The sequence below is a fragment of the Rutidosis leptorrhynchoides genome, chromosome 11, assembly GCF_046630445.1.
Source record: "Rutidosis leptorrhynchoides isolate AG116_Rl617_1_P2 chromosome 11, CSIRO_AGI_Rlap_v1, whole genome shotgun sequence".
Classification (NCBI taxonomy): domain Eukaryota; kingdom Viridiplantae; phylum Streptophyta; class Magnoliopsida; order Asterales; family Asteraceae; genus Rutidosis; species Rutidosis leptorrhynchoides.
Window position 1 is genome coordinate 372,268,793 of NC_092343.1, and position 72,089 is coordinate 372,340,881.

Here is a 72,089-nt window from a genome sequence, read left to right on the forward strand (position 1 = left end):
TAGTTTCATTCTAAAATAGTACTTACATGTGAGAATGGGCTAAATAGTCCAACTAAGAAGTAGGGTGGGCTTATAAGCCCATATTCAAGAGTCCATTTACATTAATCAAACCCAAGTTCAAGTAATTCCCAAGTAAATCCAATTAAAGCCCAAGTAACTAACTAATAGTCTTAGTTAATTAAAATGATTAATAAAACTTAATCATGAATGTAAATAATATTCTAAAAATATTATTCGTGAAGTTTCGTGTGTCACAAAGACGTTTCGGGCATTCAAAAGTCATGTACGTTTAATCATGGAAACAAGTAAATGTAATAACAAACATTCGTTAAACATTATTAATTAAGGATGGAAAAATAAGGGTCGTTACATACGATCTCACTAATCCCCACCACCCAGCCCAACAATAATAGTAAAGAAATAAGAACAATACACAACACAAGATTTAACGTGAAAACTCCAAAACAGGAGAAAAGCCACCGGCCCCCAAAGAGAGAAATACACTATATCACAAATTGTTACAATGATATAGACGACTCTCTTAAGCCAACTACACTCTCCAAAATATTTAACTAATACAACTCTCAAACAAAGGTAAGAAAGAAAGAAATAATCAAATACTTAAAGTGTATTGATTGGTGCAATTTGAAAGTGAGGCTTAACACTCCTTTTATAACCAAGTCACCCCCCTCTCACTTCTTCCTCCCACCTATGTGGGATAACATCCATTCACAAATACAAAGCAACCATATCCATTTCTTCTAACCAAAACTATAACCAACACATTACTCTATTTCATGCTTAGAAAATTATAGGTATAGTTAAAGAACTTGTTGTGGATAGTTTTTTGCCTTAATCTGCATCTATGTATTTTATTTACTCAACGGCATATGTGTATATCATAAATGAGGATGAAGAATATGCGGTTGTTATGCATTTAAATTGCGTATATAATCAATACATCATTATTTAAAAAACAATTAAGTCAAAAGCTCATTTTTCAATGTTTCAAAATTTTTTAAATCAGTGGAACCAATGATATATTGCTTTCTATACCCAACCGTGTATAGAAGAACCTCATATTCACTTTACTCATCAAAAATATTTCTTTTAATAAATTCGTGTAGACGTCAACTTTTATGATCTTGAGAACATCTCTATTTTACATGATTATAAATCTTGATTATCCTCGTTCCTCAAATCTTGGTACGTGGCATAACATTATTATGGCAGGTAACTCTCTGGAGGATCTAGACATTCCTTTCAGGTCATCTTTCAGCAAAACAGTTCGAGACGGGTCGCTTACTTCTTTTTGGGAGGATTTCTGGATCGGGGACAGCAAGTTGAGCGAGAAATTCCCAAGGCTATACAGGCTTGAAAATTCCAGAGGGGTGCTCGTCAGGGATCGAGTAGATACAGCGGAGTCAGCCCTCAAAACAACCTTCGATTGGTCACGAGTACCCTCGGGTAAAACTGAATCAGAGTTAAATAAGTTGGTCGAATTATTAACAGGTTACAAGTTCGATTGTAGCAGATTGGACGGATGGAGCTGGACTTTATCGCATAATGGCCAGTTCACTGTGAAAGATCTTTCCTACATCATCGATGAACAGGTACTTGCGAGCAGTTTCTCTTCACAAGGGACTTTAAGAAACAATTTAGTCCCAAAAAAATTAGAGATTTTCGTGTGGCGGGCTACCAAGAAACGACTCCCGGTAAGGGTCGAACTCGACAAAAGGGGCATCGACTTACATAGTGTTAGATGCCCCCTATGTGATGACGACCTGGAATCATTGGAGCACTCATTGATTTTCTGTAAACACGCCATCGAGGTTTGGTATCGGGTATATCGTTGGTGGGGCCTTGGTAATTTTTCGAACTTTAGTTTGAACGAAATACTAAAAGGTAATGCTTCGGTCCCATTGTCGTGTCTTGGAAAAAAGCTATGGCAAGCGGTGGAATGGGTTTGCGTATACTTCATATGGAGGAATCGGAACAACATGGTTTTTCGCGGTAAAATGTGGAACGCCCCGATAGCACTAAACGAGATCCAACTAAGATCTTTCGAATGGATCTCACATCGGCTAAAGGAAAGAGGATCGACTGGCTCACTTGGTTAAGCAACCCACAAAGCTATCTCTCCATGGTCTAAATCGTGTTTTCTCTTTCGGGTCTGTAATCTTTTGTAACATTGCTAGAGATTGGTTTGTTTGCTTCCTCGCAAACTTCTTCTTTTTGAGCTGTATGTAATTCGTGTATATGGTCAGTTGGCGTATCATCTTTTTGATCCCAACTACACTTTGTAATCCTTACTATTATTAATCTACTTGCTCTTCAAAAAAAAAAATCTTGATTATTTTAGAGATAATTTAATTAGCGTGATGAATCCTTTTCTGTTACGGTTTTAATTCAGTTGCATGGACCTGATTCTGAATACCATGAAAGCTTAAAGGAGGCAATCCATATGAATGACTTGTCTGTACATGAAGCACCTCCTTTTAAAGATGTATTAGCCGATTCTGATTCTCTCGATAAAGTTACTTCTCGACTTCAAGGTACGTAACATAACATTGAGCTGCCGTACCTTCTTGTATGTGTTTGCTATTATTCTATTGAACAATTAGTGAAGATCAAATTTGTACAGTTAATTCATTGACATGATGTTAGCTCAAAAATACGAAATATTAGTGAATATTGGTAGCCAGGGAAAGGTTGGAAACAAGGAGTAATCATGTTGGGGTACCTACATAAGAATAGGTCGGAATACTCGCCCTCCCGGGTAGACGGGTAGCTCGAACAGGGAATACCTTTTAACTTTTTATATACGAGAGTCAACAATACACTTATAAGAATAGGAAACAAAGAAAATGAGAGAGAATGAATTTTCTTTACTTCATTGATTGAAACTAGATGCTTGTTCCCATAGATGTGAGATACGTTGGTTCGTTAACTTACTCGGTGAGGATATATGTGATGATTTCCAGTGGTTTCCAGCCGTCATCTAGATGGCTCTGTTCCAGCCGTCATCTAGATGTTCAAAGCTGCCGACGTTGACAACGCGTATGGAAGTGGCAAACTTGAACACGATGACGGCTGCCAACTTCCGCCAACCTTCCTCGTTCACACCATTCACCGCCATAGAATTTTTTGCTATAAATAGAGATGCAAACTTTCATTGTAAATTATCCCAAATCACTCAGATAAGTGTAATCACAACCTTGAGAGTATGTGTGAGTTTGAAAGTTTTTAGAGTTTTGTAAATACTCGTGTAATCTATTCTTGTGAGTAATAGAGTTATTTTCTCTCAAATTTATATCTCCCAACGTCCAGGCGATCCTCTCTTCCTAACAAGTGGTATCAAGAGCTTGGTTAGAGACGTTGGTTGAGTTTTTGGGTCTTCTGAAGTTTCCTCAAAATCCAATTTTGTGTGTACCATTGGATTCGTCTCGTCGAACCGAGTCCAACGCAAAAAACGATGACTTAAACGGAGTTATAATGAGCCCAGAAAATGCGGTCAAAGTTTGGTCAACTCACCGGAATCTCGCCGGAGAAGACGACCGGTGCCGGAATTTTCGCTGGAGAAGAAAGTCCGGTAGCAATTCACTGTAGCAGTCATGTAGCAATTCACTGTAGCAGCTGGCGGCACTGTAGCAAGTTCCTGTAGCAGTACTGTAGATACTGCAGCTTCCTACCACGTGACTCCATATAAGGAATACTTCACAACATACAAAGCTGGTGACTTTGGAGCTGTGAAGATGGGAAATTCCAGTTTCACTGAGATTGTCGGAATTGGTGATGTCAAGATGAAGACAAGTTCTGCGAGCACAATCACTCTGAAGGATGTCCGCCATGTGCCACATCTTCGGCTGAATTTACTTTCCGGAGTAGCTCTCGACAAACAGAGCTATGATAGTCATTTCAGCAAAGGCACATGGAAATTGTCAAGAGGCGCTATGATAGTCGCTCGAGGACACATTTGTGGCACAATGTACAAGACTCATGTGAAGATCTGCACAGACAGCATTAATGTTGCAGAAAATGAGGCTTCACAAAATTTATGGCACCAGAGACTCGGTCACATTAGTGAGAAAGGGTTGTCTACCCTAATAATGAAGGAGCTTATCAATGTAGACAAGGACGCTGCACTAGATCCTTGCAATTATTGTTTGTTTGGTAAGCAGCATAGAGTCTCGTTTAATTCATCTTCAACGAGAAGATCAGAGTTACTCAGTCTGGTACACTCTGATGTTTGCGGTCCCTTGTAGGTTGAATCAATTGGCGGCAACCGATACTTTCTAACGTTTATCGATGATGCTTCTCGAAAGGTGTGGGTATATTTCTTGCGGACGAAGGATCAGGTTTTCGAATACTTCATACAGTTCTATGTCATGGTAGAACGTGAGACAGAAAAGAAGTTAAAGTGTCTTCGATCCGACAACATCGGTGAATACTCTTCCAGGCAGTTTGATGCCTATTGCAGATCATATGGCATCCGACATGAGAAGACGGTCCTACGTACCCCTCAACACAATGGTATAGCAGAAAGAATGAACCGAACAATCATGGAACGTGTTCTGAGCATGCTCAGTATGGCTAAGCTGCCAAAGCCATTCTAGGGAGAAGCAGTCAGAGCCGCATGTTACTTGATCAACCGATCTCCATCAGTACTATTAGATTTTGAAGTTCCGGAGAAACTTTGGTCTGGAAAGGACCCATCATACTCTCACTTAAGAGTATTTGGATATTTGGCGTACGCACATGTATCCAAACAGCTTAGACATAAGCTGGATGCAAGGACCACTCCATGCATATTCATAGGCTATGGAGATGAAGAATTTGGATACAGATTATGGGATCCAAAGGAGAAAAAGGTGATCAGAAGTAGGGACGTGGTGTTCCATAAAATCCAGACAATAGAAGATATTGAAAAGCCCACAATATCTCAGAAGACAAATGTTGCTGCTCAGGTGCCAGAGGCATTAACAGAATCATTCACGAGAAATGAATTTTCAGTGCAAGAAGAAATGCCAGAAGTAGAAGATAATGATAAAAATGACGGTGCTGAGCAGGGGGAGCCACAACCCCATCTGTCAGACGTTCCAGCACCATCACAAGGTCAAGATGATGGTGGATCTCCTCAGAATGTTCCAGAAGTTCGTAGATCTGAACGAGGTCGGATTCCATCAAGTAGATATCCAGAATCCGAGTACCTTCTACTTACTGAAGATGGAGAACCAGAGAGTTTTCATGAAGCAGTAACTCATAAGGATAAAGAAAAATAGTTGCTCGCAATGCAGGATGAGATGGATTCTCTGCAGAAAAATCAGACTTATGAGATCGTAGAACTTCCACAAGGGAAGAAGGCACTGAAAAACAAATGGGTGTTCAAGCTGAAAAAGGATGGTAGTGGAAAAGTGGTGAAATACAAAGCACGGCTTGTAGTCAAAGGATTCCAACAGAAGAAAGGGATTGATTTTGACGAGATATTTTCACCAGTAGTCAAGATGACTTCAATTAGAGTCATACGTGGATTGGTCGCAAGTATGAACTTGGAGCTTGAACAGATGGATGTAAAAACAGCTTTTCTTCATGGAGATTTACATGAAGAAATTTACATGGAGCAGCCGGAAGGTTTTGTGGTTTCAGGAGATAACCTCATATGCAAGCTGAAGAAAAGTTTATATGGTTTGAAGCAGGCACCTAGGCAGTGGTACAAGAAGTTTGACTCGTGCATGGTGAGTCAATGGTACAAGAAAAATGCAGCAGATGAGTGTGTCTACATTCAGAAGTTTTCTGAAAGAAATTTCGTTGCTCTTCTACTATATGTAGACGATATTTTGATCGTAGGAAAAGACGCAACGAAGATCAACCAGCTGAAGAAGGAACTCTCGAAGTCTTTTGACATGAAAGACTTAGGACAGGCTCAACAGATTTTGGGAATGCATATAACTCGAGACAGGAAGAATAGAAGGTTGTGGTTATCTCAGGAGAAGTATATTGAACGAGTGCTTGAACGATTCAATATGAGCAATGCCAAACCTGTTAGCATTCCATTAGCCAACCATTTCAAGTTAAGTAAGAGATCATGTCCCTCATCCAAGGAAGAGATCGGGGAGATGTCTTCAGTACCATATTCTTCAGCAGTTGGAAGTTTGATGTATGCGATGGTGTGTACAAGGCCCGATATTGCTCATGCAGTGGGAACGGTGAGTCGTTTTCTCTCCAACCCCTGGAAAGAGCATTGGAATGCGGTAAAATGGATTCTTAGATATCTTAAATGTACAACAAATCTATGTCTTTGTTACGGGGGAGCTGATCCAATCTTGGAAGGCTATTGTCATAACCCGTCCTTAACCATAAGAACGAGTTAGATAACGTATGATTTCATTGCGAGGTATTGACCTCTATATGCGACATTTTTAAAAGAACAACTGCATTTATTTTACATTACAAACCATAACTCTTATTTTAATACAAGCTTTAGACAATAAAAAAAAAGATGATTATCGTTTAGCGATAATCTTAGACTTACAAACTTTACATGTGATGATAACAATACGATTTCTAGCATATTTTACATTACAAATCCTCCGATATGCAGTTTTATTTTTGACACAAATATGCATACTCAAGATCTTGTTTAAATTCAACATATTGCAGCGGAAGCTTCTAATTATCACCTGAGAATAGACATGTTTAAAACGTCAACATAAAGTTGGTGAGATATAGGTTTAATGCCGGCAGCAATATATATATAGACCACAAGATTTCATATATAAACGTTTTAATAAAAATATTCTAAGTGGTTGAGCACTTGGTAACCATACTTAACATTTAATCACGTCGCATATTCCCTTTATTATGAAATCTTACTACACCGTACCAAGTGTAGTCACGAAACGAAGTACTGTGCAACCGTTGAATACTGGTCGTCCAGTCCGGTTGGGGTTGTCAGGCCCGATAGATCTATCAACAGGATTCGCGTTTACAATACCGCTGTAAATAGTAGTTACCAAGCTACAGGGAAGTATGCCAGTGGTACAATTCAACGTAGAATATATTTTTCAGTTACTTGTGTCCATATCGTAAAACATAAAATACATGTATTCTCATCCCGAAATATTTAGAGTTTAAAAGTGGGACTATATACTCACTTTTGTCTTGAAGATATGTAATTTCGACTTGGTCTCCGATTGATATCACGAACCTATCCATATATAATATATCAATACCTTTTCTTTTTAAAACAATCGTCACATATATATACTTATTATACTTTTAATACTTTTAATAATTTCTTAGTCCGTAGTTAGCAGTCCGATGTTAGTAATTCAATTTTAATGGTTCATTTTTAGGTGTTTAATAAACCCCCAATGAAATAAATAAAACCCCCATCGTATATGTATTGGTCGAGATTAATCTTGACCCACGGTACCGGTGTTGTCAAATGACGTGTTGCGTACAATCATGGGATCTTATGATTAATCTTCTCGTATTGTTTACGGGTGATCCTGAACCATATAAAATTAAATTATGAGTACATATATATAAAATATCATGTTATTTTAAAAAGATGTGATTTATTTAATTTTCTCCAATTATTTTCGTAGCTAAACTAGTCTTGGATATCCGATTTTGTTTTGGTCGTAGTTTCTTCGTTACAACTCCGTTTTCGTTGGTTCAACTTGCCACTTCCTTGGATCGAGTCCCTCTTTAAGACTATGAACTGTAAATACCTTAGTTTGTATTTGAAATCACAGGTCATAGGTCAAACTTTAGTGAAACTTATGAAGTTAATCATTTTCCATCATGTAAACAACCTTAAATGATTATTTTTCTAAAAATACTTAGACTTTGAGTTAAATCATGAAATTTTTATGTGTTATCATATTCATAGTAAAAATCATTTTTCCAGAAAATAAACCTCCAATTCAAAGTTTAAGATGGTTTTTAATTATCCAACCCAAAACAGCCCCCGGTTGCACTCCGACGTCGTAAAAACAGTTTTTAAGATGTTCTTTGAAAAACCAAGTTATACCTTGTTAAATTAGCATATATTTAAGTTATATTACAGGTCTTGAAGTATTTTAAAAGTTAAGTTAGAAGGATCTATTTAGTTTGCAAACAAGTTTGAAAACATTCAAACTATGTTCTTGTTGTTAAAATTTTATACCACAAAATAAGATAGCTATATATATATGAATCGAATAAGGTTATGAACAAAGTTACTACCTCAAGTTACTTGGACAAGATTGCTGTAAAAGAGGAGTAAGAACCTAGAACCAAAAGGGTGATGGAATTGGATGAAAGATTGGAAGTAAGTTTGTGTTCTTGGAAGGATTCTTGAAGTGTTTTTGTAAGAGTTTTCTTATGGTGATTAAGTGATGTTTTTGAAGCTAGATCTTCATGGTAACTTGCTGAATTGATGAGAGTTTCTTAGGGCTTTCAAGTAAGAGAGTTAGAGAGTGATTTAAAAGTGAAAATGGTGATCAAAAATTTGATATGGGATGGCCATATAAAACGTGTTCATGGGGGGACATGGACAAATTTTCCAAACTTGTAATCTTGTAAAAATGTCATACTAACTTCCAATTCTAATTACCTTATACCTAGGGTAGTAACAAGGGCTGGTTAGGTGGTGATTTGATGTGTATATACCAATAGTAAATACGTATAGAAGCTAGGTATGATACGAGTACATATACTCTAGATATACGTATAGAAATCTTGTGAAAAATGGAATGAGGATTCAAATATAGCTATCTTTTGTGAATACACTTATATGGTTTTATGTATTTAAGTCCTTAAAAAGTGATTAAATACATTACTTATACGGTATATGTATAAACATTATAGATTATAAGTATTTATGTCAATTAACGTTACGTATGGTTATTGTTTTGAAAACTTAAGTTAGTAGTTTCAAAATATTCTTATAACTTATTGTTATTAATACAAAATGAGATATTAAAACATCCTTAGATCATGTTAAATATGTATATATACATATATATACACAAACGTATAATTATCATATGTTATATAGTTCGTGATATCATCGGTCAAACTAGACGGTCAAACGTTGTGTAAAACTCATTTCAAAAACATAAGTCTCAACAATTTGGATTGCTTATCATGTTGGTAAGGTTTAATTTATGTAAATATTAATCTTATAAGTATAGAACGATCGAAAAAGTGCGGGTCATTACAGTACCTACCCGTTAAATAAATTTCGTCCCGAAATTTTAAAATTGTACCTATTTTGCGTCATCGGGAAACAAGTGTGGATACTTTTGTTTCATTTGATCCTCTCGTTCCCAAGTAAACTCGGGACCCCTTCGAGCATTCCAACGAACCTTAACGATCGGTATGTTGCTCTGCTTGAGCCGTTTAACTTCACGATCCATGATTTCGATTGGTTCTTCGATGAATTGTAGGTTCTCGTCGACATGGATTTCTTCAAGAGGAATGGTGAGGTCTTCCTTTGCAAGACACTTTTTAAGGTTCGAGACGTGAAATGTATTATGTACTCCGGAGAGTTGTTGCGGTAACTCGAGTCGATAAGCTACCGGTCCAATGCGTTCGATGATCTTGAACGGGCCTACATACCTTGGGTTTAGTTTACCCCTTTTTCCAAAACGTATTACACCTTTCCAAGGTGACACCTTTAACATAACCATGTCACCGATCTGAAACTCTAATGGTTTCCTTCGAACATCGGCGTAGCTCTTTTGGCGACTACGGGCTGTTTTCAATCTCTCCTTGATTTGTACTATCTTCTCAGTCGTTTCGTGTATGATCTCGGGACCAGTTAATTGTCGATCTCCTACTTCATTCCAACAAATAGGAGATCTATACTTCCTTCCGTACAATGCTTCGAATGGCGCAGCTTTAATGCTCGCATGATAACTATTATTATACGAGAATTCTGCTAATGGTAAATACTTATCCCATCCGTTTCCAAAATCGATCACACATGCCCTGAGCATGTCTTCAAGAGTCTGAATTGTTCTTTCACTCTGCCCGTCGGTTTGCGGATGATATGCGGTGCTCATATCCAAACGAGTTCCTAGGGCCTCCTGTAGTGATTGCCAGAACTTTGATGTAAATCTACTATCACGATCGGATATAATGGAAATAGGTATTCCATGCCTTGAAACAACTTCCTTTATATACAATCGTAATAGTTTCTCCATTCTATCCGTTTCCTTTATAGGCAAGAAATGTGCAGACTTGGTGAGACGATCAACAATCACCCAAATGGTGTCGTATCCCCAGGCAGTCTTTGGTAACTTCGTGATGAAATCCATGGTAATACCATCCCATTTCCATTCTGGGATTTCTGGTTGTTGAAGTAACCCTGACGGCTTCTGGTGTTCAGCTTTGACTTTGGAACAAGTTAAACATTCCCCAACATATGTTGCAACGTCCGTCTTTAATTTAGGCCACCAATAATGTGTCTTAAGATCTTGGTACATCTTTTCAACTCCAGGATGTATCGAGTATCTTGTCTTATGTGCCTCATTCAATATCAACTTCCTTAATCCACCCAACTTCGGTACCCAAATACGGTTTGCAAAATATCGAATTCCATCTTCCCGTATAACGAGTTGCTTCTCATACTTCTTCATTATTTCATTTCCTATATTTTCTTTAGTAAGTGCTTCTCGTTGAACTTCTTTGATTTGTGAGTTGAGATTCATGCGAATTTTTATGTTCATCGCTCGTACTCGAATTGGTTCTCGTTCCTTTTTGCTTAGAGCGTCGGCCACCACGTTCGCTTTCCCGGGATGATAACGAATTTCACAATCATAGTCATTTATTAACTCAACCCACCTACGTTGCCTCATGTTCAGCTGTTTTTGATCGAAAATATGTTGAAGGCTTTTATGATCAGTAAACACAGTGCATTTAACCCCATACAAGTAGTGTCTCCATATCTTCAATGCAAACACGACTGCTCCCAGTTCTAGATCATGCGTCGTATAATTCCGCTCGTGAATCTTTAATTGTCGGGATGCGTATGCAATAACTTTCTTCCGTTGCATAAGAACGCAACCAAAACCTTGTCGCGAAGCGTCACAATATATTTCAAAATCATCGTTCCCTTCTGGTAACGATAAAATAGGCGCCGTAGTCAACTTCTTCTTCAGTAATTGAAATGCGTTCTCCTGCTCCGAGGTCCATTCATATTTCTTCCCTTTTTGCGTTAACGCTGTCAACGGCTTAGCTATTCTGGAAAAATCTTGAATAAACCTTCTATAATAACCGGCTAAACCCAAAAATTGGCATATCTGCATTGGTGTCTTAGGAGTCTCCCATTTTTCAATGGCCTCAATTTTAGCTGGGTCAACCTGAATTCCTTTGCTACTAACAACATGGCCAAGAAATTGCACTTCTTTCAACCAGAAAGCACACTTAGAAAATTTAGCATATAGCTGTTCTTTTCTCAACAATTCTAATATCAACCTTAAATGCTGCTCATGCTCTTGCTCACTCTTGGAATAGATAAGAATGTCATCAATGAAAACAATAACAAACTTATCTAAATATGGACTACAAACTCGATTCATGAGGTCCATGAATACAGCTGGCGCATTCGTCAATCCAAAAGGCATGACCAAAAATTCGTAATGACCGTAACGTGTCCGAAAAGCAGTTTTCGGAATGTCCTCTTCTTTGACACGTAATTGATGATAGCCCGACCTTAGGTCAATTTTCGAATAAACACATGATCCTTGCAGTTGATCAAATAAGTCATCAATTCTCGGTAGTGGATACCGATTTTTGATAGTTAACTTATTTAATTCACGATAATCTATACACATCCTAAAAGATCCATCTTTCTTCTTAACAAACAAAATTGGAGCTCCCCACGGTGAAGTACTTGGTCGTATGAATCCACGATCCAGTAATTCTTTTAACTGACTTTGAAGTTCTTTTAATTCGGACGGTGCAAGTCTATATGGAGCACGGGCAACTGGTGCAGCTCCTGGTACTAAATCTATTTGAAATTCTACAGATCTAAATGGAGGTAATCCCGGCAACTCTTCCGGAAATACTTCAGGAAAATCTCTTGCCACAGGCACGTCATTGATGCACTTCTCTTTTTCTTTCTTTTCGACTTTATTAACATGTGCTAAGATAGCATAGCACCCTTTCTTTAAGCACTTTTGAGCTTTCAAATAACTAATGAGTTTTAGCTTTGAGTTACCCTTCTCTCCATAAATCATTACTGGCGTTTTATCCTTACGAGGAATGCGAATTGCCTTCTTGGCGCACACAACTTCAGCTCCTATTTTGGACATCCAGTCCATGCCGACTATTACATCAAAACTTCCTAATTCTACGGGTATCAAATCAATCTTAAATGTTTCTCCGGCTAAATTTATTTTACAATTACGGCAAATTTTATCGGATTTAATTAGTTTACCATTAGCTAACTCAATCATGTACTTAGCATCTAGAGGTAATGATGAACAATTCAATTTAGCGTGAAAGTCTCTACACACGTAACTTCTATCAGCACCAGTATCAAATATAATAGATGCGGATAAGTTATTAATGGTAAACGTACCCGTAACAAGCTCCGGGTCTTCACATGCCTCTCTAGCATTAATAACAAATGCTCTCCCACGTGCAGGTCCGATATTCTTCTCTGGATTCGGGCACTGGCTCTTATAATGACCCTGTTTCCCACATCCATAACAAGTAACAGTAGCCAAAGCAGTTCTATTTGCATTGGTGGCAGGAGTCTTGGTACCATTTGTATTTGTAACGAGAGCCCTACAATCTTCAGCAAGATGACCCTTTCGATTACATTTGTTGCATACCACATTACAGTAACCAGAGTGATGTTTGTGGCATCGGTTGCATAAAGGATTTTGTCCTTTGTAACCAAAGCCTGAACCACTACCCGCACCTTGCGTGGTTTCTTGTTTCTTAATGGATTGTTGTTGATTACCTCGATCATAATTTCCATTCCACTTTCTTTTGTTACCTGATACCTTCACATCAGTATTGGATGCTTTCTTATCCAAGATGACCTGATCCATTAACTCGTTTGCCATGGTTATAGCTTCATGAATTGTCTTAGGTTTCGATGCTGTAACATTTGCCTTGACCTTTTTGGGCAAACCATCTTTGTACATTTCAATCTTCCGTTCTTCGGTTGGAACCAATTCAGGACATAGTAAAACTAATTCCATGAATCGCTGATTGTAGTTGGTGATTTCAGTACCAACAACCTTCAGACTTCGTAATTCATCTTCCAACTTCCTAACCTCGTTCCTTGGACAATATTCGTTAATTAACATTGTTTTGAATTCTTCCCATGGAGTATCATAAGCTACATCTCCTCCTACAGCCTTCACATAATTTTTCCACCACGTGAGTGCACTATCTTGTAAAGTGCACGATGCATACTTGGTCATGTCCTTTTCAACACAACCACTGATTTTAAACACAGTCTCCATCTTTTCTATCCACCGGGTTAAACCGATCGGTCCTTCTGTTCCACTTAATGATGAGGGCTTGCAAGCTTGAAAAGTTTTGTAAGTGCACCCCACACGAGGATTTGGGTTAACTGCAGCACCTCTTGCAGCCTCGACCCATAACATTATGTCGTTCACTCGCTGATTGATGAGTTCCTGGATTTCTTGTTCCGTCATTCGGTTCAATCGCGCCATATTCTTCTATAAGAATGAAAAGAAAATAATTATTCACATGGAATATTATAGATGTAGTGTATATTTACAGCACATTATAGCTTATTAATAATATGAACCAGGTATTATTATAAAAGCCTTTTCTTCTTATTAGCGTTTTATAATTATATCTAGGGTAGTACCTACCCGTTAATGTCCATACTTAATAGCTTAGTACAGAATCAATTACTACCATCTAAATAATACTTAACCATGGAAAATTATTGCATTTCACACTTCACTATTTTACATATGCTTATCTTACATCGAACATTAAGCAAACCACACTAATAATATTATACAAAACATTATATGATCCCATGGTTTAATACGGCAGCGCATCGTTTGGTCTATTTTCTAGGACGTTTAGGTTCAAAGAATCGCTTAACGCTTATCCTGGCTGTCTGCCTATATTTTGGCTGTGGGACTGAAGAACTGGATGCCGGGATAGAACGAATAGGAATAGCGGGAATAGGGGTGGTAGTGTCTAGTGGAGTTGGTGCCACATCATCCTTACTAAACTCGGGATTTGAATTTTCTAATTCATTAGCCTTTCGTTTCTTTCCTAGTTCGAACTCGTCTTTTGTAATTTCCTGTATTTCTTCCTCGGGTTCACTTTCCTCCTCGGGTTCACTTTCCTCCTCGGGTTCACTTTCCGGGTTCTCTATAGTCGGTTCATCCGGAATTTGTGAGTCTTCCCCAAAGATGAGGTTAATGACTGGAACACCATCTGAAGATTCTGATTCGGAGTCGCTGAATGTGATAACAAGTTTTGAGCCCGACATCTATCACACAACAACTAACCCATTAGTACTACATAATATTTACATATAAATTTTAACCAACAATGATAAGCAATGGTTTTTAAATCAGACCCGGTCAAAGTCCAGACTTACTAATGTATCCTAACGACTTATCAGTTAGACACACTAATGCAAACCTGGTTCGCTAAGACCACCGCTCTGATACCACATGTCATAACCCGTCCTTAACCATAAGAACGAGTTAGATAACGTATGATTTCATTGCGAGGTATTGACCTCTATATGCGACATTTTTAAAAGAACAACTGCATTTATTTTACATTACAAACCATAACTCTTATTTTAATACAAGCTTTAGACAATAAAAAAAAGATGATTATCGTTTAGCGATAATCTTAGACTTACAAACTTTACATGTGATGATAACAATACGATTTCTAGCATATTTTACATTACAAATCCTCCGATATGCAGTTTTATTTTTGACACAAATATGCATACTAAAGATCTTGTTTAAATTCAACATATTGCAGCGGAAGCTTCTAATTATCACCTGAGAATAGACATGTTTAAAACGTCAACATAAAGTTGGTGAGATATAGGTTTAATGCCGGCAGCAATATATATATAGACCACAAGATTTCATATATAAACGTTTTAATAAAAATATTCTAAGTGGTTGAGCACTTGGTAACCATACTTAACATTTAATCACGTCGCATATTCCCTTTATTATGAAATCTTACTACACCGTACCAAGTGTAGTCACGAAACGAAGTACTGTGCAACCGTTGAATACTGGTCGTCCAGTCCGGTTGGGGTTGTCAGGCCCGATAGATCTATCAACAGGATTCGCGTTTACAATACCGCTGTAAATAGTAGTTACCAAGCTACAGGGAAGTATGCCAGTGGTACAATTCAACGTAGAATATATTTTTCAGTTACTTGTGTCCATATCGTAAAACATAAAATACATGTATTCTCATCCCGAAATATTTAGAGTTTAAAAGTGGGACTATATACTCACTTTTGTCTTGAAGATATGTAATTTCGACTTGGTCTCCGATTGATATCACGAACCTATCCATATATAATATATCAATACCTTTTCTTTTTAAAACAATCGTCACATATATATACTTATTATACTTTTAATACTTTTAATAATTTCTTAGTCCGTAGTTAGCAGTCCGATGTTAGTAATTCAATTTTAATGGTTCATTTTTAGGTGTTTAATAAACCCCCAATGAAATAAATAAAACCCCCATCGTATATGTATTGGTCGAGATTAATCTTGACCCACGGTACCGGTGTTGTCAAATGACGTGTTGCGTACAATCATGGGATCTTATGATTAATCTTCTCGTATTGTTTACGGGTGATCCTGAACCATATAAAATTAAATTATGAGTACATATATATAAAATATCATGTTATTTTAAAAAGATGTGATTTATTTAATTTTCTCCAATTATTTTCGTAGCTAAACTAGTCTTGGATATCCGATTTTGTTTTGGTCGTAGTTTCTTCGTTACAACTCCGTTTTCGTTGGTTCAACTTGCCACTTCTTTGGATCGAGTCCCTCTTTAAGACTATGAACTGTAAATACCTTAGTTTGTATTCGAAATCACAGGTCATAGGTCAAACTTTAGTGAAACTTATGAAGTTAATCATTTTCCATCATGTAAACAACCTTAAATGATTATTTTTCTAAAAATACTTAGACTTTGAGTTAAATCATGAAATTTTTATGTGTTATCATATTCATAGTAAAAATCATTTTTCCAGAAAATAAACCTCCAATTCAAAGTTTAAGATGGTTTTTAATTATCCAACCCAAAACAGCCCCCGGTTGCACTCCGACGTCGTAAAAACAGTTTTTAAGATGTTCTTTGAAAAACCAAGTTATACCTTGTTAAATTAGCATATATTTAAGTTATATTACAGGTCTTGAAGTATTTTAAAAGTTAATTTAGAAGGATCTATTTAGTTTGCAAACAAGTTTGAAAACATTCAAACTATGTTCTTGTTGTTAAAATTTTATACCACAAAATAAGATAGCTATATATATATGAATCGAATAAGGTTATGAACAAAGTTACTACCTCAAGTTACTTGGACAAGATTGCTGTAAAAGAGGAGTAAGAACCTAGAACCAAAAGGGTGATGGAATTGGATGAAAGATTGGAAGTAAGTTTGTGTTCTTGGAAGGATTCTTGAAGTGTTTTTGTAAGAGTTTTCTTATGGTGATTAAGTGATGTTTTTGAAGCTAGATCTTCATGGTAACTTGCTGAATTGATGAGAGTTTCTTAGGGCTTTCAAGTAAGAGAGTTAGAGAGTGATTTAAAAGTGAAAATGGTGATCAAAAATTTGATATGGGATGGCCATATAAAACGTGTTCATGGGGGGACAAGGACAAATTTTCCAAACTTGTAATCTTGTAAAAATGTCATACTAACTTCCAATTCTAATTACCTTATACCTAGGGTAGTAACAAGGGCTGGTTAGGTGGTGATTTGATGTGTATATACCAATAGTAAATACGTATAGAAGCTAGGTATGATACGAGTACATATACTCTAGATATACGTATAGAAATCTTGTGAAAAATGGAATGAGGATTCAAATATAGCTATCTTTTGTGAATACACTTATATGGTTTTATGTATTTAAGTCCTTAAAAAGTGATTAAATACATTACTTATACGGTATATGTATAAACATTATAGATTATAAGTATTTATGTCAATTAACGTTACGTACGGTTATTGTTTTGAAAACTTAAGTTAGTAGTTTCAAAATATTCTTATAACTTATTGTTATTAATACAAAATGAGATATTAAAACATCCTTAGATCAAGTTAAATATGTATATATACATATATATACACAAACGTATAATTATCATATGTTATATAGTTCGTGATATCATCGGTCAAACTAGACGGTCAAACGTTGTGTAAAACTCATTTCAAAAACATAAGTCTCAACAATTTGGATTGCTTATCATGTTGGTAAGGTTTAATTTATGTAAATATTAATCTTATAAGTATAGAACGATCGAAAAAGTGCGGGTCATTACAGCTATACAGATGCGGATATGGCCGGAGATCCTGATAGTAGGAAATCTACTTCAGGATTCATTTACACTTTTGCAGAAGGAGCTGTTTCATGGCAGTCAAGACTACAGAAGTGTGTTGCATTATCCACAACTGAATCAGAGTATATTGGTGCCACAGAAGCTGGAAAAGAAATGTCGTGGTTAAAGCGTTATCTTCAAGAATTTGGTAAAAGTGTAGATTGGCAGGGACACCTTATCTTCAAGAATTTGGAATCAAGCAAAAGGAGTACAAGGTATATTGTGACAGTCAGAGTGCTCTAGATTTGAGCAATAACTCAATGTACCATTCCCGTACAAAACATATTGATATTCGCTATCATTGGATACGCAAGGTAATTGATCGACAACTGTTGAGACTGGTGAAGATCCATACAAAGGAGAATCCTGCGGATATGTTAACAAAGGTGGTGACTCGAGAGAAGTTGGAGTTATGCAGAGACATAACTGGAATGTTCGTTGATTCGGCTGGAGGGGGAGAATTGATGATTTCCAGTGGTTTCCAGCCGTCATCTAGATGGCTTTGTTCCCGCCGTCATCTAGATGTTCAAAGCTGCCGACGTTGACAACGCGTATGGAAGTGGCAAACTTGAACACGATGACGGCCGCCAACTTCCGCCAACCTTCCTCGTTCACACCATTCACCGCCATAGAATTTTTTGCTATAAATAGAGATGCAAACTTTCATTGTAAATTATCCCAAATCACTCAGAGAAGTGTAATCACAACCTTGAGAGTGTGTGTGAGTTTGAGAGTTTTTAGAGTTTTGTAAATACTCGTGTAATATATTCTTGTGAGTAATAGAGTTATTTTCTTTCAAATTTATATCTCCCAACGTCCAGACGATCCTCTCTTCCCAACAATATGCTACTTATTGTAACCGATTCTTGTCCTTAACGATACGACCTTTCATATACTATCATTCCTACACCATATATTTATTTATTTATCAGTAAGCAATCTAGTAGAGATGGCAAATGTACTATATCAATAATAACACTTGGAATAATTTCCGAAGGGTTTATATCTGTCGATTTATTTATTAAGACTCGGAAGATATGTTGACGAATTTAAGTCATCATATGGTGGTTTTATCTTTTTAGTGTATTACTAGGCGGATCACATTTTTAATGAAACTTATGAAAGTGGCCCTGTTAACCTAATAAACTTGTAAAACATAAGCCATGTTGACTCATTTTCTCTGAAGTGAGCTGAATTTCCACTATCTATCTATATTGTTATTCGAATGACGCCCCTCAACGTGCTTGAAGATTATTTTACGTTCTTTACTTGAATCAAACTTGACCTCACTAATCAAATTTTGTTGATTAATTTCTTACCATATTCAGAGATCAGGAGACAACTATATCTGCTGAAAGGTGACTGCTTTAATGTTACTCCAACAGCCAGACAACTTAGACAACGATCCACACTTGTAATTCCAAAACCGGTCAACATAGGATCTTCATGCGTCACACAATTCCAACAACCTTCAAGAATTTATGATATAAGCCCTGCAGATACCTTCACATCTCCATATCATTCTGTATCAAGGTCTGAAAAAAACCTTTTTTATGAGTGTAGTAAACAACCTTTCATTAGACCATCCAAGTCTATGTTAGCATACCCGTGGGTCGACCCTTCAAAACGGGAAAGTAAACTGATGCTAAACAAATTCAGAATTGTGGATCAAGTGCATGAAGTGATTGATGAGATTAATAAGGACCCAGATTGGAGCCAGCCGATGAGCGAGATCGACAGTTTAGGTAAGCTAATTGGAGAATTAGTCCTGAATGATCTAGTACTAGAGTTTTTGAATTAGTAACCAAGATTGATTGATCATGGATATATTATATCTAGAAAGATTTTGGAAATTTTATTTTTTATTTTCATCTTACATTGAACATTTTTTTGTTTAAGGCTTGATAACCTTCCTATTGTTTAGATAATTAGATTTCCCCAGTTTGTTAGCTACATTGTATTTGTAAGTGGGATTTTTGCTATATCTAATCTAGATTTTTAATTTAAAACATTATAACCATGCTTGAATGCTTGTTTAATTTAGACTTGACGAAGCTAGGTCTCTTTAACGCTGGATTGCTAATTAATCATGTTTAGACACAATCGGGTAATCTTCCCATCATATAGTATGGTGTTGATATGGAATCTAAACTAGTTTAATTTGATCAAAGTTGGAATTAGACTCCTTGGTCTTTACTCTGTCCGATCGTAAAAGTTTGAGAAGAATTCATTGAAATTATAACGATTAAGGCTCATGAACCAATTAATTTGGTATGCCCGAAATTAAATATGAATTTTAAGTCAACAAATCAAAAAATCCTTTGGATAAATTGACTCTAGTGATGGTATTGTTACATTGTGTTCTCTTTTATGTGAATTATTCGATTTGGTAAGTTACTAAGAAGTATATGATTAACATGATGATATTGTTGGCTGATAATTACAAATATAGATGTAAATAGTAGTTTAGTTATATTTGAAACATGAATTTTATATAAAGACAATTATCCCACACGAGGTATAATAATGAACAACTGAACAAGAGCAGAGTATAATAAAACTTGATACTAAAACAGAATATATCATACATTTTGAAACTAGGCCTGCTGTTGGAAACTGTTGAAACTGGCCTGAGAAGATGACAATGACGATATTGTGGCCGGAGTTAATAACTTGGCGTTTTTTACCTTTAAGACGCTGGTAAGTACAGACAACGGTGTTACATCTCCGACCACGGTCACCTTCTTCGCCATAAATTCTATTTTGAATGATTTTACTCCTGAAATTAAGAAAATAATATCATTGATCAGTTACAAAGATTTATATAAGTTTTCCATACCATGGAGTTAGATCTATTATTTAAATGGTAACTTTCTGTTTTTAACACAATAGTATTTACATGTTCAATGAAAAAACTTTAATAGTTTGTTTTTTGGGAAAAAATTATTTAGAAAATGATTTTGCTACAATCCTGAAAAATTACATGTTCAGGTTACTCGGGAAAGGGAAGTATGTTAGTCATTTCAAGAATTGTATGCCTTTTTGTCTACTTGCTTTTGTGCTTCATATATGCTTTGTATTTCCATGTTTTTTTTTTTTCCCACATACTATACTTATACTTATTGTAGCATTTTCGCAATTTGTTGTGTGCATTACATTATACTTATTTACATGTGTTATTGCACTATACCGTTACATGTTGCATTACAATATATCGCATTAAATTACACGTATTTACATGCTACATGTCTTTATGCTTACATAGTTTACTTATATGTTTTATACTGCATATTATAACTACATGTTTTATACCTACATGCTTACATACACATATTATACTTACACGACTTGTTATACTTGCATATTTGACACTTACATTTTTCACTTATATGTTCTTTTACTTTACTTTGTTACATGCCATATTTATCTTTACATTTTTCATGCTAAGGTTTCTTTTTTATCTACTTTACTTGCTTTTTAGTTACTTCACTTAACGGATTTCATGGTTCTTCTGGCCGGAGGTCCTTGGGAAGCAACCTCTCTGCCCTATAGTATAGGGAGGGACGACTTCCTCTACCCGCGGACCGATAGGTATCCGTGGGGGGAGGAATGACTTCCCTTTTACTCTAGGGTAGAGGAAATACTGTCTACATCTAACCTCCCCCATACTCCACTTTAGTGGAATTGGGTATTGTTGTTGTTGTTGTTGTTGTTGTATTGTTGGTGAGGTTTGAACCTGAAACATCTAATATTAGGGCCTCAACAACTATGCTATATGTGTGATGTATTTTGTGTGTGTGTGTGTGTGTGTGTGTGTAACTATAATTTTGAAAAAGTTATGCAATTTTGAAAAACTAATTAACCATCTTAAACCTGTAAAACTCATTAAAACAGAGTGGAGACAGTGTGTAAAAAGTCCTTTTTTTTCTAGGTTGAGACAGTTATTGAAAAATGGTTGTCAATGTTAACCATACCTTCAATTTTGGAGATATGTTTTTTCATTTTCCTTTCACAGCCTCTACAGTGCAGTGACACTTCCAAGACAACAACCTGGTCGGAAGAGGGAGGTGACGGTGGTGGTGGTGATGGTGACGGTGACTTTGGGGTGGCAGACGACGGTGGGTTGTCATGTTTCTCATTGGAAGGCATCGGATTACAACACAACATAGGTTTAGGTTTATTTTGTGTCAATATTGATGGTATTTTAGGAGGAGAAGAGGATGGCGAACCATGATCACCATCAAGAAACCTTAGACGCTCATATTGTGGCGGTCGTGGTGTTGGTTGATTACTACGTTGATGTGATGATGGTGGTGGTGGATTAAGGTGGAACTCGGATGAGTAATTGAAGTTTGATTTATCACTCAACAAGCATCTTGAAGAACTTGCTGGGCTAATAAAAGGATTAAAATCAACTTCCTTAATAGGTTCATTATCATCGTCAGAAAACGCGACACTCTTTCTCTTCGGATCACTGTCTTCAGACTCTAGCTCAGGGAGGTGGTGGCGGTGGAGGTGGTGGTGTTGGTCGGAACTCGTGGTGGTTGAGGTTATGATGATAGGAGAATTAGTAGGAAATATACGGCTTTGATCAAGTCTTCTTTCATTTATAATAATTGGGTTATGGCGGTCGATTGCTCTACCGCCACCACTGCCATATGGGGTGGAAGATGATGGGTTTTCAAGAACAATAGAATCAAGCATAATAAGAGTGGTGGAGTGATTGTAGCTTCACAAGAACCTAATATATCAAACACCTTTACATTGGTGTAGTGCCTTTGGAATAGTTTGTATACTTTTGAAGCATATTATTATCTGTAACGAATTATATTTTTATGAAAGGAATCGAATAAGCGTGTGTGTGTGTATATATATATATATATATATATATATATATATATATATATATATATATATATATATAAGTTTGAAATATATCTGTTACGCTGGTTGCTTACGTCGTAATGAGGCTCTGATAACGTTGAATCAATCTTGTTGTAAAGACGTGGAGAGACTAGAAAGTGAGTTAGGTTTATTGCTCCATTTTTAGTTATACCAACTACAATGGTTAGGTGGTGTTACACCTTGTAAACCTTGTATTATAGTTAACATCTCTTGATAGCTTAGATATGATATTCTTACTAGAGTTTTTTGGTACAAATCTTGTAGCTATATATAAGAGTGGTCTAGGAAAGGGTAAAAAATTGTCACATAAATAATTCGCATACATATATGGTTAAATATTTCCCTATGGTCAATCTAAAACTCCATATTAGGGAGATTGATTAATAGGATGGGCAAAGCGAGGCTCGAACCCATGATCTAAACACAAGCCCACATACAAGGTGTGGGGATATCACTGAGACAAGCTTGCAATGGTTCTGTTTAGTATTTACTATGCAATACATATAGTTACATAAAAAGGGTATCACGGTGACCTTTTGGTTTCTCCCCTGCAAGATAACCAATGTTGGATTATTATAACAAGATAGCAATGGCCTTAAAGACTTGGTGGAAAGTTGAAAAAGGTAGGAACAAGACTTTTGCAAGTGGTAGATGGAATTGTGTTCTTATATTCTAAAGGAACCATATATATTCTCATTCTATTGATCATGCATGCCAAAGACACATACATAACACACATGCATCTCATTATTTGTTTGTTTTAGTTGATTTATAATTGGCAAACTTTTCATGTATATATACTTTGGTTGAATTTATTGGCAAAAGCAGTTAGACCTATCAATCATTCTCTCGGAATATAAATCAAAACAATTGATGCAACATATATAAAGAACATTCTATCGTTGGACTTGGAATCATCCCTACATTTCAATGAAGAAACAAAATACACGCTTTAGTGATTATCAATTTAGATTTAACGTCGATTGCATCATTAAACCTGCATGCATTCATACTTAAGAGTTCCTCTAAGTAGCCTTCATAATATCTATAATCAGGGGCGGATCTTATTGAGGGCAGGGAGGGGCATCCGCCCCTACTACGTTTTGAGTAAATAATGTTATATATATATATATATATATATATATATATATATATATATATATATATATATATATATATATATATATATATGTAGTGATTTTTTGGTAGATTTTGTCTGAGGTAAAATTTTGAAGAAGAAATCCAAAAAATGATGGAAATGGGGGTTGGAAATGAAGGTCGAAGAAAGAAAAGTATTGATTTTTTTTTTTTTTTTTTTTTGTACTACTTGTACTTGAAACACTTGAAACACGTGAAACCATACTCTCTTTTGAGTAACGTGTAATTTATTTTATTTTCACCGTTTACTCATATTATGAACTACTCCATATGAACTTGAATTATATTGTACTCTTTTTTTGTTTTCATCATTTCTCCAATTTTTATTACCTATATGGCTATGGCTAATTGTCTTTTCAATATACAATACAAAATCAATTCACTAACTGATTCAATTTACTTACAAGTAATTTTATAACGTCTATGTTCAAGAATTATGATAGTAATAAGTTTTTGGATGAAGCTTAAATCGCATCATATACTTGGGTTAACATAAAAAAAAAAAAATGCATTAAAAAACATTTTACACATAAAATAATTTTTGTCCCTCCCAAAAGTACACTCAAGTTCCGCTACTGTCTATTGACTTGGTGAAGCTTTATAATGTGCCGCGTTTATTAGGGTTGTATTTATTCGAAGTGGTTTTTAAGAATGTTTTTGTTTTTATTTTTAAAGTTGTATATGAATTTGTACCGAAAAATACAAAGCTAATGCACGAATAAGGTATTCATGCCCTTGAGTAATTGCGCCAAAATTGTAATCAATAAAAATATCAATTTACATTTAATGTTGACTCCTTCATTAAAGGATTTTTTTTTTTTTTTTTTTTTTTTTTTTGTTCGCATAAGAAACATCCCTATAAACAACTTATGGATTGAAGAAATAAACATAAGGTGTCTAAGTGTATTCTGTGCCTAGCTCTTCTTCTATTGACTCGACTGTCTTTCTGTTAACTAGTCTTTGTGCCGACTAATCTACATAGCACAACCTAAAACACTAAGACGCAGCTGTACAAGGACAATTTTTGAACTATAAACCTATTATGATCATACTTAAATACATTTGATATAAATTACGGAAAGTTGTAAGGTTTTCTCTGTTCATGTTACCCTGGAAAGGCAAGTGTGACGACCCGTCAAAATCCATCTGGACGAACACGTCATTCATTGATTTCATTGCGAGGTATTTGACCTCTATATGATACGTTTTGTAAACATTGCATTCTTTTCAAAAGGTACACAATAAATGAATATCAATTTCTAAGGTTTTCAACGTTTGATGATTTCTACATATAGACAATCACCATAAATAATAGTTTACCATAATACATCCGTTGACAATGAAGTCAAAATAAGATACACGGTGATGATTTTGTGAATGCAAAGTTTTCTTGAATAAAGCATGTATGACTCCATGCACATAGCTTGTATCACATATAAGCAAACAGCGGAAGACTTCTAGAAACCTGAGAATAAACATGCTTAAAAGTGTCAACACAAAGGTTGGTGAGTTCATAGTTTTAATGTTGCGCATAATCTGTATATAAAGGTGAATCACAAGTTTTCAGTTGTCATCCAGAAACGTTTATCAAAATATTCTACGAAATTGAGCACCCTGGTAACTAAACTTAATGTATATATAATTTATACCCTTTGTATAATCATCTTAATAATACACGCAAACCAACGTGTACGCTTCTCAAATAGCATACGTCCGTTAAAAGGCTAGTGCTCTAGCTCGGACGGGGTTATCAAACCCTATGGATCCATATACTACTACTCGCGCCCACCAGTTCTTATAACCGGCAGTTACTAGTTACCAAAGCTAAGGGATTTTCGGTTCAAACTCGGTGTAGAATTTAGTATGTACTTGTATCCATTGCGTTTAAAATAAAGTGCATGTATTCTCAGCCCAAAAATATATATTGCAAAAGCAATTAAAAAGGGAGCAAATGAAACTCACCTTAGCAGCACATAAGGTCGTTCACCAAAAATGACCGAAACTTGGAATGCAAAATTAACCGTAGATCTCAACGTATCAATATTGTGATTCAATATTGCAGAAAAGTACGTAGACGCAACAGAGATGATAAACACTAGGTTTGACTTAGAAGTAATACTCCCGAACAATACCCATAACCTTCTTGGCAATAACCCATAATTTCCTTAGCTCTATCCCGCTCGAAAACCATTTTTGAAATCTTTTGGACATAACCTCGTCGTAGTATTTTATGTATAATACTAATAATAATAATAATAATAATAATAATAATAATAATAATAATAATAATAATAATAATAATAATAATAATAATAATAATAATAAGATTAATAATAATATTAATAATAATAATAATAATAATAATAATAATAATAATAATAATAATAATAATAATAATAATAATAATAATAATAATAATAATAATAATTTAAATAAATAAATAACTTACGGAGTAATATATAATAAAGTGAAGTGAACAAAACGCAAAACCATCGAATTTATAGCACTTGAGCCACCAAACCACCTCATGCGATCGCATGAGCCAAGGATCCAACTCACAATCTTTTATCTTTTAGCTCGTCGACATATTTTTTTATAATATATACAATATATTTAATTTATATAATTATTTATATATTATATTAAATTCTCGTGCATAGTTAATCTGTAATTTTTGTTCCGATAAGTCGTACGTCTTCACTCGACTTATGTCCCGCTTCCGGTTTCTCGAACGTCCTTTCGTACACTGAGAAAACTTGTGCTTTACGTTTAGTGACTCGTACCTTTGTCAAAATATAGATTTAAATTATCCATAAATTATACCACTTGAAATATAACTTATACATTTGAGTGTTTTGGTCATTTACTTCTATAAATCAACGTCTCGTTATTTATTAATATATATTTAATAATATTATTTTAAATCAAATCGTTTTAAGATTAAGTTAATATTTTATTTTATCACCTTGTAAAATATATATATACATTTTCATTTTGAAATAGTGTTTTACTGTAGCAAAGTTTTTTTTACTGTAAAAATAGTAATTTTCGAAAACACTGTAGCATTTTGGGTACTGTAGCAATTCGAAAATACTGTAGCAAATTAGTGTTTTACTTGTTCATCTTAAACGTTTTAGTTCACTTATCTAAATATCAATCGAATTAACAAACGAATGTTACTATCGTTTACTAAATAACTTGAAATCATATATATATATATATATATATATATATATATATATATATATATATATATATATATATATATATATATATATATATATATGCACATTAAGTTATATATATTGTTCGTGAATCGTCGAGAACAAAGAATAATTGATTATATGAATATAGTTCCAAAACTTTCGTGACTCAACATTACAGACTTTGCTTATCGTATCGGAAACGTTTAATCATACAAAGATTAAGTTTAAATTTGGTCAGAAATTTCCGGGTCATCACAGCAAGTAATCCGACCCCATAATCTACTGTACGCAACCCATCAGGAATACTCTCTGGCTGTTTCCAACCCTTCCCTGGCCATCCCAAGATTCGAACTTCAGACCTCTTGCAAGGATGTCATGAGCCCCAATCACTGGGCTACCTTGGGATGGGTTAACTATAAATGAAATTAATATCCAAGTATACTATTTAAAGAAACAGTTCCTTCTAGAGTAGCATCAACTCAACTAATGTCAATTTACAAATGGATACAGACATTCGTTTAGTATACGAATCAATGCTTATCATAACTACATCAGTAAGGATGCTAATAAACCCGAGAGCTTGATAGAGAACAAAAACTCGATCCATCACTCACAAATTTAACTATATGCTAATGAACAACATCTGTCCATGTCAGCAGCCATCGCTAACGATTAGGATTGATTCAGTGTAAGAAATTATTACAATTCAACATCCGGCAACGGTACTCTCCAATAATTCCACGAGTTAAAATCTTCCTGCACAATTACCCAAATTAACTGCCCGTGAGTCAACGAGAGATTCAAGGTTGGAAGAAGTCGCGGACGTTGACTAACGTTGACTTTTAGTAATATAAATAAACATACATATATGACACAATTATTTCAAACATAAATATTTCAAACAAATGTACAGGACACAAAAAAATTCTGAGTATAAAAATATTAGAATTTTGACCTAACTTTGACCAACATTGACAAACTTTGACCGACTTTGACAGACCGACTTTGACAGACCGACTTTTTAACGATGACCGACTAATCACACGTTTTTGGGCGAAACGGGACGGGCTAGTCAACAAATCAACTAGTTGGCCGGCGTTTACAACACTGGGAGCATACAATAAATGTCTATGAGAGAAAATAGTGACAAGAAACGCACCTGCTCAATCATTGATGTAGGGGGAAACATGTCGTTGACTAATGTGTGCAAAGATGTGTAAGACTTTCCCTTCATGTCCATACGATGACTAATGGCTACCTCACCCTGCCATTTCAAGTTATTAGACTCGATGAGGTCAATTTTAGTAGTCAAACCACAACGGTCGACTATGTGGTTCAAATACTTGGACCTGTACCGGTAAGGCCATAATCTTATTATAGGTAGCAAATGGGCGGGTCAAATAAGTTGGGAGTCAAAAAGGGCAAATCTTTGTATGAGGGTAGACACAGGGTTAGGTAGGAAAAAAACACTTCTGTCCAATACTTGGAAATAGAATTTTATAAACATATATAAAGTTTTAAATTATCATAAAACTAAATCGTCTCGGATATGAGACAAACTTCTGTATAAAAGTAATTACGAATTTTAGGCAGCCTCAGACCCATATTATTAATTATTTATCTTAATTTAATTTAATTCCTAATCGACCGTTTCATAAGTAAAGGGTCGAACAGGTATATCGGGGTAACAATTACCTTAGGATTAATAATAAAGATTTTTCCTTTAGGAATCCCTATTTTTCTGTAGCTAAGTTCATCCGTGTCTCTGTTACCAAAACCCGCATAAAACGGATTGTAATCAGCTGGAAAAAGAGCTTTAATGTCCTGCAAAAAAGTTTTTAAAAATTCTTATTAAAAAAATGCACCCGAATCTCATCTGTGAACTTGCATATAAATTGAAACGAACATTTTAATTAATCCATTCCACTTACTTCTAAACATGCAATCTTGAACTCATGAGGAGCTCTTCTGATAACTGCCACAAACAGAAACAAACAAGTACCATAGTTGTCAAAAGTGTACAAGTTGACCAATTTTATTAAGCATGTATTAAACCGAAACTTATTAGTAAAAGTACGCACTCACCTTCTCGGAACAACGAAGGAAATAAGCCATCGGGCGAAATAACAACCGGACCATTCGGTAAAGCTTTCCCATCCTACATAAATCAAAACGTTGATAATCCATAACCATAATTAGATACTACTACTAGTAATGCATATTTGAAAAGTTGTCAATGAGCACCTGCTTGAGATTAAGGAGAAAACTTCTAGTCAGATATGCTTGAACAATTGCACGAGCGCTTAAAAACAATAATTGATATCCGTTTTCCTGCAAATTAGCATGAATAACTTGATGTATATGCGCATATATAAAAATATAAGATTTTTAGTGTGAAATAAATACCTTTATCGCAGAGAAGAGTCTAGCTACCCCAGATTGAGTCCAATCTTTCCCAACTAACGGCATGAATTGACCAAGAACATCAGACCTGCAATGACATATATTATGACAAAAGTAAGATAAATACAAAAATCTAATTATTAAAACTTCACACCACAAAGTAACATCCAAACACAGTCTTACTTTGTGATAGTCCCATCAACATCCGAAATCACAATTCTTGCATTCCATTTCCACAAGTAAATATGAGCATCCACCTACATATATAACATTCAACGATTCGAATATAATAAATAGATGTGGAACATAATTAAATAACCATAAAGGACGAACCTTTTGAACTCCCAAAACTCTAGTAGAGAAAATAAACGACACCATATTTTGTCCATCTTTTAAATTCAACGACGCTATTTGCTCGGTAGTGGGAGCATTTGTTCTAACAAATTGTTTCTTCGGAGAATGAGTAGGCGTTGGCGTTGTTTCAACCGGTTGCGGTGAGTCAAACACCGATTCGGAATCAAGAAAAATATCTTCACCCGAAAGGTTACTTGAATTATGGTCAAGCGTTTTGACCCGTCTAAAAGGAATGGGCCATAATCGCCACCTACGCGATGGGGTCGAAGGAAGCCCACTATCATCACGGGCCCCACTCAATTCCACAGGTATCGCATCACAAGATTCAACGGGCAAATCTAAACCGTATGCAATCTTTCCAAGAACGATATGAGCAACTTTTTCAAACGTGAAGTATTTATCTTCGATTTTGACTATTAAGCTGTCGTTTTTTATAATTGATGCCGCAGCGTTTCGAAATTCTTCTTCGTGTATGCGGTGCGCGTTGAAAGTGTCGGCTGCTGTACTCAATCCCATACCGGGTCGAAGTAAGTTCCCACAAAGAGATAACTCGATGCCTGATAATATCGATTAAATTATAAAATCAGAATAACTATAGCCGACCTACCATTATGAGCATTATCACCTTTAACATTGTAATTTCAAACGTTTCGATTTTTGGTGTTGTCCCAATAAGATGCAATAGTATCTTATTGCTAAAGATGGCAAAATGGGAATGATGGGTCAACATGGGTAAGTTTTATACGGGTCAACATGGGTAAGTTTTATACGGGTCAGGTAGGTTTTGCAACACTCATTTTAACGCATAGAACCTTATAAATCATTTTACTTTATTTTTTCCAAATTTAAAAAATAAAAAATAAAAAACTAGATTTCCTATTGTACCAATATGGCAACATCACTTATGACAATCCACAAAAAAAGGTTTCGAGTTAACCCAACCGACCAGACCCATTTTGACCCCTACGAAATTCGATTCATTACAGTATCACTTACCTCTGCGACTTGGCCCATCAAAATGTCGATTATCATCAGAATATTGTTGCGGCATCTCAATTACACTCTCGTCTCTAGTATCAAGCCCATTTGAACTATTTTCGACCCATTCAGATACTTCATGATCTTGATCTTTAATAATTTCCACATCAGATAGTTTACGTTCAATATCCAGTGAACTCAACCCTGTAGATTTGGTTCTAACCTCTAAATTCAAAGATTCTACATTTTCAATTTTAGCCCCCAAGTTTAAAGATTCCGCCTTTTCCACCCCTTCATCACCTTTAACCTCCAAATTTGTAGATTCAACATTTTCAACCACTTCATCACTTTTAACCTCCAAATTTAAAGATACATCATTTTTAACCCCTTCATCACCTTTAACCTCCAAATTTGAAGATTCAACTTTTTTAACCCCTTCATCACCTTTAACCGCCAAATTTGAAGATTCAACATTTTCAACCCCTGCATCACCTTTAACCTCCAAATTAGAAGATTCAACATTTTCAACCCCTTCATCATTATTAACCTCCAAATTAGAAGAATCTACCTTTTCAACCCCTCCAATTTCAACTTCTGGATTCAAAGATCCAACTTTTTCGACATCTACATCACGATCATCGATCTTCTCTTGTTTTCCCAAATCATTTAGTGCCAAACAGCTCTTAAAAACATCCTCTTTTGTAACAAAACTCGGTCCATCTTCAACCACACTTTTTATCGATAACTCTCGTTCTAAGTTCACTTTATTATCACTACCATTATCTTTCGCTCGGTTAAAATCACTTAAATAATGAGCCCAAGTAGATTCATTACTAAACTCCAAATCATTCCCAAATTCCGGGGTTTCAACAGGGCCCAAATGAAACTGAGGCGTACTCAATTGAACATTTTCCGTATTTTCCTCCGTCGACGTTATCGGTGCCGACAAAATTTGACCATCGATACTAAATAAAACAACTTCCGAATTATGCGATTCGGTATCACCTTCAACATTATCATACAAATCGATCGACCCATCAAGCGAAGGTGATTGTTCATCTTGAAATTCATAAAATCTCTTTTCACTATCGGATTCCGTACTTTCTTCATGGTCATCACGAAACTTAACCTCGACGTTAATGTTTTTTTCAGGCGATAAATTGTCTTCTTTTGAATCTAATAAACTCTCGGAATCATTTACATTTACGTTATTATTGTTATTGTTATCTTTTTCGGGTGAAACTTCTTTGACAAAATAAGCTTCGCCCGAATTATCAAGATACATATGGAAATCGGCTTCGACCCCATTAACTTCAATTTTTACAATTTTTTCGGCACCTTTAAGAACACCTTGAAATTTCCCGAATCTTACGTACCATGGTGTGGTTCTAAAAGATCCATCTTGTTGTTGAACTACAATTATATCAACGGCCCCACCAAACGGATGAAACGGGGTTGCAACAGAATATACACTTTGAGAAAGATAACTTCCTACTCGACTTATCATCTCGGCTAACTTTTATTATTCAATAGTCAAAACTTGATTATTTGTTGACTTCTAATTTCGGTTCATCAGAAAACAGTCAGTTTTCTGCACTAAAATCTTAAACTCCCAAAATTGATAACGTTTTAAACCAATTGAATAATCTCAAAAAACCAAGTCGAAATATTCTAAAGGTTGAAAATTTTGGACTCCGAGCTTCTTATATTATGATTTGTATCAAAAGATCTGCAGGTAACACAAATTAAGAAATCGATCACATGATCATAAACATAAACACACTTTATTAATACAAAAAAGAAAATCAAATGAGGTGTGATACAGGGTAACTAGAAACTGAAAGAAAATGTTTAAAAAACTGAGATGAAATTAAACATTAAAGCCAAGAACTGAAGTTGACTAGCTTTGATACCTAAAAAAAACCAGTTTTGAGAAAATATACAATAAAAATTAAAAAAAAATTAAAGATTTCAAGAAAGTGTGTTTAAGATTAATTTAACAATTCAAATAACACAAGATTCAAAACCCTAAAGCCAAGAACTTTAACTGATTAACTTGCATAACTGAAGAACCCCATATATGAGAAACAACACAATAAATCCAAAATATAGAAAGATTTCAAGAACCCATGTTCAAAACTTCCAAATTAATCAAATTGATCTAAGTTCAAATAATCTTTTTATGAATCGAATGAACCCAATTTAAATTTAGCACACAAATTCAGTTAAAATGCAGAAATGTTAAGCAAAAGGTTCAAACAACACATCATTCAATTCAATCACAAGTACATTCCACTAACAATTAAAACCCTAAAAACAAGTATTGAACATCAACAAATTCAAATTAAAAATCAATAAAGTTAAGATCTTTTACACGAATTCAAAAAGCCCATATTGAAAACAATGACTTACAGATTTGTCAAACTTGCATAATTTGACTTTTTTCCTTCTTGTTCTTCAAAGTGAACCCAGAATCAAGTACCCTTCTTTTCTTTTATATTTATTGGCTTGCGAAGAGTTGGTAAAGATACCGGCGATGTAATCTAGAGATCGTTTTTCTTAATTTTTTACGGAGTATTTTTTATTTTTAATTTAAATTTATTTTTTGTTTTTCTAATGGCTTCAAGTTTGGACTTTGCGTTGAGCGTCGGAAATTTCTTGAAATGGTATATACTGAATAAATTCGGTATATAGGTGCTCATAGTTAGTCTAAGATTAATTAATTATTAATTATATTATTATATTATATTATATTATATTATATTATACCTTTATACCTATATCTAAAAGAGGGAGGAGTAATGAATAGTGTCTTTATACCTATATCTAAAAGAGAGAGGGGTAATGAATAGTGTCAAAGAGTATTTTTGCCTTTTCATTTTTTTTGGTAACTTAACTAACTTTCATTTGCACAACAAAACCCCCCACACTTTCTCCAAAAAAAAAATAAATCGACCCCTCATACAGGGGGTAAAGTGTCAAATTACTATTTTTATAAAAGATAAACTCTACCCAAATATTCAACGGGCTATATCTTCTCGCTCGCAACGAGTCAAATTTTTCTGACACCATCGTTAAACTCGAAATAATTTTAGGAACACAACGTCACTAGCTATACGCAAAACGGACGCTTTTTAAAAAACGCTAAATATTTGGGGTACTTTTCATACACGTTAATTTTGCGTTTAATTTTTAAAAGTCGACAATTTCATAGCCACGAATTAAACGCAATAATATATATTGAAAACCGAACCCCCGGCGCTAAGCGAGGGTTCGTACACTAGTATATATTCAATAGAGAGTATCAATTTACTATTCCTAACAGTATTTTATTAGTAAAATCCACTTTTTCAAAATAACCCTTCAACTTTGGTCAAAAGTACAAATCGGCCCCTAACTAGAATTTTCAGAAATGACCCCCCAACTTTGGTCAAAATACAAATCAGTCCCGAACCAGAATTTTTATAAAAAAATCTTAGATAAACTCCATCAAAATCTACAACGGGCCATATCTTCTCGCTCGCGCTAGTTAAATTTTTCCAACAATACAGTTGAACTTAAAATAATTTTATGAACACAACGCAACTAACTACTCACAAAACGGATGCCTTTTAAAAAACGCTAAATGGTTTGGGCCACCTTTCATACACATTGTTTTTTTCTCCAACCACTTGATTTTCCATTAGGGCCTGCTTTGGAGTTCCGCTGCGAAGCGCGGGCTCCTTAACTTGTTAACCTTTAATTTGTAGCCGTGCCGGTCTAGCGATATATCCAATACCTTGTGTGTTGAATAAAGTGGTAGGTCTCAAGTTCAAGTTTCATCCATAAAATATTTCAGTGTATTTACTCGATTTATGAAGTCATTCCGGGAAGGTTTTACTGACCCGTATTCCAGGATTTCGGCCCGCTTTGTCTGCCATTCGGAATTGTTTAAAGATCGAGTCTCTGTAGTGTGGTTGAGTTTTCTCCTGAAAACGCGTGTGTGTGTGTAAAATGATCGAGTACGTAGGTCATTCCCCCATCAGTGATTACAAAAACGTGTCTTTCAAAAAAAAATAAACCTTTAATTTAGAAGAAATTACAAAATATATTTGTTTAGAACACTCTCATTCATCAGGGACGTATGCACACACTAAAAACAAGTCAAATCTTTGTGTCAATATTAACGCCATTAACACGAACAAGCCAAGTCAAACGTAAGCCAATGTAAGTACTCCATTGTCTTTGTGAATTCATATAAATTTATTTGACGAGCTTCTTTAATTTAAATAGACAAAATTTCATTCATCGTCCCTGAACTTTACATCGATTTTGACTCTCTGTCCTTTTTCTTTTTTTTTGTGCATCCCTCGTCACTAAACTATGAAAAGAGTACATCCCTCGTCCCCCCGTCTACTTTCTGTCTATTTCAGCCGTTAAGTCAAGCATGTGCAAAACATGTGAGGGTATTTCAGTCTTTGTTTCTCTTTGTTCCCTTTACCCCTTCATCATTCCTCATCCCTAATAGTCTTTCTTCCTTTTTCATCTTTTTTTGGTTGATTCTCCTTGTTTCCTTACTAAAATTCTTCAATAATCATGGTAAAACGCTCAAATAATTAGTGTAAACCAAAGAGAATCGCTTGTAATTTACTCTTAAATTTATATTTATTTATTATATTTATATAGAAAATTAAAAGATGACGAAAATCATCTGAAAAAAATTTCGTTGGTGACATAGTTTATGGTATCATCAACAGCTTCTCATACAAATTCCATAAAATGGAAAAAAAAAATTCGTTCACTCATACAGCTCACTGTTTTTTTTTATTTCCTATTTTAACTTGCAATAAAATAAAATGGATTCAATTTATCAATAAAAACGCCATATTCTTCACCCAATTGCACACACAGCTTCCTGCACCACCATTACCATTTGTTGCAACCAAAATTAATAATTAAATTTGAATTAATACAAGTATTGTGATTTATTATTATATAGGGAGTAGTTAATTATTAACTAGTAAAATATAGACAAGAACATCACCTTGAGTTCCAAATCTGAGATTATACCAAGTTTTCAAAATAAAATCGCAAAAAAATTAAAGAAAAAAAAACAAACAAAAAAAAAAGAAAAACCAAATAGTGAGATTGAAACATGAGAATACACCTTTAAAATAGCAAGAGGGTGAAGGACTTTTATACAGTATAGTGGTTATGTTTTACGACGTGCATTTTGGGTCATGAACTCTATATAACGTTTTCATCAAAAGTTGAACTTACAAATTCTCTTCATCCAACAAACCACCATAAACGATCGAAGATTTGACCTTGGGATCATCTAAAAGATTCTTCAATCTTGTAAAATGTCTCTTGTTGACTATCTTCGACATGCTATAAGATCCACTTGGATCATCTCCAAAACATTTATTGGTAAATCTTTTGAGTAATTTCAACTAATAAAATTAAACCATTTACACAAATTGTAATAATTGAAGAAAGAGGGAAGTCTGTGGAAGAATGTGGAAGAAAGAGGGTGGAGGGTAGGTGAAGGAGAGGTGAAAGGATATTTGGGTTTATTTTGTAGTATATATTTACAATAATAAAATAAAAGAAATATGTAAAATGATGAAACTACCCTCACATGCTTAGCACATGACTTCATTTAACAGAAAAATAGACAGAAAGTAAACGGGGGACGAGGGATGTACTCTTTTCATAGTTTAGTGACGAGGGATGCACAAAAAAAAAAGAAAAAGGACAGGGAGTCAAAATCGATGTAAAGTTCAGGGACGAGGAATGAAATTTTGTCATTTAAATACTTGTACACTTAGCATAATTAATTACACATTGAGTTAATTAAATAATTAAACTGGATCCATCTGATAGTAAAAAAAAAAATTGTGATGAGCTTATGAGGGGTTAATGATGTGACGTATAGTGAACTTTTGGAAATACTTTCACAAAATTAGTGGTCAACTAGTTGTGGAGCCCTCGCTTCGCGCCGGGGGCTCCGTTTTGAATGCGAGTTTAAAAAAAAGTCTTGATCTATTTTGTAAAAAAGAATTTTTTTCGACATAACATTGAAGGGTTGTTCCTTTTGTGAAAGTTGCTTCTTTTAGCGTTCGGGTTTTATTTTAAAAAAAAAAAATTTGTAAAGTGGGGGTTCGATTTGTATTTTAATAAAAGTTAGTGGGTTAAGTTTGTGAAATTTGAAAAAACTTTACGTATAAAGTGGGGGTTCGATTTGTATTTTAATAAAAGTTAGGGGGTTAAGTTTGTGAAAATTGAATACTAGTAAAAAAAAATTAGTAAAGTGTGGGTTCGATTTGTATTTTAATAAAAGTTAGGGGGTTAAGTTTGTGAAATTTGGGAGAAAATATACGTATAAAGTGGGGGGTTTGATTTGTATTTTAATGAAAGTTAGGGGGTTAAGTTTGCGAAAAGTGGAAAAAGAAATAGTATTATTCATTTCCACTTTACCTTTTAGATATATAGGTATATATTTTAATAAAAGTTAGGGGGTTAAGTTTGTGAAAATTGAATACTAGTAAAAAAAAAGTTAGTAAAGTGGGGGTTCGATTTGTATTTTAATAAAAGTTAGGGGGTTAAGCTTGTGAAATTTGGGCGAAAATATACGTATAAAATGGGGGGTTTGATTTATATTTTAATGAAAGTTAAGAGATTAAGTTTGCAAAAAGTGGAAAAAGAAATAGTACTATTCATTTCCAATTTACCTTTTAGATATATAGGTATATAATTAACTTTCACTAACAAAATCATTTTATTTTTTCTATCATATTTCATACTTCTCATCATCGGTGCATGTCATTTTGTAAATAAGTTTTTGTAAAGTTTTTATGAACTTATCATTCCTTTTTTCTAAAACCCATAAAATTGTATTAAAACACTTAACTTACTATACCTTTAGTAGGTATTTGAATTAGTTGTAGGATTAGGGTGCTTTTGGTAATTTGGGTAGCATATTCTAGACTTTTACTTTTTTTGTAGTTTAAATATTTGATGTTTTAGTGGTTGCAATATTGTATCCTTTATATCCATTATCTTATTTGTGTATTTCTTTGTTGTGAGAATATTCTAGGGAATACTTGTAGATTAAGTATATATTTCATTTATTTTAATAGCGTATATATATATATATATATATATATATATATATATATATATATATATATATATATATATATATATATATATGCAGGATCAATGGGGGAGTAACCAATCGAGGGGAAGCAAAAAAAAAAATCGTTTTTTTGGAATTTTTTTCAGGGATCAAAATCACACGAAAATATAAACATTTAGAAAAGACACTTCGTGATGAATATTATTAATTAGGCGAGAAAACCATAGACAAAAATAACATTCAAGATAATATTGATCGTGAAGAATATTAACAGTTTTTTTTATGTTTTGTGAAGTAAAATTTAGCCCGATTTAGAGTTTGGGGTTTAAGGTTTAGGGTTTTGTGTTTTGGGTTTAGTCCCTAAATCCAAAATTCCAAACCCTAAACCCTAAACTCTAAACCGTTCGTGTTAAAAATTCAATCTAAATCCTAAATCTAAACCCTAAATCTAAACCTTAAACCCTAAATTTCTAAACCCTAATATCTAAACCCTATAAACCCTAATATCTAGAACCTCAACATACGCTCGAAAAACACGATAATTGTTATATATTACTTCTTCGAGCGTTTTCCCGCCAAAATAAAAACATTTATCACAAAGTGTCTTTATTAAATGTTCATATTTTCATCCAATCTATAATGTTCGTGAACAAAGTTTTTTCAAAAAACGAAAAAAAAAAAATTTGCTTCCCCCCGCTTCCCTCCGATTGGTTACTTCCCCCTTGATCATATATATATATATATATATATATATATATATATATATATATATATATATATATATATATATATATATATATATATATATATATATAAAATTCACATTTACATGTGTACAATGACTAAATTAAATGTTTAATGACCCGTCCTAATCCATCTGGACGAATACATTACATTTGGTTACATCGCGAGGTATTTGACCTCTATATGATACATTTTACAAACATTGCATTCGTTTTTAAAAGACAAACTTTCATTTCATCAAATGTTGACGGCATGCATACCATTTCATAATATGTCCTACCATAATTGACTTAATAATAATCTTGATGAACTCAATGACTCGAATGCAACGTCTTTTGAAATATGTCATGAATGACTCCAAATAATATCTTTAAAATGAGCAAATGCACAGCGGAAAATTTCTTTCATACCTGAGAATAAACATGCTTTCAAGTGTCAACCAAAAGGTTGGTGAGTTCATAGGTTTATCATAATCAATCATTTCTATAATTTTAATAGACCACAAGATTTCATTTATTCAATAATCATACACTCGCAAGTGTTTAAAATTTCATTCATATGGATTGAACACATGGTAACCTACATTAACAAGATGCATATAAGAATATCCCCATCATTCCGGGACATCCATCAGACATGATATAAAAACTCGAAGTACTAAAGCATCCGCTACAACGGATGGGGTTTGTTGAGCCCAATAGATCTATCTTTAGGATTCGCGTCAATTAGTAGACTGGTTTACTAATTCTTGTGATGACCCGGGAATTTCCGACCAAATTTAAACATAATCTTATATGATTCGACTCGATAAGCAAAGTCTATTAAACCGAGTCTCATTATGTTTGAACTATTTCATGATAACATTTGACCTTTAACTATTTCCGACGATTCACGAACCTTTAATTGTAATTAAGAATGTAAATATAAATAATTATATATAAAACTAATTATATTAGTATTAATGAACTATTAAGTAATTTTGTTATTATAAAAGATAACATTTAATAACTAAAGATTTTCATTTTGAATATATATAGTATATTGTATATAAATGATTCAAACATATTTTACCAACGTTATCAAAATATTAAATGTACAATGTTATACTTTGTAGTTAATTGTTTAATATACATAATTAATCATCTACTCAACATTTAAAACATGATTTTATATATATGGTAGTATACATATATACATAAATATAACTATATATATACGATTTTATACATAATTATTATATTATGTATATGTAGAAATTTATAATATATCTATGATGAAATAATGTACTATTTTAATAAATATATATAATACTTACATATATAAAACATTTATATTTTTCATAATTACATACATAAGTATAATATAATTAGTATGTAAATAAATATTATAATATATTTATATTAAAATGCATAAATATATAATATTCAGTATATGTTACAATACATATTACATAATTATTAAATATTACATAATAATAGATGATATTAATAAATTAAATTTAAATACAAATATAGTTGTTGTAGTGTCAAATATCAATATTTGTATTCATAATATCACTTTATATCATATAAAGATGAAATTGGATGTATATATTAGATTATTATTACTAATATTATTATTATCGATAAAATATTAATATTATCATAATTAGTATGGTATTATTATTATTATTATTATTATCATTTTTACAATTATTATTATCATTAATATTATATTTATCATTATTATTAATTTTATTAATATTATTAGATATTAATAGTATTGTTATTATATATTATTATTATTAATTAAAAAAAAACAGTAGGGATCTATATTATACGCGTGACCTCTGTATCCTTTATCTCTATTATTTTTTTTTTTTTTTTGTTTCTTTCCTGCTCCCAACTCGTGAACATGTGTTGACATTTTCTCCATTTTTTATCAACCGATCTCTATTATTACAACATGATTATGTATAATTGCAAATCAAATAAAAAGGAAATCCAATGGGATTAAAGAGCACAGCGATATTTTTTTTTTCTTCTTCTCTGCACGCTCCAATTTTTTTTTTCTCTTAATTCAATTTTGAATAAAGTTTCAAAATCTAAAAATGCAGAAAGGTTAGAAATCTTTCTTTGAATCTATCTGCAAAATCTCAACTCTCAAATCTTTATATCGATCTTGAATTTTGAAGTCAAAGTTTAGTTTAAAAAAAGTCAACAATTGTTCTTGAGACAAATTCGCGTTCGTGTATATGTTTCTGATCAAATTGACGATTCCAGTAGTTTTTATACATGTTTAGAAAACTATTTCGTGTTATAAACATTATCTATAATGTTATCTATTACGAAATCAATTTTTTTTTTGTTCCAAGAACCGACGCTGCAGTAGGCCTTTAGTATATATTTTTTTTTTAACCCAAATTATTTTTTTTTCTGTAATGTTTTGAAGCTTTAAAGGGAACCCCGATTTTGTTTTTTTTTTTTGTTATTGATGTTTTGTTGAATCCATGAGACTTGTGGAGAAGAAGAGGAATAGAAGAAAAACAGTTTATATATAAAATTTAAATTCGATATTAGTACAGAGAATCAGAATTGGTGGGATGGTCGAGAGTGTTTGCGTGTGAGCATGTGGTCACGAGATCGAGTCCAGAGGACGGCAGTTTCTTTTTTTTTTGAAACTCTTTTCATGTGAGGTAGTTTTCTTTTCTAATTTTATTATTGTTATTATATATTAATTATTATTAGTATTATTATTATTATTGTGATTGTTTTGATTGTTATTGTTATTGTTATTATTAGTATCATACTTGTTATCATATTTGAAAGTATTATAGACATTACTATTATTATTATGATAGGTATTAATAATATTATTATTAGTAATAAACTTATCATTTTAGTATTTTATCATCATTAGGATTATGATTATGATTATTATTATTATTATTATGAAGGAAATAAAAATATATTATTATCATCAATATTAGAATTTGTACCGGTTTATAAATAATAGTATCATCAGTACATTTACAATTAATAATATCATATTTATCAGTATCATCATTAATATTTACTAGTATTATTATGATTATCATTTATCATTTTATAAATATTAGAACCCTTATTGTTAACATAAGTATGGTATTAGTATTAATATTATTTTAGAGTTATTATTATTAGTATCATTAACAGTTATCATTTTCATTTTTTTTGCTATTAGTATTATCATTATTAATAAAATTATTATTATTATTAGTAAATCATTATTATCTAAATTATTATTTTAACAAATAAATCTTTTGTACACTATATAAAATATAACTTAAAATATAATATAAGTATACGTTTTAAAATAAAGGTTAGAATAAATTCTACAAAACTATAATATATAAATAATACATATTAATAAATGAAATTTTGTAACTTACATTATACGTATTAATATATACACAATTGATATAGGTTCGTGAATCCGAGGCCAACCCTGCATTGTTCAATGACGTCATATGTATTTTTACTACAAAATACAGTATCGTGAGTTTCATTTGCCTTTTTACCCTTTATATTTTTGGGCTGAGAATACATGCGCAACTTTTATAACTGTTTTACGAAATTGACACAAGTACGTGAAACTACATTCTATGGTTGGATTATCGAAGTCGAATATGCCCCTTTTTATTAAGTCTGGTAATCTAAGAATTAGGGAACAGACACCCTAATTGACGCGAATCCTAAAGATAGATCTATCGGGCCCAACAAGCCCCATCCAAAGTACCGGGTGTTTTAGTACTTCGTAATTTATATCATGTCCGAAGGAGGATCCCGAAATGATGGGGATATTCTTATATATGCATATTGTTAATGTCGGTTACCAGGTGTTCAATCCATATGAATGATATTTTTGTCTCTATGCATGGGACGTATGTTTATGAGAAATGGAAATCTGAAATCTTGTGGTCTATTAAAATGATGGAAACGATTGTTTAAGTTAAACTAATGAACTCACCAACCTTTTGGTTGACACTTTAAAGCATGTTTATTCTCAGGTACGAAAGAAATCTTCCGCTGTGTATTTGCTCATTTTATAGATATTACTTGGAGTCATTCATGGCATATTTCAAAAGACGTTGCATTCGAGTCGTCGAGTTCATCAAGATTATTATCAAGTCAATTATAGTTGGATATATTATGAAATGGTATGCATGCCTGTCAACTTTCGATGTAATGAAAGTTTGTCTTTTCAAAAACGATTGCAATGTTTGTAAAATGTATCATATAGAGGTCAAGTACCTCGCGATGTAATCAACTGTTGTGAATCGTTTATAATCGATATGGACTTCGTCCGGATGGATTAGGACGGGTCTTCACAGTTTGTATCAGAGCGGTGGTCTTAGCGAACCAGGTCTTGCATTAGTGAGTCTAACTGATAGTCGTTAGAATGCATTAATGAGTCTGGACTTCGACCGTGTCTGCATGTCAAAAGTTTTGCTTATCATTTAGTGTCGAAAAATTATTTGCTTATCATCCTTAAAGTCTAAGACACGTCTTACTGCCTTTATTGCATAGACAGTGTATAGTTAAATTCATATCTTCGCGTATCTGTTATTGTTACCTTTGCCTGACAGCTTCCGTAGATTCCTCCGTAGCTTATGGGATTTTAGTATTATATATGCATATGTAAATTATGTATTGCAGGGTACTAATATACATCCTATAATCTATTTCTTATCGAAAATCCTTCATCTGATCGTACGAGATGAATCCCTCAACCAGTTCGAGTCCATCAGATTTTGATAGCTATTTTGATAGTTATTCCGACAGCTATTTCGATATGGATTTCCACTCGAGCTCCGAAAGCAGAGTAACCGGAATGAATCGATCAATTAGCCATCATCTATTCTGAATGAATTGGAGATGGGTTCGTAGTCGACTTAATCAATGGAAACGCGAAGAAGGCGATCATTTCCACTAACCAAATTCACCTCTTGACAATGAACCTAAAACGTTTACCGGCGAACCTGTTCGAGACACCATTTTCTCTCTCATTTCCAAAGTATCTCATCACGATCATATACTATCTCAGATTCTAAACCTCATTCATCCGCTCGTCCGAACCGACAATCATCCCAGTGTAATAGAAGAAGTTAACGAACTTCGCGCATAAGTTGTAGTCTTGGAAAATATGTTGCAAAACGTACCAGATTCATCCAAATCACCGGCACCAACAGTACCACCAACAACCCAAATTTCAATATCACATGCCTCAACATCTCAATCTATACCTCGAGTATAATCATCATTCTACATGACATTCTACATCAGTTATCTTCGTTCGACATGGTGATTATGTAATCTCTAATGTTTTAGAGATTATTTATTCTAGTTCCAACTGAAAACTAAATGAGTTTAATATCATATTAACTCATTAAATTCATGATTACATCTGAAGAAAATATATATGTATATATGTTTTCATAAAGATTGTAATTAAAAATTCTTTTGTACAAACTGTTAATAATAAAAATATTTTAACGGGTAGGTAATACCCGAGGAATATTTAAATTTCACATTAATAAGTTACACTGTATATTCTTCGAATCTGATTCAACAGTTATTCACTATCCTATTTACAACCACCGGGATACTTATCCGTTCACCAAAGAATAACTATTTTCATTCAAATTCAATTTCATATTTGGATTTTGACCTATCAGAATCCAACAAGTGGCATAATGAAGAAATAATGGACACAATAAAAATTGATTAGAAACAGACTAATTAACAATATTAAATTTTATTAAGAAACCACGCTAACAAAATCCTAGCTAACTGTTCTTAGCTAACTGTTAATTCCGTATTACATTTTATTTATCGCAATTTATTTATCGCAATTTATTTTATCGCAATTTATATTCTCGCAATTTTATTTATTGTCATTTAATTTCTGTTATTTACTTTACGCACTTTATTTATCGTCATTTAATTTCTGTTATTTATTTTACGCACTTTAAATATCGGGACACGTATACAAGTTATGACATATCATATCGACACATCTATATATATTATTTGGAATCACCATAGACACTCTATATGCAGTAATGATCGAGTTCTCTATACAGGGTTGAGGTTGATTCTATAATAATATATATACTTTGAGTTGTGATCGAGTCTGAGACATGTACACGGGTCACGATACGTATTAATTAATTCAAATATTATATATTAAACTATATATGAATGATTGCACTGTCAACTGTGGACTATCGACTGTGGACTAATAACATTGGACAATTAAAATGAATTAAAATATTGAATATAACATATGAAACTAAACAATTCTTCAAGTTTGCCACTTGATTTCGTCTTAAACCTCATTTGTATCTTCACGATTACATTCTGCGTTCAAACCTTTCATGATTCTTGAAAACACCTCAATCGATAGGATGAATCAACCGCACTTCATCTACGGAAGGAAAGATTTATGCATATAGTTATGCACCTGAGAAACTTTCGGCAATTGAGTAAAAGTTCAACACGTAGCCGCGTCAGATCCTTTGGCATTTATTAACAAAAACAACTTTGCGATCCCTTTTCAAAATTAGCCAATTTTGTCACAGCTCCAACAAGTCAACTTCGACTTTTCGTACGAAACAACCTTATTATAACGTTTATATATACGCGTGCTCTTTTATTGTTACCAGGTAACCTTTCATATTCCATCATATTACCATCAGCGTTTAATCATCTAAAAACACAATTCTCCTGAAACCACCTCGGATTAATAACCGATGATTCAGATATCATAGCATTAAATGCAGAGGAAACAGAAAAATGGTAGATGGTCTAAACGGACAAAAGTTTGATGATAAAGAAAGGAGTGTTAGGAATGCTCGATAGAAAATTGGGTATTGAAAAACAGATTGAGTTACCCATGAAGGAGACCAAGGACAAATACAAGGACCAAATCCTATATTCAAAGGATTCAGGTAATTCTGGATCCGTTGAAATCTTTAGAGAATATCTTGCTCCGAAGTCATGTTAAAATCTTGCGGAAAATCTTTCTCCATCAACCGTCGAACTTAGAAATTCCAAAATATCATCATCAATATCTTTGATATTTCTGAGGATATTTTCATAAATATTCTCGTCCGAAATTATATACCTCTTCGTGCTTCCTGTGTATCAATATATTGGAAACATTCAATAGAAAATATAGTACCGAAAAGCAGATTATGCGAAACTATGAAGAAAGCCGTGGATAAATCACAAAGAATAAGTTTGACTTTAAAGAATCCAAATAATTCAATGTCTGCTAAAGTCTATAGTGAATAACTTGCTCCTTACTCTAAACCCTTGCAGACAATAGTTTCTATCATCCTCTGATCTTAGATATTCTGAGATATTATCGTACCTTTCATTATAAATATCCTCCATATTTCTGGAGATATTTTTATAACTATTCTTATCTGAAATCATTAATCTTTTCGTGCTATCAGTATTACATCATATAGAAACTGTTAGTTTCTATATTCTGTAAATTTTCAAGCTTAAAATATGAATGTTATTGAAGTAATGATGGGAACTGATGCATGAGTTAGTATAATATAATGACACTTGATCAACGTGATTATATTACAGTAAGTCATGCTGAGTTTCTAAATGAAACGTGATGATTCACAGATCATAACGTCATCATGTGCCATGTTACATAACTCTTTCATCCTACTTAACTCCGTAACAAATCAAGAAAATGTATTCTTGATGGTTCTATCTTCCGTGATGTTGATAAATTTGAAAATCAAATCGTGCTATCACGTTCCTTCATGCTTAGAACATTATAATCATTCGAAACTCTATATCTATAAATTCTGGACCATTATTCGCTTGACTTGAAGTCGGGAAGAGAAAACAAAAGCATAGAGCTTTGAAATATAAGGGAGAATATAAAGTTCGATAACAACACATAAATTACAAACCGTGTATATCAATGTTTATCGCAACATAAAGACACGGGAGAATTAAAAACATTATAATCCCGAGGGCGAAGTAGAAGAAAGCAGATTCCTCTGGTGGAAGTTGGAAAAGGAGAATGATTGTTGCGATAGTAAGGATGAGGACAAGGATCAGAACTGGATTAATCATTTTCAGAATCTTTTGGATGTATGAACTAAGAAAGAAAGTATAAGAATGGTGAGAATAATGGAAAGGAAGAGCTTAATTTATACTGGAAATATCAGACGTAGTAATCGGGGCAGATCACCGTATTTAATTAAAGAGATCTTAATTTCCATAAATCCCGAAGAATCAGATTTTATAGATCTTCAAGATTTTCTTTAAATCCCTTAAATTCCGGAATTCAACCAAGGCAATATCAAAAGTTAAGACGCGCCTTATTTTCTAAATTCAAACCTGACTACGTCAAAAGTTAAAAACAAATCTTTGTTTCTCATTTCATCCTTTTGTGAATAGCTTCATTCGCACTCTTCGAATAATCGAATTATTTTTATCCATATTACTCAATGATGATAAAACTCAAGTTATCAACTCATATTCGTCAGGAAAACATATTTATTGTTAGCTATGACGACCTCACTCAAATTTCGGGACGAAATTTCTTTAACGGGTAGGTACTGTGATGACCCGGGAATTTCCGACCAAATTTAAACATAATCTTATATGATTCGACTCGATAAGCAAAGTCTATTAAACCGAGTCTCATTATGTTTGAACTATTTCATGATAACATTTGACCTTTAACTATTTCCGACGATTCACGAACCTTTAATTGTAATTAAGAATGTAAATATAAATAATTATATATAAAACTAATTATATTAGTATTAATGAACTATTAAGTAATTTTGTTATTATAAAAGATAACATTTAATAACTAAAGATTTTCATTTTGAATATATATAGTATATTGTATATAAATGATTCAAACATATTTTACCAACGTTATCAAAATATTAAATGTACAATGTTATACTTTGTAGTTAATTATTTAATATACATAATTAATCATCTACTCAATATTTAAAACATGATTTTATATATATGGTAGTATACATATATACATAAATATAACTATATATATATGATTTTATACATAATTATTATATTATGTATATGTAGAAATTTATAATATATCTATGATGAAATAATGTACTATTTTAATAAATATATATAATACTTACATATATAAAACATTTATATTTTTCATAATTACATACATAAGTATAATATAATTAGTATGTAAATAAATATTATAATATATTTATATTAAAATGCATAAATATATAATATTCAGTATATGTTACAATACATATTACATAATTATTAAATATTATATAATAATAGATGATATTAATAAATTAAATTTAAATACAAATATAGTTGTTGTAGTGTCAAATATCAATATTTGTATTCATAATATCACTTTATATCATATAAAGATGAAATTGGATGTATATATTAGATTATTATTACTAATATTATTATTATTGATAAAATATTAATATTATCATAATTAGTATGGTATTATTATTATTATTATTATTATCATTTTTACAATTATTATTATCATTAATATTATATTTATCATTATTATTAATTTTATTAATATTATTAGATATTAATAGTATTGTTATTATATATTATTATTATTAATTAAAAAAAACAGTAGGGATCTATATTATACGCGTGACCTCTGTATCCTTTATCTCTATTTTTTTTTTTTTTTTGTTTCTTTCCTGCTCCCAACTCGTGAACATGTGTTGACATTTTCTCCATTTTTTATCAACCGATCTCTATTATTACAACATGATTATGTATAATTGCAAATTAAATAAAAAGGAAATCCAATGGGATTAAAGAGCACAGCGATATTTTTTTTCTTCTTCTCTGCACGCTCCAATTTTTTTTTCTCTTAATTCAATTTCGAATAAAGTTTCAAAATCTAAAAATGCAGAAAGGTTAGAAATCTTTCTTTGAATTTATCTGCAAAATCTCAACTCTCAAATCTTTATATCGATCTTGAATTTTGAAGTCAAAGTTTAGTTTAAAAAAAGTCAACAATTGTTCTTGAGACAAATTCGCGTTCGTGTATATGTTTCTGATCAAATTGACAATTCCAGTAGTTTTTATACATGTTTAGAAAACTATTTCGTGTTATAAACATTATCTATAATGTTATCTATTACGAAATCAATTTTTTTTTGTTCCAAGAACCGACGCTGCAGTAGGCCTTTAGTATATATATATATTTTTTTTAACCCAAATTATTTTTTTTTCTGTAATGTTTTGAAGCTTTAAAGGGAACCCCGATTTTGTTTTTTTTTTTTGGTTATTGATGTTTTGTTGAATCCATGAGACTTGTGGAGAAGAAGAGGAATAGAAGAAAAACAGTTTATATATAAAATTTAAATTCGATATTAGTACAGAGAATCAGAATTGGTGGGATGGTCGAGAGTGTTTGCGTGTGAGCATGTGGTCACGAGATCGAGTCCAGAGGACGACAGTTTCTTTTTTTTTTGAAACTCTTTTCATGTGAGGTAGTTTTCTTTTCTAATTTTATTATTGTTATTATATATTAATTATTATTAGTATTATTATTATTATTGTGATTGTTTTGATTGTTATTGTTATTGTTATTATTAGTATCATACTTGTTATCATATTTGAAAGTATTATAGACATTACTATTATTATTATGATAGGTATTAATAATATTATTATTAGTAATAAACTTATCATTTTAGTATTTTATCATCATTAGGATTATGATTATGATTATTATTATTATTATTATGAAGGAAATAAAAAATATATTATTATCATCAATATTAGAATTTGTACCGGTTTATAAATAATAGTATCATCAGTACATTTACAATTAATAATATCATATTTATCAGTATCATCATTAATATTTACTAGTATTATTATGATTATCATTTATCATTTTATAAATATTAGAACCCTTATTGTTAACATAAGTATGGTATTAGTATTAATATTATTTTAGAGTTATTATTATTAGTATCATTAACAGTTATCATTTTCATTTTTTTTGCTATTAGTATTATCATTATTAATAAAATTATTATTATTATTAGTAAATCATTATTATCTAAATTATTATTTTAACAAATAAATCTTTTGTACACTATATATATACTTATGGTATATACTAGGATTGTATTAATAGTTCACATAACAAACTAATAAAATTTCATAAATACAATACTAACCACAAATATATGTATATAAATATATTAATGTCACTATTTATATAAACGTAAATCATTATAGATATATATACATAAAATCGATATATATATAAAATATAACTTAAAATATAATATAAGTATACGTTTTAAAATAAAGGTTAGAATAAATTCTACAAAACTATAATATATAAATAATACATATTAATAAATGAAATTTTGTAACTTACATTATACGTATTAATATATACACAATTGATATAGGTTCGTGAATCCGAGGCCAACCCTGCATTGTTCAATGACGTCATATGTATTTTTACTACAAAATACAGTATCGTGAGTTTCATTTGCCTTTTTACCCTTTATATTTTTGGGCTGAGAATACATGCGCAACTTTTATAACTGTTTTACGAAATTGACACAAGTACGTGAAACTACATTCTATGGTTGGATTATCGAAGTCGAATATGCCCCTTTTTATTAAGTCTGGTAATCTAAGAATTAGGGAACAGACACCCTAATTGACGCGAATCCTAAAGATAGATCTATCGGGCCCAACAAGCCCCATCCAAAGTACCGGGTGTTTTAGTACTTCGTAATTTATATCATGTCCGAAGGAGGATCCCGGAATGATGGGGATATTCTTATATATGCATATTGTTAATGTCGGTTACCAGGTGTTCAATCCATATGAATGATATTTTTGTCTCTATGCATGGGACGTATGTTTATGAGAAATGGAAATCTGAAATCTTGTGGTCTATTAAAATGATGGAAACGATTGTTTAAGTTAAACTAATGAACTCACCAACCTTTTGGTTGACACTTTAAAGCATGTTTATTCTCAGGTACGAAAGAAATCTTCCGCTGTGTATTTGCTCATTTTATAGATATTACTTGGAGTCATTCATGGCATATTTCAAAAGACGTTGCATTCGAGTCGTCGAGTTCATCAAGATTATTATCAAGTCAATTATAGTTGGATATATTATGAAATGGTATGCATGCCTGTCAACTTTCGATGTAATGAAAGTTTGTCTTTTCAAAAACGAATGCAATGTTTGTAAAATGTATCATATAGAGGTCAAGTACCTCGCGATGTAATCAACTGTTGTGAATCGTTTATAATCGATATGGACTTCGTCCGGATGGATTAGGACGGGTCTTCACAATTCTTAGGTTACCAAGTAAAAGGGGCATATTCTGCTTCGATCATTCAACCATATAATGTAGTTTCGATTACTTGTGTCTATTTCGTAAAACATTTATAAAAGCGCATGTATTCTCAGTCCCAAAAATATATATTGCAAAAGCATTTAAAAAGGGAGCAAATGAAACTCAGAATACTGTATTTTGTAGTAAAAATACATATGACGACTTTGGACAACTGAACAATGTAGGGTTGACCTCGGATTCACGAACCTATATCATTTGTATATTCATTAATACATATAATCGTAATTGAACAATTTTATATATATAACTTTATATATTATTTATTTAATTTGTATATATATTCGAAAGTAATTATTATTTATATAGTTATAATATATATATATATATATATATATATATATATATATATATATATATATATATATATATATATATTACAAATAACTAATTTATTTTATATGGATATTTATATTAAGAGTATTTACATAATATATTCATACTTATATATAATATTACTTGTAAGTATATATTTATTTTTATATACCTAATAATATAGTAATTTAAAGGTTGTTGAAACATCCCAACCCGTATTAAAACCGGCCCAATAAAATTTTTCCTTTTAATACGCTTTAAATAATACTTTAGTTAATTGTCCAAACGGACATACACGACCCAACTAGTTTAGTTTCCAACCAAAATCGAGCATGGTGATTTGGGACTACGCTACCCAAATCCTAATCGAGTACAAAAGCAAGATCTTCTAAAGCAACCTAGCCAAGATCTCTAATCCCCAAGCTCACCCGAGCCGCCAAGCATGCGAACCTATAAAAATATCAACAACGAGAGGGTAAGCTAACGCTTAGTGAGTGGAAATATACTACATACATATATATGCATAAAATGGACACGCCCCAAAATATCAAATACCGCATACCGGAGCATCCAAGCATAAAGGCAAGCTAATACTAAGCATACCGTACGATCACTAAGCAACGAGCTAAAGATACATCAACAAAATATAAGTTCACCAACGACGATATGAACAACGCCAATAAGCTACACCCGAAGGTTTAGCTACACCACAACAATACATTAATATATATATATATATATATATATATATATATATATATATATATATATATATATATATATACACACACAACAATACGACAAACATCGATGTTCACAACATCCATAGTACTCAAGATCTCATGGCTAGGCCAACGAATGGTATCGTCAACATCGAACTTAAATCTCATTCGCCTATATTAATGTGGTATCGTCAACACTGAACTTTAAACCCACATATGAGGTATCGTCAACAACGAAATTTAAACCCTCATCAACGTCACTACAATAATCGTATGGCATCGTCAACATCGAACTTTAATTCCATACGTATGAGGTATCGTCAACAATGAACTTTAAACCCTCATCAACATCACAAATATACTCTAGGGTATGGTATCGTCAACATCGAACTTTAACCCATACCCCACAAGTAAGTAAATCATATATATACATATATAATTATTCCACTCACAAGCCCATGTGATAATGTACACACAAAGTGTGCACCTCGCCAAAGGTGGTCAACCAACACGCACAACCGTGCCAATTGGACCAATACACAAGTCCATCAAATCCACCTACATGTAAAGTGAGCTCTATAGCCGAGAATCACTTTACCCGACCCGCACCCATCCTACACATACATATGCACATAGGATATTAACACTCACCTTGTCGCCTTGATGAATGCTTAAAAGTAATCCGCGACTCGTCAATGGAAAGTACCTATTCCATTATCACAAATACAACAATACACAATTAGGGTTGACTTACAAACCAACCCAATTTACCCTTAGTGCAATTTCGACCCAAATGCACTTCCAAACACCGAACGCGCCCAAACTAACCAATAATCACTAACACGAGTGAAAATGGTCCTAATATGCCAATTAAACACGAACACAAGTGTTAAACACTTATCGTTCTCAAAATCGCCCATAACCCTAATTTTGACCCACTAAGTCAAAATCTCACCATTTACAAGTTTTAACACCAAAACATATTTAACTCGGTTTCATACCTCAACTTAATCCATTTTAAGTTTATAAACCTCAACGAATCGACATTCGGGTCATAACCATCAACAAACCCTAATTTTGACTCTAGTCAAAATTAGTCAACCACAAGAACCCTAGAAGTCTCCAAAACATCAATAATCACTAATACTAGTGATTATACACCATTCTCAAATCTTAAACATGGTTAAATCATTAACCAACCCAAAACCCGCCCTTAACTCATATAAACCCGAATCTTGGTGTTAATCTTCAATTAACAACTAAATGGGTTCCATCTATGAATCATACAATCAAAAGCCCCAAATTTGAATGATGAACACAAAAACGAAATTCAGAGTTAGAGTTTACCACTAGTATCACCGTGTAGCTAAGAACGAGGAGAACAAATTTGTCAACTACGCCAAAGATCAAATCCCGCTTCTTCCTTTCCAAAAATCCCTTTGAATTCAATTGGGTGTTTGAGTTTTGAGAGAAAAATGAAAAGAAAAGGAAAAGGAAATTAGGAAAATGAAATGAGTGGATGAGGTTAAAACCTCAAATCTGGCTCAAACGCGAAATGACCAAATTGCCCTTGAACCTTATTTAAAATTACAAGAATCTGGTACCAGTTTGCCCGTATCGCCGCGCCGCGGCCTTAAGTGTCGCGCCGCGACATTTGCCTAGGTCTGGGATCATTTTTAATCGGACTTCTGATCTGGATTCCAGTTAATTGCCGCGCCGCAGCCTCCTTCGTCGCGCCGCGACGTTCAACGTGGTCTGACACCTTTCCTTGCATACAAGACCTCAACACCCAAACATGTCCCGAACCCTTCATACGCCTATCGTACATACACAATACACCTATAAATCATATACGGGGAAAACGGGGTGTTACAACTCTCCCCCACTTAGACTCAATCACGTCCTCGTGATCCTAGTCACGAACCCAAGCGGACCCACACTCATTGGTCCTCGAACATGCATTTCAAACCGACTTCTACCACAAATTCACTAACCCGAAGGTTAATCCAATGACAAATTACACGCTTGCTCGCATCCCGAGACGTACAATACCCGCAACAACTGAAGTCTACAACGATCCCTTAGACAATTTTCCTCAAAGAGTTACCCTTAACAACTAAATCGTCACCCGCGATTTATCAAATCACAATTTCCGAGCACTAAGACCATGCTCATTCCCTAACATCGGGAAAAACTCAACCAATCTCGAACCGAGATATCAATCCCTTAGCATACCTTTACCGAGTACAACGCTAAAAGCAACCAAGTCTCAACCTAAGGTCAACAACCCGAAACGATGAAGACCGAACCAAACGAATCCTTACGGATAACACCAATCATTAGACATCCCTGGTAGTGCGCAATACGACCAAAACGCAACTACCGTAACATCATAAAGCAAACGGCTAACCGATAGCGCCCAAAACGACTATGGCAACGCAAATCCCAAGGTGTACGAAATCGACTGACGTCACACCCATAACAACATGTGAGCGAAACGTGACTATCGCATCACTTATCATACAACATGGTCCTCATGACCCCACCATCAGTGTGTAAAACAACCGATAGATCACACCACACGGTCCTTACGACCCCACCATCAGTGTATAAAACAACCGATAGATCACTCAACACCGGATGAAGTCAGCGGACCTCGTCAACGGTCATGCTTCACCGATATATCACTACTCCCATGATGAAGTCAGCGGACCCCGAAGGTCATGCTTCACCAATCAACGCCCTTTTTGTCCTCGAACAACGAGTAGTGTAACATCGCGCTTTGCTACACTATAGTGAACCCTAACGGATACCACTAACCATCCACACAATCGAGCAAGAACCACCTATATCGAACATAGGCACAAACAACAATTCTCCAAAAGAGAACCCGACACGCACATCCCTTAACCGAGGAATTTCACCTTGCTCACCAAATATGTCCATTATCTCTCAACGAGACTTACCACATTACCACCTCGGTGAAAATTTCCAAATCCAAAATCATAAGTACAGTTTAACCAAAATTGTACTCTACCACAAATCGACCAAAACTAGGTCCCAACACAAGTTTCGGATCTACCATAAGCATTATCCGAATTTTCACCATAAGGCCTCCTCGTGCGGGAGTGTAACTCCCCCACTTGGAACTACATTCCATATCCACAACTCGTACTACTGTACAGTGCTACTAAAGGTAGACTTTACCAACAATTGGGTTCACACGGCCCGTTACCATATCTTGCTCCAACCTTGAGCATACGAAGGATTTCAAACCATCCTCAAACACTTCGAACGAAAAGTGCACCAAGATTTCACAAACCATAACTTCGCAATCATCCAATTGCTTTAGTTTGTCAAATTCCACCTAGTCACTCATGTACCTAAGGATTTCGCTTCGGTACCCTAAGTACAATGTAACTGCAACACAATCGGAGTCGAACACCACGCTGGTAGGTATAAAAGAGGCACCTAATGTCGCATCACGTAGACTCCATTACCGACATACATCGAGATTTTAAACACTCGATCTCTCGGGTTTCATCCCACCCGTTGAACCTCATGGTTCATCAACTTCAACATAAAAGTGAACACGCGCTTAACAACCGAACACCAAAAACCCTTTTCCATGGCTCGGTAGAAACATTTCCCAAATACTAAGGAATGCTTGGTTGCACCAAGTCTTACGCCCTTCGCCCGACAATCAAACGTCACCATAGGGTACTTCCATTAGGAACGTCACCCATAACAACAATATCATGCACAACACAATGCATTTAACCAACTCAAACTCAACGGCACATAATAAATAATCAAAGGACATATTTATTAAAATGAAACGTACCTTAACATCTCCTTGCCGCACCCGTCCCCGCTTACTTGGGACATTCCGACTTACGATGTCCTTCTTTTTGGCAAATGAAGCACACCATGCCATCACCCTTTGGTACCGAACATTCCCAAGACTTGTGACCCCTCACGCCACAATTGTAACACCTAGACGCACTAGAATCCGATATACCCGTCCGTGTACCATCCGTGCTCACGCTCGGACCCTTAGTCCTCTTACTTGGAGCACCATAAGAAACAACCCTTCTCTCACTTGAAGGTTCACCAACCTTCGATCGCGAATACGACTCGAAACCTCTAGCCGCGGCGAATAACTCCGCAAACGATTTCGCCTGAACTCTGCTAATCTTACTCTTCAAGTCATCATTCAAGGTTCGATAGAAATCTTGCATCAACAAATGATCATTCCCCAAATACTCCGGGCAAAAACGAGCCTTTGCCATAAAGGTCGTCTTGAGAGTATTCAAGTCCATAGAACCTTGTTGCAAATTTCGCAACTCATTACGCAATTCCCATAAATTGGCTGAAGTCCGGAACTCCTCGAAGAATTCCTTCTTAAACTAGTCCCACGATAAAGCCATAAACGTTTCGCCACCGGCAAGATCAATCTTATCATCCAACCAATCCTTCGCCCTACCCAGCAACAAACTAGTAGCGAGTCTCGTCCTCTTCTCGGGAGGGCATTCAATAGTACGAAAACACCCTTCGACATCCGAGATCCAAGTTGTGCTTACCAAAGGATCCGGTTTCCCGTCATACATCGGGGGTTTAGTCCTCGTGAAGCTTTTAAGACAACGCTCCATTTCACCATTACTTTGAAGTTCGGAGTACTTCTTATCCATTTCTTCTTGAAATGCACTCATTTGCTCCACAACGGCGGCCGCAACTCTAGCGTTAAACTCCACGTCGTTCATCTCGATCCCCTTTCCCGTCGCCATTCTAAGGAATGCAAAGCGATTAGATCACGAACGTATAAAACCACGCACACAACACCGCCCCATCTTCCTGAACACTCGTCGTACATCACTTGTTAGGCACGATTTGCACCCGTAATAAGGTTTGCAAGTCCTTATTACGCACACACGCCGCATCGACTCGTTAGTACAACGACCGCCTCGCTCGATGATATAAACAAACACAACCAAAATTCTATGTGATACAAACACACGCGAGAATTATTATCACATCACAATAGTATATTAATAATATCCGCATTACTAATATAAACGTTAGTCCACCTACAAACAAGGTACTAACTATAACCCATTCCGATCCGTAATCCTACAAGCCCCGCAACAAATTAAGCACACACAAAAGTCTAAGTCTAGGCACCTATCTCAAGTCACCTAAATCCCTTAGACCATGCTCTGATACCACTTGAAACATCCCAACCCGTATTAAAACCGGCCCAATAAAATTTTTCCTTTTAATACGCTTTAAATAATACTTTAGTTAATTGTCCAAACGGACATACACGACCCGACTAGTTTAGTTTCCAACCAAAACCGAGCATGGTGATTTGGGACTACGCTACCCAAATCCTAATCGAGTACAAAAGCAAGATCTTCTAAAGCAACCTAGCCAAGATCTCTAATCCCCAAGCTCACCCGAGCCGCCAAGCATGCGAACCTATAAAAATATCAACAACGAGAGGGTAAGATAACGCTTAGTGAGTGGAAATATACTACATACATATATATGCATAAAATGGACACGCCCCAAAATATCAAATACCGCATACCGGAGCATCCAAGCATAAAGGCAAGCTAATACTAAGCATACCGTACGATCACTAAGCAACGAGCTAAAGATACATCAACAAAATATAAGTTCACCAATGACAATATGAACAACGCAAATAAGCTACACCCGAAGTTTTAGCTACACCACAACAATACATTAATATATATAAATATATATATATATATATATATATATATATATATATATATATATATATATATATATATATATATATATATATACAACAATACGACAAACATCGATGTTCACAACATCCATAGTACTCAAGATCTCATGGCTAGCCCAACGAATGGTATCGTCAACATCGAACTTAAATCCCATTCGCCTATATTAATGTGGTATCGTCAACACCGAACTTTAAACCCACATATGAGGTATCGTCAACAACGAACTTTAAACCCTCATCAACGTCACTATAATAATCGTATGGCATCGTTAACATCAAACTTTAATTCCATACGTATGAGGTATCGTCAACAACGAACTTTAAACCCTCATCAACATCACAAATATACTCTAGGGTATGGTATCGTCAACATCGAACTTTAACCCATACCCCACAAGTAAGTAAATCATATATATACATATATAATTATTCCACTCACAAGCCCATGTGATAATGTACACACGAAGTGTGCACCTCGCCAAAGGTGTTCAACCAACACGCACAACCGTGCCAATTGGACCAATACACAAGTCCATCAAATCCACCTACATGTAAAGTGAGCTCTATAGCCGAGAATCACTTTACTCGACCCGCACCCATCCTACACATACATATGCACATAGGATATTAACACTCACCTTGTCGCCTTGATGAATGCTTCCAAGTAATCCGTGACTCGTTAATGGAAAGTACCTATTCCATTATCACAAATACAACAATACACAATTAGGGTTGACTTACAAACCAACCCAATTTACCCTTAGTGCAATTTCGACCCAAATGCACTTCCAAACACCGAACGCGCCCAAACTAATCAATAATCACTAACACGAGTGAAAATGGTCCTAATATGCCAATTAAACACGAACACAAGTGTTAAACACTTATCGTTCTCAAAATCGCCCATAACCCTAATTTTGACCCACTAAGTCAAAATCTCACCATTTACAAGTTTTAACACCAAAATATATTTAACTCGGTTTCATACCTCAACTTAATCCATTTTAAGTTTATAAACCTCAACGAATCAACATTCGGGTCATAACCATCAACAAACCCTAATTGTGACTCTAGTCAAAATTAGTCAACCACAAGAACCCTAAAAGTCTCCAAAACATCAATAATCACTAATAGTAGTGATTATACACCATCCTCAAGTCTTAAACATGGTTAAATCATTAACCAACCCAAAACCCGCCCTTAACACATATAAACCCGAATCTTGGTGTTAATCTTCAATTAACAACTAAATGGGTTCCATCTATGAATCATACAATCAAAAGCCCCAAATTTGAATGATGAACACAAAAACAAAATTCAGAGTTAGAGTTTACCACTAGTATCACCGTGTAGCTAAGAACGAGGAGAACAAACTTGTCAACTATGCCAAAGATCAAATCCCGCTTCTTCCTTTCCAAAAATCCCTTTGAATTCAATTGGGTGTTTGAGTTTTGAGAGAAAAATGAAAAGAAAATGAAATTAGGAAAATGAAATGAGTGGATGAGGTTAAAACCTCAAATCTGGTTCAAACGTGAAATGACCAAATTACCCTTGAACCTTATTTAAAATTACAAGAATCTGGTACCAGTTTGCCCGTATCGCCGCGCCGCGGCCTTAAGTGTCGCGCCGCGACATTTACCTAGGTCTGGGATCATTTTTAATCGGACTTCTGATCTGGATTCCAGTTAATTGCCGCGCCGCGGCCTCCTTCGTCGCGCCGCGACGTTCAACGTGGTCTGACACCTTTCCTTGCATACAAGACCTCAACACCCAAACATGTCCCGAACCCTTCATATGCCTATCGTACATACACAATACACCTATAAATCATATACGGGGAAAACGGGGTGTTACAGTTGTATTTGATTATAATGATAATATTAATAATAATATTACTTATAATAATAATTATAATAAAAATCATAGTAATAATAACAGTGATACTAATAATAATAATACTTGTAAAACTAACAATAACTAATAATAGTAATAATAACAACAATAACAACAACAACAACAATAATAATAATAATAATAATAATAATAATAATAATAATAATAATAATAATAATAATAATAATAATAATAATAATAATAATAATCATAAAGTTTATGATGTTAGGGGTTATATCATCTTGATCACCATATCATACACCATCATCGATTATCAATAACATGTCTATTTCTTGTAATATCATTATCATCATATTATCATTCTTGAATCATTATTATTGTTATTATAACATTATCATCTTAACATCATACCCATTCGTCATCTAAATTATAATCATAATCTTAATCATAAATCATAATCATAATTCAAAACTCATAGTCAGAAATCATATGTCATAATTCATAATTCATAATCATACTTCATAATCATACCTCATGACCATACATCATAATCATACCTAGTTACCATTATCAAAATATCAAATATCATCACATATTATCTAATTTCATCATTATCATATATATCATTATCATCATCAAATAATCTAAGCATCATCTTCATACAATCATCAACATCATCATAAGCTTAACAATGTGTTATTATCATAATTATATCATCATTATTTATTTATCATGTCATCATCATCATCGACTATCACTTAAACTCATACATTATCATGACCATAATTGTTATCATCATCACTTAATCTAATCATGTATTATTTTTATCATATCATATCATCATATATCATTCGTTACCTTAATATCAGTAGTATCCTACTCTTGCTGCTGTAAACATTATTGCAGCACATCAAGTATCACTCTTCACAGAATCAAGTTATCATCAGTACACATCATAGTTTAAATCGAAAGAAAATTACTAACAAGTAACGATTTACATGTTTTATTCGAACATGGATTATAGAGTTTCGTTATTATCATCAATCATCAATTAAGAAGTGTATTGATTGTAAAAAAAATATATACATTATACATATATGTATATATCTGCACAGAACAGGAAATAAAAATATATATATATATACCTTCAAATTCAATCCTTCCTAATCGATCGTTTCAAGCTATAAACCCAACATGAAAATTGTTATAAATCACCTATCAGATGCTTGACACCCTTAATTAAAGCCTGAAACAACCTCCAATTCCCCAATTTGAACGAAGAACTCCAGTTTGACTTTTAAATCCCTAAACTTTGACTATTAAATTAACGATTGATTTGATAAATTCAACCTTGAAAATTCGCAGAGATCCTCACCATATGATTCATAACCACTCTGCATTATTAGATTTTTAGTGTTTGATTCGAAAATGGTTTATGGATTAAATTTGGTCACGAAAGGAAATTGGGTTTTTGTTTCTTTATTTCTGTTGGATTTCTTCGAACGGCAGGGGTGGATGTATATCATGAAATTGATCGATGATGTGCAGTATTATGATTGATCAAAACATTGTAAGGTAGTGGATTTGAGCGACACATGTTCACGGGTAGGAGAAAAACGAAAAAGGGAAGAAAGAAGGGACGAGTCAGATAGGGATATGTCATCGGATTCCGTTTTCATTTATTTATATTAATATTACTAATAAATATAAATATAAATATATTAATAATAATACAATTAATATTAATAATAATAGTATTAATAATATTACTAAATAAGTTGCATTAATGATAATAATATTAATAATAATAATAATAATTAATGATAATAATTTTTGATTATAATGTTAATAATAATATTTATAATAATTATAACAATATTATTAATAATAATAATAACACTTATAATATTAATATAACAAATTAATATTAACATATTAATATTTTACGTAGACTAAAATATTCTAATTTCTTCCTATATTATATATATACATATATATCTATAATATATCTATAATAATTATGTATAGAAATTATGTAAATATATTATGTAATAACTTACAATTATATATTGTATATTTATAAGTCTTCATTTTTATCTTCGATTAATATCAATCGACTGACAATTGAGCGTTACAAACGTTTAATAACTCTCTTCGAAGCCATATATATATATATATATATATATATATATATTCAATATACTATACATCTATTTGTATATATATATTTACAATAAATTTTATTATATCTTATATTATTTTATTTTATAAACTTAATTCTAATAGCTAATTAATATAATATTTCAAATTATTTTTTAAATTAATATATATATTTATATTCTTAAATATATATATGTATCTAATTTCAAATAGTTATTCGTGAATCGTCGAGAGCAGTCGAAGGGTAATTGAATATATGAACACGGTTCAAAAGTTTTGAGACTCCAACATTACAGACCTTGCTTATCGTGTCGAAACTTATAAAGGTTATGTTTAAATTTGGTCGGAAATTTCCGGGTCGTCACAGTACCTACCCGTTAAAGAAATTTTGTCCCGAAAATTGATCGTGGTCGTCATAGCTAACATTTAAAATGTTTTCATGATGAATTTGAGCTGATAAATAGAGTTTTATTACTGTTGAGTAATATGGATAAGATAATTCGATTACTCGAAGAGTACGAATGAAGCTATCACTAATTAGTGAAATGAGAAAGACATGTTTCATCCTAACTTTTGACTAGTCATGATTGAATTTAGAAAATAAGGTGCGTCTTAACTTTTGACGTTGTTTTGGTTGAATTCCGGAATTCAAGGGATTTAAAAAAAATCTTCTAAATCTAAAAGATTTGATTCTTCGGCGAATAAGGAAATTAGGATCTCTCTAATTAAATGCGGAGATCTTCCTTGATTTCTCTATCAATTATTTCACTATAAATTAACTTCTTCCGGTTTTTCACTTTTACCATTCCTATACTAAATTCTCAAATTCAAAAGATTGTGAAAATGCTTAATCCAGTTCTGATCCTTGTCCTTATCCTTACTATCGCAACAATCATTCTCCTTTTCCAACTTCCACCAGAGGAATCTGCTTACTTCTACTTTGCTCTTGGGGTTATAGTGCTTTTAATTCTCCCGTGTCTTTATGTTGCGATAAACATTGATATTCACGGTTTGTAATTTATGCGTTGTTATCGGGTTTTATATCTCCCCTTATATTTCAATGTCCCTACTTCTGTCTTCTATAATTATTGTCATTCACAGTTAATACTCCCTCCTATTTGCTGCGATTTATACTCCAATTTCTATTTCGGAGCTTTGTCCCTTCGTTTCTTCTTCTTGCGATTAGGCATCTCTTGTAATAGTCCAGAATTCGCATATATAAATTTCGGAATAAACATTGTTAATGTTCTAGGAAGGAAATGGTAATGACACGATTTTGATTTGTTAAATTACCAGAATACCCTGGAAAAGACTGAATCATCAAGAAATATTTTCTTGATATTTTTGAGGTTGAATAGAATACAAAAGTCGTGTAACATGACACAAGATAATGTTATGATCTGTGAATCATCATGTTTTATTTGGAAACTCAGCATGACTTACTGTAATATAATCACGTTGATCAAGTGTCATTATATTATACTAACTCATGCATCAATTTCCAACACTACTTCAAAATCATTCATAATTAAAACTCTAATTTTAAAGAAATTTAGAAACTAAAGTAGTTTCCTTTATGAGATAATATAGATAGCACGAAGAGATAAATAATTTCGGACGAGAATGTTTATGAAAATATCTTCAGAAATATCGAAGATATTTATGATGATATTTTAGAATTTCTAAGTTCGATGGTTGATGAAGAAAGATTTTTCGTAAGATTTTAACATGAGTACGGAGCAATATATTCGTTGAAGGTTTCATCGGATCCAGAATTACCTGAATTCTTTGAAAATATTGTATGGTCCTTGTATTTGGCCTTGGTCTCCTTTATGGTTTACTCAATTTGTTTTTCAGTACCAAATTTTCTATCGAGCATTCCTAACATTCCCTTCCGTATCATCAAACTTTTGACCATTTAGACCATCTACAATTTTTCTGTTTCCTCTGCATTTAATGCTACGATATCTGAATCATCGGTTATTAATCCGGGATGGTTTCAAGAGAATTGTGTTTTTAGATGATTAAACGTTGATGGTAATATGGTGGAATATAAAAGGTTTCCCAGTAAAAATAAAAGAGCACACATATATATCAAGGTTATAATAAGGTTGTTTCGGACGAAAAGTCGAAGTTGACTTGCTGGAGCTGTGACAAAATTTGCTACTTTGAAAGGAATCACCAAGTTATTTTGAGTAATAATAACACTAAAGAAAATAGCATAGATACGTGTTAAACGTTTACTCAGGTTCCGAGTGTTTTCAGGTGCATAACTATATGCATCAATCTTTTCTTCCGTAGATGAAGTGCGGTTGGTTCATCCTCTCGATTGAGGTGTTTTCAAGAATCATGAAAGATTTGAATGCAGATTGTAATCGTCAAGATACAAATGAGGTTTAAGATGAAATCAAGTGGCAAGCTTGAAGAATTGTTTAGTTTTATATGTTATAATCAATATTTTAATTCATTTTAATTGTCCAATATTATTAGTCCACAGTCGATAGTCCACAATTAACAGTCAAATAATTCATATATAGTTTAATATATAATATTCGAATTAATTAATACGTATCGTGACCCGATATTTAAAGTGCGTAAAATAAATAACAGAAATTAAATGACGATAAATAAAATTACAAGAATATAAATTGCGATAATTAAATTGCGATAAATAAAATGTAATCGGTTAGCTAGGAACAGTTAGCGTGGATTCTTAACAAAATTTCTCATAGTTAATTTGTTTGTTTCTAACAAATTTTATTTATTTATTTTTGTCTAATGTTTTCTTCATTATGCCACTTGTTGGATTCTGATAAGTCAAAATCCAAATATGAAATTGAATGAAAATGGTTATTCTGTGGTGGACGAATTCGTATATCTGTGGATGTAAGTAGGATAGTAATTGACTGTTGAATTAGATTCGAAGAATGTACAGTGTAACTTATTAGTGTGAAATCTAAATATTCCTCGGGTATTACCTACCCGTTAAAATATTTTCACCATTAACAGTTTGTACTAAAGAATTTTTAATTTACAATCTTTATGAAATTATATAAACATATATATTTTCTTCAGATGTAATCATAGATTTAATGAGTTAATATGATATTAAACCCATTAGATTTACGGCTAGAACTAGAGTACATAATCTCTAAAACATTAGAGATTACATAATCGCCATGAAGGATGAAGATAGTTTATGTAGAACGATTCGTAGAACGATGATTATGCTTGAGGTATAGTTTGCGAGGTTGAGACGTGTGATGATGTTGTTGTTGTTGGTACTGGTTATGCTGCTGGTGCTGCTGATGGTGGTACTGTTGCTGTCGGTGCTATAAGTGTTGTTGGTGCTGAGGTTGGTGATGATGTTGGTGTAGTAAGTATAGCTTGTAAATCACGCACCATTCTTGTCAGGGTTTCTATCCTACCCTCTATCATTTCTATCCATCCACTCATCTGATTCGATAGATCTTGATTATCAATTCGAAGTTCCCTAACTTCTTCTAATATTCCCCTTAGATTGGTATTCGAAAGTAGAGGTTGAATATTTTCTAAGATTGCAGTAATGCGACCTTCGAGGTGGAAGACTTTAGCAAGAAGGGTGAATACAGTGTTGCGTATAGGTTCACCGGTGAGTACATCATTTTCTTCGATGTTAGGAGGTAAGTTTAGTTTGCGGTAGGGCTCATCTTCTTCATTTCTCCATCGAGTGAGTAAGTCTCGGACCCACCCCCATCTCCTCCAGAAAGAAAAATAGCTAAACGGTGGAGACACTTCGGGTTCATTGACTTTGGAGTCTACTTCAATACGCATCTCGAAATTGCTTCCGGAACTAATGGAATCCAAGCTAGGTGTAGGATCCATTTCTTAAGATTAATTAGAGGATTTTTGATATGAAATGATTTTCGGTTATCGGATAATATTCTAATTATATAGAATATCTAATATAGTACAGAATCCCGTAGATTACGGAGGAAATTAAGGAAACGTGTCAGATAAAGTATACAGTAATAGATACACTAAGATATGGATTTGTCTATACACTATTCATGCAATCAATGCAGTAAGATGTGTCTAGACTAGGAATGATAAGCAGGTAATTTCCTAAGGATGATAAGTAGATGATTTTCGACACGAAATGATAAGCAAGACTTTTGACATGCAGACACGGTCGAAGTCCAGACTCACTAATGCATCTAAACATCTATCAGTTAGACACACTAATGCAAGACTTGGTTCGCTAAGACCACCGCTCTGATACCAACTTTAATGACCCGTCCTAATCCATCTGGATGAATACATTACATTTGGTTACATCGCGAGGTACTTGACCTCTATATGATACATTTTACAAACATTGCATTCGTTTTTAAAAGACAAACTTTCATTTCATCAAAAGTTGACGGCATGCATACCATTTCATAATATGTCCTACTATAATTGACTTAATAATAATCTTGATGAACTCAACGACTCTAATGCAACGTCTTTTGAAATATGTCATCAATGACTCCAAATAATATCTTTAAAATGAGCAAATACACAGCGGAAGATTTCTTTCATACATGAGAATAAACATGCTTTCAAGTGTCAACCAAAAGGTTGGTGAGTTCATAGGTTTATCATAATCAATCATTTACATAATTTTAATAGACCACAAGATTTCATTTATTCAATAATCATACACTCGCAAGTGTTTAAAATTTCATTCATATGGATTGAACACCTGGTAACCGACATTAACAAGATGCATATAAGAATATCCCCATCATTCCGGGACATCCATCGGACATGATATAAAAACTCGAAGTACTAAAGCATCCACTACAACGGATGGGGTTTGTTGGGACCAATAGATCTATCTTTAGGATTCGCGTCAATTAGTAGACTGGTTTACTAATTCTTAGGTTACCAAGTAAAAGGGGCATATTCGGCTTCGATTATTCAACCATATAATGTAGTTTTGATTACTTGTGTCTATTTCGTAAAACATTTATAAAAGCGCATGTATTCTCAGTCCCAAAAATATATATTGCAAAAGCATTTAAAAAGGGAGCAAATGAAACTCACAATACTGTATTTTGTAGTAAAAATACATATGACGACTTTCAACAACTGAACAATGTAGGGTTGACCTCGGATTCACGAACCTATATCATTTGTATATTCATTAATACATATAATCGTAATCGAACAATTTTATATATATAACTTTATATATTATTTATTTAATTTGTATATATATTCGAAAGTAATTATTATTTATATAGTTATAAATATATATATTACAAATAACTAATTTATTTTATATGGATATTTATATTAAGATTATTTGCATAATATATTCATACTTATATATAATGTTACATGTAAGTATATATATATTTTTGTATACCTAATAATATAGTAATTTAATTTAAAGGTTGTATTTGATTATAATGATAATATTAATAATAATATTACTTATAATAATAATTATAATAAAAATTATAGTAATAATAATAGTGATACTAATAATAATAATACTTGTAAAAGTAACAATAACTAATAATAGTAATAATAACAACAATAACAACTACAACAACAACAACAATAATAATAATAATCATAAAGTTTATGATGTTAGGGGTTATATCATCTTGATTACCATATCATACACCATCATCGATTATCAATAACATGTATATTTCTTGTAATATCATTATCATCATATTATCATTCTTGAATCATTATTATTGTTATTCTAACATTATCATCTTAACATCATACCCATTCGTCATCTAAATCATAATCATAATCTTAATCATAAATCATAATCGTAATTCAAAACTCATAGTCAGAAATCATATGTCATAATTCATAATTCATAATCATACTTCATAATCATACCTCATAACCATACATCATAATCATACCCAGTTACCATTATCAAAATATCATCACATATTATCTAATTTCATCATTATCATATATATCATTATCATCATCAAATAATCTAAGCATCATCTTCATACAATCATCAACATCATCATAAGCTTAACAATGTGTTATTATCATAATTATATCATCATTATTTATTTATCATGTCATCATCATCATCGACTATCACTTAAACTCATACATTATCATGACCATAATTGTTATCATCATCACTTAATCTAATCATGTATTATTTTTATCATATCATATCATCATATATCATTCGTTACCTTAATATCAGTCGTATCCTACTATTGCTGCTGTAAACATTATTGCAGCACATCAAGTATCACTCTTCACAGAATCAAGTTATCATCAGTACACATCATAGTTTAAATCGAAAGAAAATTACTAACAAGTAACGATTTACATGTTTTATTCGAACATGGATTACAGAGTTTCGTTATTATCATCAATCATCAATTAAGAAGTGTATTGATTCTAAAAAAATATATATATACATTATACATATATGTATATATCTGCACAGAACAGGAAATAAAAAAATATATATATATACCTTCAAATTCAACCCTTCCTAATCGATCATTTCAATCTATAAACCCAACATGAAAATTGTTATAAATCACCTATCAGATGCTCGACACCCTTAATTAAAGCATGAAACAACCTCCAATTCCCCAATTTAAACGAAGAACTCCAGTTTGACTTTTAAATCCTTAAACTTTGACTATTAAATTAACGATTGATTTGATAAATTCAACCTTGAAAATTTGCAGAGATCCTCACCATATGATTCATAACCACTCTGCATTATTATATTTTTAGTGTTTGATTTGAAAATGGTTTATGGATTAAATTTGGTCACGAAAGGAAATTGGGTTTTTGTTTCTTTATTTCTGTTGGATTTCTTCGAACGGCAGGGGTGGATGTATATCATGAAATTGATCGATGATGTGCAGTATTATGATTGATCGAAACATTGTAAGGTAGTGGATTTGAGAGACACAAGTTCACGGGTAGGAGAAAAACGAAAAAGGGAAGAAAGAAGGGACGAGTCAGATAGGGATATGTCATCGGATTCTGTTTTCATTTATTTATATTAATATTACTAATAAATATAAATATAAATATATTAATAATAATACAATTAATATTAATAATAATAGTATTAATAATATTACTAAATAAGTTGCATTAATGATAATAATATTAATAATAATAATAATAATTAATGATAATAATTTTTGATTATAATGTTAATAATAATAATTATAACAATATTGATAATAATAAGAATAATAATAATAATAACACTTATAACATTAATATAACAAATTAATATTAACATATTAATATTTTACGTAGACTGAAATATTCTAATTTCTTCCTATATTATATATATACATATATATTGTGACGATCGCTCCAAATCCATATGGACGAACACGTCATTCATCAATTTCATTGCGAGGTATTTGACCTCTATATGATACGTTTTGTAAACATTGCATTCTTTTGAAAAGGCACACCATAAATGAATATTTAAATCAAAGGTTTTCGACATCTGATGATTTCTACATATAGACAATCACCGTAATATAATAATTTACAATAATACTTCCGTTGATAATGCAGTCAAAATAAGATACATGGTGATGATTTGGTGAATGCAACATTTCCTTGAAAAATATGCCATGTATGACTCCATGCACATAGCTTGTCTAACATATAAGCAAACAGTGGAAGACTTCTAGGGAACCTGAGAATAAACATGCTAACAAGTGTCAACACAAAGGTTGGTGAGTTCATAGTTTTAATGTTGCGCATAATCTGTATATAAAGGTGGATCACAAGATTTCAGTTGTTCAATCCAGAAACGTATATCAAAATATTCTACGAAATTGAGCACCCTGGTAACTAAACTTAACGTATATATAATTTATACCCTTTGTATAATCATCTTAATAATACACGCAAACCAACGTGTACGCTTCTCAAATAGCATACGTCCGTTAAAAGGCTAGTGCTCTAGCTCTGACGGGGATATTAAGCCCTATGGATCCATATACTACTACTCGCGCCCACCAGTTCTTATAACTGGCAGTTAACAGTTACCAAAGCTAAGGGATTTTCGGTTCAAAATCAGTGTAGAATTTAGTATGTACTTGTATCCATTGCGTTTAAAATAAAGTGCATGTATTCTTAGCCCAAAAATATATATTGCAAAAGAAATTAAAAAGGGGTCAATGAAACTCACACTTTATAATTATTGTAAAACAGTTATTAAAGCATTTGCATGTATTCTTAGCCCAAAAATGAAAAGGGTAAAAAGGATCATATGAAACTCACGCATATAAATATTGTATATCGGTTAATAAAGCATTTGCATGTATTCTCAGCCCAAAAATATTTAAAGTATTTAAAAAGGGATACTATAAACTCACCTTAGCAGCATATAAAGTCGTTCACCAAAATGTGATCGAAACACGAATTACCAAATAACCGTAGATCTCAACATATCAATATTGAGATTCAATATTGTAGAAAAGTACGTAGACGTAACGGAGATGATAACACTAGATTTGACTTGCAAATAATACCCATGAATATTATTCATAACCTCCTTGGCAATAACCCATAATTTCCTTAGCTTTATCCCGCTCATAAAACTATTTTGAAAGTGACACGCTAATGACCTCGTCGTAGTATTTTATGTATAATACTAATAATAATACAAATACTACTAATAATAATAAGATTAATAATAATATTAATCTTAATAATAATAATAATAATAATAATAATAATAATAATAATAATAATAATAATAATAATAATAATAATAATAATAATATAATTAATAAATATATTACGGAGTAATTTTAAATTAAAACAGAGGTAGATATCTCGAGCTTTTATAGGTGTGGCCTGTCCAGGACTGCCATGCAATCGCATGGCTGGACAGTGTAATTCCCATGCGATCGCATGGGAAGCTTTTCCAGCTCACATATGATTTTGTCATGACTCTTGTCGACATATTTATTTATATTATATTTATAATATATAATTTATATAATTAATTATATATTATATTAAATTCTCGTGCATATTTGACTTGTAATTTTTATTCCGATAAGTCGTACGTCATCACTTGACTTATGTCCCGGTTCCGGTTTTTCGAACGTCCTATCGTATACTGAGAAAACTTGTACATTACGTTTCGTGAATCGTACCTTTGTCAAAATATAGTCTTAAATCATCCATAAACTATACCACTGTAGCAAAGTTACTGTAGCAATTCACTGTAGCAAATAGTGATTTTCGAAAACACTGTAGCATTTTGGGTACTGTAGCAATTTGAAAATGTTACTATCGTTTACTAAATAACTTGAAATTATATATATGTATATACCTTTTTAATATACATAAATCAATTTTTAAATACACATTGGAAGTTATTTATAAATAAATTTTAATAATAAATATTTCAACTTATCATATATATTCAAATAGATATTTAAACCAATAAGTTTAATATACGGTATCAAATAATTAATACATTGTTACCTTTTCAAGTTATAGTATATATGTATCTATTTACATATAATTGTTCGCGAATCGTTGAAAACAACCGAAGGGTATTTAAATATATAAAAGTAGTTCAAAAATTTTGAGATTCATTTTTACAGACTTTGCTTATCGTGTCGGAAATGTTAATCATACAAAGATTAAGTTTAAATTTGGTCAGAAATTTTCGGGTCATCACAGTATCTACCCGTTAAAGAAATTTCGTCCCGAAATTTGAGTGAGGTCGTCATGGCTAACAATAAAAATGTTTTAATGACGAATATGAGTTGATAATAGAGTTTTATCTATGTTTGAATAATATGGATAAAATAATCCAATTACTCGAAGCGTATGAGAGAAGTTATCGTAATCAAGTGAAATGGAGAATAGAGATGCGTCTTATATCTTGATGTAGTAACGATTGATTTCCGGATTTTAAGGAATAGAAAATCTTCATAATTTAAATAAGATTTGATTTTTCGGAATTTGCGGAAATTAGGATTTTCTTTGATTAAATGCGTAATCTGCCTCTATTGCTGCGTCCGATATTTTGCTATAAATTGACCTCTTCCGTTTCAAAATGTAGTAGATGAGAGAAAAAGTGAGGAAAATCCATGGCAAGAGGTGAGGGAAAAAAACACCGACGAACACGTTTAGAGCTAGGGAATCTTATAGCGGTAACTATCGGAATCTTAACTCGCGTCAAATCGGAAAACATTTGATATCATTCATGTTTTTCAATTACCCGGATGAATGGAAGGTAGTGAACCTGTGGAAACTTTTCAAGCAGTATGGATGGGTCAAAGATGTATATGTTGCAAAAAAGA

General features: G+C 32.9%; 2 protein-coding genes across 3 annotated transcripts; both read right to left on the bottom strand.

The window, feature by feature from the left end:
- Window positions 1–20,068: 20,068 nt before the first annotated feature.
- On the bottom strand, window positions 20,069–22,454 carry LOC139877363 (protein SODIUM POTASSIUM ROOT DEFECTIVE 1-like). The gene is made up of 2 exons (XM_071864786.1): window positions 21,584–22,454; window positions 20,069–20,388 (listed from the first exon to the last, which is right to left on the bottom strand). The coding sequence occupies exons 1-2, from the start codon at window positions 22,311–22,313 to the stop codon at window positions 20,207–20,209; spliced, it is 912 nt and encodes a 303-aa protein (XP_071720887.1). The 5' UTR covers window positions 22,314–22,454; the 3' UTR covers window positions 20,069–20,206.
- A 4,586-nt stretch (window positions 22,455–27,040) lies between these two features.
- Window positions 27,041–33,234, bottom strand: LOC139877729 (phosphatidate phosphatase PAH1-like). 2 transcript variants are annotated; one of them, XM_071865154.1, is made up of 12 exons: window positions 33,026–33,234; window positions 31,017–32,342; window positions 30,632–30,968; window positions 29,615–30,192; window positions 29,465–29,538; window positions 29,285–29,369; window positions 29,123–29,209; window positions 28,964–29,036; window positions 28,810–28,853; window positions 28,574–28,702; window positions 28,038–28,142; window positions 27,041–27,634 (listed from the first exon to the last, which is right to left on the bottom strand). In XM_071865154.1, the coding sequence occupies exons 2-12, from the start codon at window positions 32,118–32,120 to the stop codon at window positions 27,578–27,580; spliced, it is 2,673 nt and encodes an 890-aa protein (XP_071721255.1). In that variant the 5' UTR covers window positions 32,121–32,342; window positions 33,026–33,234; the 3' UTR covers window positions 27,041–27,577. The 2 variants fall into 2 exon arrangements, with proteins under 2 accessions (XP_071721255.1, XP_071721254.1); XM_071865153.1 differs by having other exon boundaries at window positions 30,632–32,342.
- Window positions 33,235–72,089: the final 38,855 nt, after the last annotated feature.

Coding starts and splice junctions, on each gene's coding strand:
- LOC139877363 (XM_071864786.1), bottom strand. CDS start 22,313: ATGCTTGATTCTATTGTTCTTGAAAACCCATCATCTTCCACCCCATAT. Junction 20,389..21,583: donor ACATATCTCCAAAATTGAAG/GTATGGTTAACA, acceptor TCTTAATTTCAG/GAGTAAAATCATTCAAAATA.
- LOC139877729 (XM_071865153.1), bottom strand. CDS start 32,120: ATGATAAGTCGAGTAGGAAGTTATCTTTCTCAAAGTGTATATTCTGTT. Junction 29,370..29,464: donor GTTGATGGGACTATCACAAA/GTAAGACTGTGT, acceptor ATGTCATTGCAG/GTCTGATGTTCTTGGTCAAT. Junction 29,210..29,284: donor GACTCTTCTCTGCGATAAAG/GTATTTATTTCA, acceptor GCTAATTTGCAG/GAAAACGGATATCAATTATT.